The following is a 72,089-nucleotide window of genomic DNA, read 5'->3' as shown; positions in this document are numbered from 1 at the left end:
TTTTACACCAATACAGTTACTGTCTGAAGTTATCAAAAATTTATTCCTTTTGTTCATTAAACTTTCTATGTAAACTTAATTTCACAGTATAAACCTATTGAACTGAACTGATTGTATGGTATTACACATATTGTTGATAAAGTAGTGAGATACTACAGTATCTTAAAATCTAGAGGTGATGGACAAATTCTGATTACGTGTCTGAAACCAAAACTATTTAATTACCAAATAATCACTTGAGTTTTCTATTGTAGCAAATGATTTGTTATGCAGTGTTACCTAGAACATTGTTTAGGGCAAATTTGTGTTATAAAGATAAAAGTTTGTTTGTTTTTTTTTTTTACTTTACAATGGTGTGTTTACACTTTATATTTTATAATGCATGCTTTTGTACCAATTGCAATGTTTATTTATTTATGAAAAGTGTATAACTACCTTTCAAGTTGTTTTAGAAATAAAATTATTGCTAAAAAATACAAGTTTAAAATAATGCAACATTTTTAAAGGGTCTTATTTTTTTAGGTAGGTCTTGTTCAGGCTTGTGAATGAAAAGGATAATATAATTTACTATTTTTTTTAAATATTATTAATTTGACCTATCCATACTTTTAGTGTGAATTAATGTTCTTTACCCCTTAAGGGTGAGAGAAGCAGACAAGAAGAAGTTGGTAGAAACTGCCCTAAAACAGCTCAGACAGTTAACATCAAACAGTGATTAGTATAATTGTACTTAATTCTTCCCTTTGTTACATATTTTGGTTTCCTATAATTACTGGCTTGATGGAAAGTATCCATTCAGTTTTTTGTGTGTTTAATGAATTAGTAAAATGTGACTGTTCAATGTCAAGAACATTGATATCAATTATTCTGAGAAGTGACTGAACCAGGCTTTCAGTTAACATTAATAAAATATAAAGATTCTCATCATTACCACAGTTTTGTTAAAAATGGATAGTTCTAGCAGCAGAGCTTACCATATTAATATTTGCCTTACAAGGAAATTAGGCCAAGAAGTGCACTTTCTACTTATTTCTAACAAAATATATTGACCAGTTTTTAATTGTTTGGCTATATAGTTTTAAAATTTTGTGAGAGACAAAAACGTTTATAACACTAAATTATTAAAATTATTTGACCCATGTGTTGCTTTATTTCAGTTTTAAATCACTTTTGTTTAGCCCATTTATTGTGTTATAGAATAGGGAAAGTGTGATTCTGAGGGAAGTTTGATATTATAATTAAATTGTAATCATAACACAAATAATAAAAAAAAAGACATTAAACACGGGTCAGTGTTGTCTGGCAGATTTTAGTGTATTAGTCTATTAATAATTATACCTTGAGTGAAATTATAAGTAAAATATTACAATATAAGACAAACACTGAAATATTTTCTAATATAAAAAAAATAAAATTCATAAGGTTTCTAGCTGATTTAGAAATTTAGGAAAAAAACTTCATTATAGTATGAATGTAGACATTTCAAGAAATCACTAGGTAAATTAACATGTTGCTATTGTGGTACATGTAATAGTTCTGTTCTAATTTTCCATTTGATTTAATAGCTAGCTCATAACTGTTTGGTCTCAAGGTAATATATAGATAGTAGAAAATGAACTTGAATCATCTTATAAACTGTTGTTGTGACACAACTGAATTCCTTGTGTTTTCTGAATATAACTCAACAACTAATTGTAAAGTTACATACAGATATTAGAATATAAACAAACCTTGTAGTATAATAAATAGCAGCTATGATAGATCTAAACTGTCTTCTTTATGATTCAACACACTGATATAGTTGTGTTAAGAGAGTCATAAACAATATCTGTAAAGATGTTTTCAAAACAAACACCAAGGGCCTTTATGAGATTTTAGAATGGTACTTAATACAGTTTCTCAAGTGTGGTCCCAGACACTAGAAAATCACAGTATTATGACAAGGGAATAAAAAATGGTTATGTGCTAATATGGTAATACTCTAATGTAGTGGGAGATGCTAAAAACAAACAAACAGTACTACAACCATGAAAAAAGTGGCTAAATGATTGTCACTCGTGTAAAACCTTGATGTTGCTATAAGGTGACTGTTTTGTGGTGCTAAATAATTTGACAAAGTTGTTTACCAAACTAATGCAGAAGAGCATATGATGTTACTACTATAGAATAATTCAGTTTATTTGTTACATATACAAGACAAATATGTCTGTAGTAATATTACAAAGTAGTATAATTTGTTTGTCATTGTATAAACAGACTTTTCATCCTCTACTTACATCAGACACTTAGAGCTGGCAGCTGGTTTTTACTCAATATTAAACATATTTACGTGCTGCGTATTTGAAAGCCAGTGTTCAGTTTATTTTGAAATAAATCTCGCACATCTCATGCTTGTAAGAAATGTTTGGTAGGATAGTCTACAAATGGGAAAAGGACTTTTAAAGAATCTTAAAAATGGGAATAATGTTTGACATGTTTCTCTAATAATTTGACACTGAAAGAAGTTAGTTGTGCTTAACTTTATGAAACATTTAAAGTTGTACATTTTACTTGTCATAAGTATGCTACTGGTTGAATTGTAATTGACTAATTAGATAAAATAATTATTAGCGTTGTACTGTGCATTTTAGCTCATAATGAATGATACATCATCAGGTTATTATGGGGTATAATTTTCAACAGTTTTTGTACTTTACATTAAATAAAACCCACTATCTGGTAGATGGTGTAGTTAAATACTTTTCCTTTGCAAAGAGGTTTAAGTGGAATAGTCCATTGCAGTTAATAATAAGGTAATATAATTTACTTTGTTTTGTGTGAATAATACATACTTCATGAAAAATATATTAAGATCCATTTTTTTCATAATTACAGTCATTAAGTGTTGCTTTTTTTTAATATCATTCATGCTTTTTAATTTATAAATTTGACTGCTCATGGGAGAGATGTAATTAAACATTAAGGGTTTTTTTTCTCTCTAGCACTATACTGTTTCTGCTTCTGTTTGTTTAATTTGTTTGTTACCATGAAATTCCAATTTTGAAGGTCCCAAACTTGTAGATGTTTACAACACTAGAACTACTAGTAAACATTTGTTAATGAAGAAGAATTTTTGTAACATTACTCCTGTTACTGATTGTAAACAGAAGACTTAGTACTCATGATTTACATATTAATTTATGTTAATTAAAGTATAGTACTATATCATGTTGTTGTTTTTTTAATTCATGGAATACCTATTGTGAATCATATAAGAAACTCTCAAGAGATTCAGACAAATAAAAAAATTGCAAAGAGCAATATAAAATTCTAACAAAAAGATAGCCATGTTTAGATGGTAGGTAAAAAACTATCGTGTTTTGTTTTTGTTATTTGTTGTGAAAAAAAAAAAGTCAAAGTGGCCTTTTAACTAATATAAAACAATTTGTTAATGATAGTACAAGTTCCCTACGGAGGCCTTCAACAGTTACAGAGATTAGTGATAAGGGTTAACATTTTCTGTGACCATTAGTTGTCTTAAGGGTTCAAAATATTTGTAAGCTAATAACCATCATGAAGGGTGGAAACTTCTGTAAGGTATAAGCCTCTGTGTTTCTTAAATGTTTTCACAAAAACTCTTAGTTGTTTACAATCCATTTTGTCAGGTTGGACTTCAATGGTCACATCATGATTCAAACTGCTTACTCGTGAATGTTCAACATTTAGTTGTTTCTTGTCCCAACCTTTTGTATTACTTTGTTTTGACTGTAGGCAATTTTTTTTTCAGAATAGTATGTTACTGTGGACATGAATAATTAGTGTAAATATGTGTATATTTGCTTTGATGTTTTGAACTATGAAGTGCTTCTTTATGCTTAGTTTTACACTTCTGGAAACAACTAAAACCATTTAACTCAATTGGGGATTTTAACACTAGTTAAAAGGTTATAAAATTTGATAATATTGTACTTCTTTTGCTTTTATTGTAAATGTGAAAAAATTGATCAGAGAAACCAACTTTAAAACTTAATATTTATAAGTAGACTTCAAATAAAACAAGTCAGAACTATTTTTGTGTGTGTGTGTGTTTGGAAAATATTTTATTAATCATTATAAACTTATAACTACTACAAAGAAACTGTATACCATACTTATTTTTCTGGTTGTGTTAGATGTTGATGTTTTTCAGTTTGAAGAAATCAAGTTTTGTGGAATGTTTTTTGTTCAGTAACTAGAGAAGGATATTTATCTGTGTTTTACATTGTATGTTTTTTTTTGTTTGTGGGTTACATTTGTTTTCCACAAAATAGTTTATTGTAACTTATCTGTTTATACCTTTGTTGCTGAGTTTTTGGGAGATAGTTTTGAAGTGCCTTTTGTTAGCAAACTAAACAATTTCCATAAAATCAGTTTATAAGTTTTATTGGTAGAATTTATCCTATTTAATAACACCATTTTTTTGCTTGAGTTGTATATATAGAGCAATATTTACATGTTTATGTACACAGTATATTTATTACTTGTTTTGGTTTCTGAAAATATTGGATGGATGAATGGATAGAATACATTAAAAGTTAATTGTATACTTAGTGTTGTTTTTGTTAGCTGGTGTTAATTTTTAATGTTTTAAACAGTAATTTGTATGTATTTAAGAATTACTATATTATATGAAACTATGTTGTTTTATCCAATAACAAACAAGCATACTTCAATAAGATGTTGGTTGTTGTTTTTGAAGTTAAGAAATAATAATACAGTTGTTAACAAAGATGACTAGTACATAGTTTCCAAAATGTTTTTTTGTAGATTGTTTTATTATAGGCTGTGTGTGACTTACAGATATTGCTGTATAGTCACAGTTCTTTTATGTAGTAACATTTACTATGCAACTCTAGATACATATACTTCTCCCTCAAGTACTTTTGTCAGACATCATTTCATTTGTAGGTCATAAAAACGTGATGAATATAATCTACAGCCTTTGTTACTGTTTGTTTTTAACAACTAAAATAAGAAGACAATTTTTATGATATAATATCAAGATGTTCCTCCCATTTGATACTACTGCTTATAATGACGTAAAATTATTTTTATGGAAGTAAACATTACAACTTTATTCAACATACATTATTATTGTGGCATTATATTTTATTTCATAACATTCAGTTTGAGATGTTTTAAGGATAGTTTGGTACAGCTGTAGCAATGTATCCTTGTCTGATAAATTTTTTAGTGTTCCTCTTTCTTTTGTTCATGCAATCATATGTCCTAATGTGATATTAAGTACAGTGGTTGTGAAGGAAAAAGAAAATTTACTGAATTTTAACATGATACAGGATATTTGAATATTTTGAGTTATTTGCTTTGAATCATTTCATAATGTTCATTATGAAGAATGAGGATTTAACAATCTGGATTAAACAGAAGTTTATTTATACATTGCTATTTATCTTCAGTTAACACATTTTACACTTTTCTGTTAGAGATTCCATCTTTTGATTTCCCATCCTATGTTATAATCCTTGTACAAATTTTACAACCCTAGTCATTCCCATTTGGTGATCACGTTTGTATGTATATCTTCCCTTTAAATAGCTGATTGGCAAATAGCAAGATTTTGCCCCAGCTGTTATTATCTTTTGAAGAAAGTTCACTGAATAAAAGTAAATTAACATTTTTCCAGGGATATTTTTAGCATGATACAGCCATGTTCTCAAAGCTCTCTTTGCTTTCAATTGTAAATTCAAGAAGGTTTACTGTTAGTAATAGGGATAACACAAGATGGGTCTGTAAAATATTTTATATATCAGTTTTTTACTTCAATAAAAAAATTTCCTTACAAGAAAACGAGGACAGTTTCACACTATTAACTCATCATCTCTTTTGTATGCCTTTTTTCAAGGAGCTTCCATTAATAAAAATTAACTTCTCATACTGAACCTGTAGCTTAAGGTAGGCATGTTGCTCTCTTTATAATCATGAGGTCCTGTGTAAGTAAGTAGTAGTAACACAAAGTAATTTAGAATGTATAAGAGTGATATTCAAATGCAAGTAATACCAACCTAACTAACAATGGAATTACAAGAGAATGATTGTCACATGCATTTAAAAAAAATTAATGTTATGTGGTAGTTAGTCTTTGGAAATTCTTAAAACTGTTTAACACCTTAAAACTTCCCCTTGTGGAGACTACCAAATAAAACTGATGGTCCAAAGATTTTGAGATGCTTGTTAAAATGTTCTGGGATATTTGTAATCAGTGTGATATATAATGGTCAGGATCGTGTAATTCTGTGATAAAATACTTAAGTCCTGTCTATTGACTTGAAGATCCCTTGCATATTTGGTCTGGCATGGCCAGGTGGTTCAGGCACTCAACTCAACACACAGAGTCGCGGGTTTGAATCCCCGTCACACCAAACATGCTCACCCTTTCAGTCATGAGGTTGTTATAATGTGAGACTCAATCCCACTATTTGTTGGTAAAATAGTAGCCCGAGAGTTAGTAGTGGGTGGTGATGACTAGTTGCCTTCTATCTAGTCTTGCACTGCTAAATTAGGACTGCTACTTCAGATAGCCCTCACGTAACTTTGCACAAAATTCAAAACAAACACACAATTTATGCATATTTACTCTTATGTAAAGGAACTTTGTAACTTTGGACAGTGACATACTGGAAAAAAACCTGTTTTGTTTATTGCTAGTAAATTTTGTTATTTTCATGCCATTGAAAAATAATTTTCTTTTCTTTCTTCTTCTTTGTTTATTTTTCAGAGGTTTCTAAAGAAAATCAAGGAACGATCTTTGTCGCCGAGTGTCTATGAGAAGAAAACAAAGTAGTACTAGTCAGGAAGATTCAGAATTAAGTGAAGGTGTAGTACTAGTCAGGAAGATTCAGAATTAAGTGAAGGTGTTAAAATTTGTTTATTTTAATTTAACTACTACATGAAATAAAAGTAGATAACTATCAGTTCTCTTGTGCCTCGCTGGTACAGCAGTAACTCCTAGATTTACAATGTTAAAATTAGTGATTCAATTCCCCTCGGTGGACTCCAGCAGATAGCACAATGTGGCTTTGCTATGAGAAAACGCACACGCCAGTTCAATTAGTAAAAGGTAAAAAGATTTTTACCCAATATAGTTATCATAGAAAACTCTAATTCAACATTTTCTAACTCAAAAATACTTCAGAATTGGTTATTTTATCATTTTGTAACATTTTTTAAATAAAAATTGGAAAGAAAATTTAAAAAATGTAAACACTTGTTTGCATACAGCTTTGAGGGGAATCTCTTGTAAATGGTGCAACTTTAAATTATTTTCAAATTTTCATTCCATCCCAAAACATTGGTTTATAGATAAATAAACTATCATACTTTTAAGTACATAATTAAACATTTTCTGTTTCTTTTCTTATTTTATTATTACAGTTTTTCAATTCCACCCTTTATAATGTCACAGCATGTAGTCTGAACTACAATGAAGAAAAGCATAAAGAACATAGCTACAAATAAGGTTTGAATGCCATTAGATGGAACATATTATAAACTGTTTCCATCAGTGTGAAGCAAGTAAAATATTTAAGCAGAGGTCCTCAGAGATGAACAGAGGAATCTTGTGAAAAGTTTAGTAAACATAAAACTAAACTAGAGATCTGATACTTTTATTTTTAGTTTCTTTAGGTGTGTTTCTAATTGTTAAAAGGTGTTTTTTGTATTAAATTATATCTGTTTGAAAGCTATGAAAAGTTTCTCTTACGACCAGACATTAGTTAAATTTAGAGGGTAGTGAAGGTAACACCAATATATTATTTTGATTCAAATCCTTATTTATTTTGTTAGGTTTATTGTATGTAAATAACACAAGTAAAATAACTTGATGAAATTTACATGAATAGATGACAACTGCCTGTTGGAGAAAAACAAGTGTAGATGATAACATTTGGAAAGTCTTCCACCTCTGGTCTTCAAGTGGAAGACTTCAAAATGTCATCCTCTACACTTGTGATTTTACAGCAGTTATCGTCCATTCAACCAAGTTTCATCACAAATACCTGTTTAAACAAACAATCAAAGAATAGTAAAACAACGTGTTATTTTGTGAAGATAGATTGGTCAAGTCTAAGAATATGGTTAGCAAACATATTTTTAACTACTCTGACCACTTTGGTGGTGATACCTTTGTTAAAGTTCATGATGGTAGGTTATGAATAAATCTTTGTAACAGAAAGAGCCAGAAAATTTGAAAAGTATTAATTACTGAAGAAGGTATACAACAAATCTCAATAAAAAAATGTATTTATTTTCATTATGATTGAATATTCATATCTTTTATCAGGCCTGCAAAACTGTGTCAATAAAGCACCAACTATCTGTACAAATGTAGCTGTTCTGTTTTCACAGTTTTCAGAAAATATTTATAGGGTCATCACTGTGACCAGTTGTAACTTGGGCACAGTTTATAATTTATCAAATTAGCTCTCTGAGCCATTAGGTTTAAATGTTTGTACTTTAGCACAGATGATGACACCATTTAAGAACTTTCATGAAATTGTATTTTGTAAACATGAAAATGTAATTATATAAAGCTGTAGGTTTGAATTTGCAGTATTTGTCTGTAGTTTGCACTAAATACTATAAAAGTGATTTGGAAGTCAAGATAATGAAATTTCATATCCAGAAGTACTTAAAATATTATAATTGTAAATTATTCATAGTGAAATGGTAAAACACCCTTTATGTTAAAATGTAAAACTGTGACAGTTATGCTGTACAACATAGTGATTAAATGCTAACAAAGCTTTGTGGAAGCTTAACGATAACCACGATGTCACATTACATTTCCCAGATAAATATTCTTCAAGATTTTAATACATTTCACCATTTCAACTTGTGACTGGTTAGATATCTCACAATAATGTTAATACGATATTTTTATTTTTAAAAAGTTCAGGATTGGTAATTTTCAATTTTGTTTGTATAAAATACAGCTTTACTATAAAAAAATATTGTCTGGTCATTAGTAACTTTAGTGACACAGATTTTATCATATCATTATTATTTATCTCAGATGCATTGCATGGTATTTTTAAATATTGTAGTATATATATTTTTAAAGTGTCTAACAGATTGTATTATTTCTGTATAAAATTGTTCAATATTATTACGTTCTTTATGACAGAGACTTTTTTACTCTGAAAATAATTTATGTTTTGCAATAGTTTATGTCAAACAACCTCATGTTGGATTAAAGTTATTAATGGTATTTATCAAGTTTTGGACTTCGTCATAACGATGACCAGAACAGTTTAAAATAGTTCCAATTTATCTTCTTCATTTTTATGACTTCTAATAGATCAGATATTATTATTTCTTTGTTTTTTCTTGTCACATTTTTGAGGTTTATTTCAATAATAACTTTATATTTTTCATTTATATCTTTGTTATGGATATTTAAATATAAAACTTTGTAATTTCTCAAATGTGTGTCAAAATTCTTTATCATGAAAATTAGGGTTTCCCAGACTGGTTGATATTGATCCCCTTGGTTTGGTGAGACTGTAAAGGGGTGAATAAGGACTTAAGTGTTGATAGGAGGACAGAAAGAACTCCTGTGCTAAGTTGGCCTATGCATCTAAGTGCTGTATGACTCTCCAAGTTTGTATGTTGTTAAAACTGCAATTAGTCATGTAAATGGTTGGACTTCTGAAGAGACAGAGAAATAGGTTTAATGTTAGAAACTTCAGAGACTCAAACTCTGAACCCTACAGTCCAATATTCATCAGGCAACTTTAGAGAAAACCTCATTCTTTTTCACATTTTATGTTTCCTAATGATTGCATCATAAAAGTTGATTATATTTTGAAGTTTCACTTCGAATTTATGTTCTAAGAATTTGAGAATCAGTGACCGCTTTATAAATTTCTAAAGGGGTCAACATCTCAAAAGGCTTTAGGAAATCCTGATATTATTTTGATATATTTAGGTGTATGGTATACGATGTACTTGTGCTGTTTATGACCTCCAAGTTCTTATCATTCATGTTCTATGTAAAGTATAAAATCAGTGGCCTTTTTTAATCATTTCAAACCAGTTCATGTGTTTGGTCGAATAAACGTACGACAAAAAATTTGTCATTATCAATTGCTAACTAATTTCTGTGTGTTATGAAAACAATGATTCAGGTCATTCTGAGTCAGACTTAGAAGAACACAAGCAGTGACACAGCTAATTGCACCAGTGGTAGTAATCCTGAGCATGGAGTCGAAGAAGAAGAGTTGAGTGACTACGGTGAGCACAGTGGACTTAGTGTTGAGAGTGTCACGAGCACTGCTGTTGACTGCAATGGAAGACTAGAAGAAAATTTGACTAGTAATAAGGCAGTTCTGCAAAACGGACTTGATTATATATTAGCAAAAGGTAATAATTGTTAGCATTGGCAAAAAATATACAGTTTCTGAATGAAGTTGCACAAATTCTTGAATGGCTATAAGTAAGCAAACTATAGCAGCAAGCGTGATAGTTAAATTTTCCCAAGACCAAGTTCCGTAGCTCTTAGCTATATTCAGTTGTATAAATGATAATTTATAGAACTGGAAAATTAACTGATTAATCAATATAATCAATTACCTATGAGTATTTATAAATTATGCCATATAAAATAATTCATTAATTGGAGTTACTGTAAAATCAGTTGATGTTGCAAAAGTAATCAACTGATAAAGTTGATGTTCCACAGTTTAGTGAAAATGTCGAGAGACCAGTAAATGATAAAGAAAATGATTCTACAATGACAAAACATCAAAACCACTAACCTCTCTGACAATGATGAACAGCTGGAAATACTGGAGAAGAGAATCCAAGTACATGGAAACAACAAGGAAAGTAGAGAGCTAAAACCCTGAGTTCCACACCCAACGAGCAGTGAAAGAAAGGACAAACAGGGATTGCCATCCCAAAACAGACATTACACAGATAAGATAAACAGTAGTGATAAACATTTTATCCTGATACACGAAATCTCAAGATACCTATTATCAGAATATAAATGTAGAGCGAGCCACGAGACAAGCTCAGCCCTATCTTTCCTCAAATAAAATGCTAAGACGATCAATAATCCATATACAACTTTTCTCCAGGGAATGCAACACCGACATACCGCATAAGAGGTAAGACCTGTTGATAAAGAAATTACAAATTAGGTATAATATAAGCAGGACTGTAACAAAAAAATCGTTCATAATATAATGAGAAGACAAAAACATCAAACCAAAGAACGTCAAGAGAGGAAAGGAACCAAACCACAAAGCATTTTAAACCATACTTTGCTAATGTCAAGTCAAACGGAATATTAAAGGAAGATGCAAGATGACCCAACCATCTGGCCTTGAGAAGATTCGTTTGAGCTTTACTAATCTGAGAGTAACGTCTCCATCACAGCAAGAGTAGTACCAATGGAAGAAGGCCAGATGTAAGAGATGTTGACATCATGTGTATGGCAACACAAGTTCAACAGGAACATCATGAGATAACTAGATACTTTGAAGCGTGTTAAAAAAAAAAACAGAAACATTCTCAGTGGTCAAGGTATGCAGCAGGAAGAAACAATTGGCAATCATAACACGAACCTTGATGAAACTAAACAGAATCTAATTTTAATACAAAGGGTAAAATCACATTTTTTAACAAAAAAGTATAAATCGTTGGTTATTCGTAGAATTGCTATAAATGTATCCAAAACAAAATATTGGGTACAGTAAAAGTACGTAAACAAGTAAAGTGATAGTGTAGATGGACAGTGTTTAAAACGATTTAAATCATTACGTTGATTAGCAAATTTATTTCGTTTTACATATACCTCATAGAAATTTTACGAATAACTACCATTCCATATGTTTTATTTCCTATTTTACAAGGGTATGATCTCTAAAAAACAAACAGATGTAGTCATTACGTTTTATTTTACTCACTAGATGGCAGGTCACACACATTATCAGAGAAGATTTTCGACCTCTGTTTTGATCAAAATCCACAAAAAAACAGTTACTAAATCATTAAGAGTTATCGAGTAATAACGACATCTGGTCTTGTTTCACAGCTGGAAGTGTTTGTTGTTAAGCGCAAAGTGTCGCAGTGCAGTATCTGTACTCTTGTCCAACACAAAAATCGAATAAATTAATATTTTAAACCTCAGATATAACGGTTAGCCTCCAGAGCTTTGTTTTCAAAAAATATAGGGTTATATGTTTTTTGTCTGTGACGGAGGTCTCTAATCCCAAATTTTAAGTGGATAGCCACACCGTCATCCCATCAGAGATTTGATTTGATTGGCTAATTAAGCAAAGTTCTAATAAACTTTCCACCGTATTTACTGAAGAGAACTTAACCTCGGATTTTGCATTGTAAGTCTGTAATTTTACCACTAACCCACCAAAGGACCTTGTAAAGAATGTTTATTTGCAATACTTTCACAAAAAAGAAAATCTTGAAAGAACATTTAATTTTTATCTGTTGTTATAAATATTAGTTGAATGCATGTATTATATTTCTCGCTGGATAGAAGAAAAATATGAGGTTTATAAAGCTAAAATTTGTCGTTCCAGTCCCTCCATGAACACAGAATAGATAGCCTACTGTATAGCTCTGCGATTACCAAGAAATAACTACAATAGTAGCAATAATACTACCACTATATTATAATCACGTATTAACACGAATGTCTGGGCTTCAGATTTCTCGTTCTAGTTGGTGCGACCTCTACGCCAAAGTATTTTTTTGTTATTGTTGATATGCGTCTCAGAATAAAGGCCTTGGAGCCTATTTGTAGTTAGAGTGAATCATCACAATGGACAGTATGCCAAGAGTTACTTTAGTGCCTGAAAAATATCCACAAACACCAGTAAATAGAAACTATTTTAAACACTTGTGTTGTTGAGAGCTCAAATTTGGAACGAATACCGTCAGCTGCAGGTAGGCGGCGCCAGTAAACACATCACGAAGCTCTTTTGTGGGGTAGGTGTATATATATCAGGCTTAGAAGGTGCGAGAGAGACTGCCGAATAAAGAACAACTATGGACAAACGTCATCACAAGGGTAGGAAATCTAGTGTTCTGTGTCCACCACAACAGGTGATACACGAGTGAGGTTTATTATCAGGTTTATTAATCTCATGTCCTGGCCTGACATAAATTTTTAAAACAAATGATTTTCTTAATGTTAAGTAACTCTCCCAGTGGCATAGGCGTACGTCTGGGTATAATACCATACATGGGATTTTATGTTTTTTAACCTTTTTGTTCTCATTTCCTTCTACTTATTTGTTTCAACAAAACGTGAATTGAAGGACGTAGAAGTTTTGTTTGTCTCTAAATTTTGCGCAAAGCTATTCGAGGGCTATCTGCGCTAGCCGTCCGTAATTGTGCAGTGTAAGGATAGAGGAAGGCAGCTAGCCCACACGGCTGTAAGGGTTAGTATATTTGGTGCGACGAGGGATTCAGAACCCGTGGTTTACAAGTCGAACGCCTTAACCCACCTGGCTGCGCCGGACCTTATAGAGATTTTCTTTTCAACTGAAGTAAGTTGATATGAGCCAGTAAGTTCCGTTTGAAAGCATTTAGTTAAGTATAATGGTGAAAGTTTCTTATTACTGTCATGAACTTGTACTTCGTGTTTTATAATTAATTTGTGACTCTACTGTTATCATGCAGTACATGTAAAATGACTCTTTGACATCACATTTGTTTGGAACGAAAGTTCACAAGCGTTTTTGTTGCTTTTTGAGGCATAGTTTGTCATCTTACGGAAGATATTTCTTAGCGTAACAATGATTTTGAAGAAAAATCCACTTACTAGACTTGTTCCTTGAGGAAACCAGTCTTCCCAGTAGCATGTCTGTGGACTTACAATGCTTGAAAACAAGTTTAGATACTAAATGTGTGCTAAACACAGATAGCCCTTTTCGAAGCTTCTCGGTTAATAAGAAAGAACAAATTGAACTGTTCCCCTGCAGTGGCGGATAACCTAAAATCCTAAAATACCAATTTCAACATCAATAAATTTTATCGTACTTTTAATAAATCAGTCTAACAAATAAAAGATATGTTTTCTTTCCACTCTTAGAATATTTAGAGGTCAGTGAAGGATCATTTCCATCCACCTTCTTCCCCAACTCACTGTGTGGGTATACAATTGATGACTAAGCCAGGGTCATACTGAATTAATAGAGAGAACACTATACGGACCCTAGGCCATAAAAAGTATAGTACCACACATACCCACATAACTGTCGGGTTTTAACCCCAATTAAAACTTTAACTAAAAGAACGTCTTAATATATGATTTGGCTACTAAATAACACAATGGTGTTAACTAAGTTTATAAGCCAATTTCTGTTTTACAAACACTTTTAATTGTCTAAAGTTTCACATTATTTTATAAAAATAATTTAATTTGTTTTATTATTTACTTCTTTTTTATTAAAGTCAAGTTGTACATAAATTATTTATCTAATGAAAACACTTTTAGGGTGACATCATACACCCTAAACTGCCCTGACATCTAGTGAAATGTGAATTACATTCAGTAAATAAGATTATTAATTATTAGAACATGAGCTGTTAAATTATTGTGTGGACAGTTATTTTATTTCTACAAATAACTTTAATAATACGATAAAAGTATAAAAGTAATATATTTTAAATATCATTTTATGTTTATTTGTCCTTCTGAATTATTTACTATATAATATATGAAAAATAACTATTAAGCACAATCTACATTACATAAACTAAATGTGTAAATTCTTACTGGTTGAAGTATAATATTTATAATTGGTTAAAGATGTAATATTGAAGACATTTTACAATGTTCTTCATTGTGAACCAACACTTGTTTTAAAAAAGTACAGTTTTCTCTTCATTGTTTCATGTTTAACAATATATGGTGTAATGAAGCTGAAACATTGACCACGATATAATATTTCACATTGGTTAAATGTCATTTGAATAAATGGGAAGAGAAAACATAGTGTTCTAATTAGTAGTTTTAAAATCTAAAAACACATTATGGTGCACGTAAAGTTGTGAATTGTTTGCATATTTCTTTTTATCAGTCAGTAAGTAAAATACCACTGGTGGTTGTTATTTAAACAATAAACAGAGATGCGAGGAATGTGAAAAAGTATTACCTCTTGCCCATTGTTGGCTTTGTTCTTTCGAGGACTAGTCTGCAATGTGTGAAAGACACAGATGAACTGTACAAAGAGATGGGGTCGATATGCAAATAATTAAACGTGTTAAAAGATAGAATAAATACAGTTTCATAATATCTTATTATAAATGAACTGAAAGTTCATTCTCAATCCCATATCTAAAGGTTTTCTTGATAATTTGTATAGTAAAACTACTTACACTTATGAAATACTATATTAATAGTGGTATAGATATGTCTCGCACACAATCACTTTTTTTAAAGATAAATTTAAGTATTGGATTTGATATAACTAGATTATGAGACATTACAGCTCTTAATATAATTGTAAAATAATACTAAATGCATAATAAAAAATTTTGAAAATACAGAGAATTTACAATAGAAATCATCTAAGACTAGAGGGTTTGTTTGTTTGTTTGTTTTTTGAATTTCGCACAAAGCTACTCGAGGGTTATCTGTGCTAGCCGTCCCTAATTTAGCAGTGTAAGACTAGAGGGAAGGCAGCTAGTCATCACCAGCCACCGCCAACTCCTGGGCTACCCTTTTATCAACGAATAGTGGGATTGACGGTCATTTTATAACGCTCCCACGGCTGAAAAGGCTAGCATATTTGGTACGACGGGGATGTGAACCCGCGACCCTCAGATTACAGGTCGAACGCCATAACCCGCCTAGCCATGCCGGGGCCCCTCCAATCAGGTTAAACGTTTCTCTCTAAACAATGATATTAACTAACATTTACTGTCTACCCCAAAGTAAAACCTTCACCAAACTGTATCTGATGCTGTTAAAATGAGCCGTGTTGAAATTATAGAAATAAATTTATCTGCCAAATGTCTACTTTACTTTTGTAAGTTTCTAGAAAATATATCTGGAGTGAATCAATAAAGAATAATGTTGACGCAATTGGCTGTTTACAATCTGGTTGTTTACAATTTGGCTGTTTACAATCTGGGTTGTTTACTAATCTGGCTGTTTACAATCTGGTTGTTTGGTAAAATTTGTTCTGAAATAACAACAACAAAGTAATTAGACTCCTGATTAAGTTATTGTTATTCTCTTTGTAAACGAGCATTATGGTTGTAGTTCATTCCAAAGCACAACGTAATTAAAGAAACTTTCTCGTAACAAAACAAACAGCAGATGGGTGAATTACGCTTCGGATAATGACAGAAACTTTCACAGACGCATCATGTTTTGGAAACTTGACATTCCACACACGTTAGTTAGTTAGGATACAATAAACTTTAGAGAGTTTAAAAAAATAGAACAAACAATGTACTGCAGAAAGATTATGATTGGGTGAACTAATCTCCATGTATTTATTGATGCTGATGACGTCTTTACAGGGTATGAGTGTATAAGTTTTCAGAATGAATGCTTATTATAGTCTCTTAGCATGCTAAACATCTCACAAAGATTGGATGTTGTCTTATAGTTTTTTTTCATCTCAATTTCTGTGGTCCTCTTCTAATATAAGTATGTGCTAAATCTTGATATCCTACATTGAGTGACGGGATTCGCAAACCTTCAACTTGCAATTGACACATTGTGAGTTGAGAGCCACAATCATCAATCCATGACAGCCCTTGATGCAAAACCAATCGTAATCAAATTACTAACTTAAGTATCGTAGAAACTTGACGATTATTTTAATCTGTTATTTATTTTCAGTCAGCTTTTTCTATGTGACCGACTTACTGGAAACAAATATGTGGAACTTGAGAACAAATCGTTACAGCACTCTACCTTAACAACTACTCATGCTTATTTACTTCTCTGTAAGGTCGTTTACTCTCGACAAGAAAACCATGATGCCATGAGGTTAAACAACTCTTGACAGACTTTTTAGTTGTTGTATAAGTGTAAGGCTTCTTTAATTTTGTGTTTGTTTATGTTTGTTTCTTTTTTTAGTATTTGGAGTGTTTTCAATGGTTATGTTGTTCCTATTTGACTTTGCAGTGTTCGAAAACGTGTGAAGGTATTCTTTTATCGACACACAGTTACACAACCCCTTTCAAACATGTGGTCAGCTTCCAGGTCAGTTACCTCTTTCTTTTGTGAACCTGACGATGACCGGAAGAAGGTCGAAAACGTTGTTCGCTTCTCTCTATGTAAAATATTTTCTCAACCCAAACGAGCCGTTTTGGCATATAAATTTCTCAACAAGTGGGTTTCTCGTCATCACTGATTAACTTTGACAGACTGCATGCATCGTGGGATTTGGTGCCGGTTTCGATGCCCAGTGGCCTAAGGAGGACAGTGAAAAAAAAAAAGGATTGAAGCAAACAGCAGAAACAGAAAGAGTGGATATGCAAGTAAGGATCGTCCGGAGTTGCTGTTGAAAACCTGGAATGTTTCTAGTTTGTGACTTAAACTTATTTATTATTATATGACTAGCTTTTCAAATAAAAGTGCTAACGGGTGTACAAACAATATCTTGGAAACACATCTAATAACAAATAAACAAAAAAAACATAACTAGAACTATTGGATTGTTTATTTTCGTGTTTGCTAGAACTGATATTTAAAGTGGAAATATGTGTGTGTGTGTGCGTGTGCTATTATGTGTAAGCCTACTCTATATCCTTTGAATTTCTAGATTCGAAAAAAATACTCTATAACCTTTGACTTCGTAGCACCTAAAAAACGCCTTGTGACTTTTGACCTTCTAAATATGGAGAAATACTCTATAACCTCTGCTCTTATAAGACATAGAGAAAAATGCTATGTGATACGTGATCTCTACATCTGGAGAAACTCTTTATAACCCTTAACCTCTAAGACCTGGAAATATATTTTATGACCTTGACTTTCATGTCTGAGAAAAATATGACCATAAAATCAGTTTTTATATTTTTCATAACAGCGTTTTATGCAGGACTGTATAAATATTATAATTCCAATTTTCCTTTAGTTTATTATTCAAGTTTACAGCGGTATTATTACTAGTTCAGTAATAAAATGCGTTTTCTCCCGATACCATCTGTACCGTCTTGTTTTCAGAATATGTTTGTTTTCGAATTTCGCTAAGCTACACGACAGCTATCTGCACTAACCGTCCCTAATTTAACAGTTTCAGACAAGAGGGAAGGCATCTAATCATCACCACTGGTCGCCAACTCTTGGGCTACTCTTTACCAACGAATAGTGGATTGACCGTATAATTATAACGCCCTCACGGCTGAAAGGGCGAGCATCTTGGTGCGACTGATCTGAACCCGCGACCTCGAATTATGAGTCGAGTGCATAAACCCCATGTCCTTGTCGGGGCCCTGAGAATCATTTCATGCGCACCTAAATTACTGTTTCATTGTTTGTTGTTAAGCAATGGGCTTCCTTTGTAGAGCCCAACACAGGTAGAAACCATGTTTTGGTCTTATATGTTTTAAACAGCTTATCTAATCAATAATCTATAAACTAACTTAGCAGCACCAATGCTACATATCTTTTAAATGCCATATAAATACATGTTTAGAGTGTTAAATAAAACAACATATATAACACACGTAGTGTTGTTCTTATATCGGAGTTCAGGTTATAACAGTGAAAATACATGGACCTAAGTAGGTTGCTATCTGTTTAGTTTCTTTTTATTTTAATATTGGTCAAATAGTAGACTTTAGCGGTACACTGTGTTAAAATCTACATTGCAATTGAATCATCCAGACGGTAAGTTGTTTTAATAATAGAAGAATTAATAGCTTGCCTTTAAATGGTAAGTAGTTAACAATACAGGAAGTGATTAGTACCTCTGAAAGAGAAGTGTCCTAGAGAAGGTTTCACAGTAGTCACACTAAGTACACATTACATAACTCTAGAACTGTTTCACATCAGTCACACTAACCACACAATCATAACTCTAGAACTGTTTCACATTAGTCACACTAACTACACAATACAAAACTCTAGAACTGTTTCTTAAGTACTAATTTAACTACACAGTACATAAGTCTGGAACTGTTTCACATTAATGACACCAACTACACAGTACATAAGTCTGGAACTGTTTCACATTAATGACACCAACTATACAGTACATAAGTTGGAACTGTTTCACATTAATGACACTAACTTCATAGCACATATAAAGTTGGAAGTGTTTCACATTATGACAAGCAATTATATGACTAAGTTAAGTTGGAAAATGTTTCACATTAATGACAACCAACTATACAGTACATGATTCGAACAGTTTCACATTTTGACACCAACTATCTTGCATGCTTTCGAAGAGTTTACATTAATTCCACTACACGTAATAACTTTCGAACTGTTTCACATTAATGCACTAACTACATGAACTAATTTTCTAAAAAGTATAAAGGAATTATGTTTAGAGAACTAGTTTAAAATATTTTAAAAACAAAATTTTGATTTTATTTGATTATATCACAGGTATGATGTGAGGAAGATGGATTTTGTTTTGAGTGTGCACAGAGCCAGACAAAGTAACCAACTGAGTGAGTGAGTGAAAAGCAGTTGAGAGAGAGGTGTATCACTCTGCCCATTTTAAGCTCTGTTGAGGGACTCCTCAAATGTTCCTGGGCAGAAAAGGTGAACATGGGAATGAAGCAAAATTGGTGCAAGTCATTATAATTTTATCAAGAACAAGCAGCACACATGAACAATATATATGGAGTTTTACACCAATACAGTTACTGTCTGAAGTTATCAAAAATTTATTCCTTTTGTTCATTAAACTTTCTATGTAAACTTAATTTCACAGTATAAACCAATTGAACTTAGCTGATTGTATGGTATTACACATATTGTTGATAAAGTAGTGAGATACTACAGTATCTTAAAATCTGGAGGTGATGGACAAATTCTGATTACGTGTCTGAAACCAAAACTATTTAATTACCAAATAATCACTTGAGTTTTCTATTGTAGCAAATGATTTGTTATGCAGTGTTACCTAGAACATTGTTTAGGGCAAATTTGTGTTATAAAGATAAAAAGTTTGTTTGTTTTTTTTACTTTACAATGGTGTGTTTACACTTTATATTTTATAATGCATGCTTTTGTACCAATTGCAATGTTTATTTATTTATGAAAAGTGTATAACTACCTTTCAAGTTGTTTTAGAAATAAAATTATTGCTAAAAAATACAAGTTTAAAATAATGCAACATTTTTTAAAGGGTCTTATTTTTTTAGGTAGGTCTTGTTCAGGCTTGTAAATGAAAAGGATAATATAATTTACTAATTTTTTAAAATATTATTAATTTGACCTATCCATACTTTTAGTGTGAATTAATGTTCTTTACTCCCTTAAGGGTGGGAGAAGCAGACAAGAAGAAGTTGGTAGAAACTGCCCTGAAACAGCTCAGACAGTTAACATCAAACAGTGATTAGTATAATTGTACTTAATTCTTCCCTTTGTTACATATTTTGGTTTCCTATAATTACTGGCTTGATGGAAAGTATCCATTCAGTTTTTTATGTGTTTAATGAATTAGTAAAATGTGACTGTTCAATGTCAAGAACATTGATATCAATTATTCTGAGAAGTGAGTGAACCAGGCTTTCAGTTAACATTAATAAAATATAAAGATTCTCATCATTACCACAGTTTTGTTAAAAAATGGATAGTTCTAGCAGCAGAGCTTACCATATTAATATTTGCCTTACAAGGAAATTAGGCCAAGAAGTGCACTTTCTACTTATTTCTAACAAAATATATTGACCAGTTTTTAATTGTTTGGCTATATAGTTTTAAAATTTTGTGAGAGACAAAAACGTTTATAACACTAAATTATTAAAATTATTTGACCCATGTGTTGCTTTATTTCTCAGTTTTAAATCACTTTTTGTTTAGCCCATTTATTGTGTTATAGAATAGGGAAAGTGTGATTCTGAGGGAAGTTTGATATTATAATTAAATTGTAATCATAACACAAATAATAAAAAAAGACATTAAACACGGGTCAGTGTTGTCTGGCAGATTTTAGTGTATTAGTCTATTAATAATTATACCTTAAGTGAAATTATAAGTAAAATATTACAATATAAGACAAACACTGAAATATTTTCTAATATAAAAAAAATAAAATTCATAAGGTTTCTAGCTGATTTAGAAATTTAGGGAAAAAAAACTTCATTATAGTATGAATGTAGACATTTCAAGAAATCACTAGGTAAATTAACATGTTGCTATTGTGGTACATGTAATAGTTCTGTTCTAATTTTCCATTTGATTTAATAGCTAGCTCATAACTGTTTGGTCTCAAGGTAATATATAGAAAGTAGAAAATGAACTTGAATCATCTTATAAACTGTTGTTGTGACACAACTGAATTCCTCGTGTTTTCTGAATATAACTCAACAACTAATTGTAAAGTTACATACAGATATTAGAATATAAACAAACCTTGTAGTATAATAAATAGCAGCTATGATAGATCTAAACTGTCTTCTTTATGATTCAACACACTGATATAGTTGTGTTAAGAGAGTCATAAACAATATCTGTAAAGATGTGTTTTCAAAACAAACACCAAGGGCCTTTATGAGATTTTTAGAATGGTACTTAATACAGTTTCTCAAGTGTGGTCCCAGACACTAGAAAATCACAGTATTATGACAAGGGAATAAAAAATGGTTATGTGCTAATATGGTAATACTCTAATGTAGTGGGAGATGCTAAAAAACAAACAAACAGTACTACAACCATGAAAAAGTGGCTAAATGATTGTCACTGTGCTGTACCTTGATGTTGCTATAAGGTGACTGTTTTGTGGTGCTAAATAATTTGACAAAGTTGTTTACCAAACTAATGCAGAAGAGCATATGATGTTACTACTATAGAATAATTCAGTTTATTTGTTACATATACAAGACAAATATGTCTGTAGTAATATTACAAAGTAGTATAATTTGTTTGTCATTGTATAAACAGACTTTTCATCCTCTACTTACATCAGACACTTAGAGCTGGCAGCTGGTTTTTACTCAATATTAAACATATTTACGTGCTGCGTATTTGAAAGCCAGTGTTCAGTTTATTTTGAAATAAATCTCGCACATCTCATGCTTGTAAGAAATGTTTGGTAGGATAGTCTACAAATGGGAAAAGGACTTTTAAAGAATCTTAAAATGGGAATAATGTTTGACATGTTTCTCTAATAATTTGACACTGAAAGAAGTGCAAGTAGATTTAGCAACATTAACAAAAAATAATTCAAATCAGATAAATCAGTAGTACCAAAATTACAAAATTTCTTATTTTTTTTTTAACATCAATAATAGAGTTAACAATATTCCAATTCTGTTTAATAGTTTTAGCATTCTTAAACAGGTTATGATAATAAGTCCATTTAGTCTTACGGGTCAAGCTAACAACATAATTCCTTAAACACTTAAATCTAATCTTTAGATAAATATCATCAGGAAATTGATGTACTTTTTTTTAACTTATCTCTTTTAATCATTAACAAAACCAATTCACTGGTAATCCATGGCTTAATTTTCTAAACTTTCGTGACACAGAAACAGTAGTAGTACAACTTTGAATACAATCAGTTAACACTTCAGCAAAATTATCATAAGCAACATTAACATCAGAACAATTCATAATACAGGACCAATCTGAAAAATTCAAACAAGAACTCAATTCATTAAACTTAATCTTTTGAACATTTGAGACATGTTCTAGATCCGATAAAATGTCTATACATAAAACAATTGGAAAATGATCGGTCAAAACTCTCAACAATATAAGAATAACAATTTTTTAACAGTATTTCCACTAATTAAAAATGATCAATACAAGAATTAGTAACATTGGTTATCCGTGTAGGAGAAGAAATAATAATACGAAGATTGTTCTCAGACAAAAACTTAAAATATGCATTCTTATAACAAACATCATCAAATGCCAAAACATCTATATTAAAATCACCAACAAGTATATTAATATCATATTTGTATAAATTCAATTCTAATGAAAGCTCATCAATAAATTTCAATACAGGCAATCTAGGAGATCGATAAACAACAAAGAGATTAAATTTCTTATTTTGAATCATACAAAATAAAATTAAAGCATCAGACTTAATGTACTGTACTTCTTTTATCATAGTCAGTATCTCAAATTTAACAAAACTGCCACTCCACTAGCCTTATAGTCCATTGCAGTTAATAATAAGGTAATATAATTTACTTTGTTTGTGTGAATAATACATACTTCATGAAAAATATGTTAAGATCCATTTTTTTTCATAATTACAGTCATTAAGTGTTGCTTTTTTTAATATCATTCATGCTTTTTCATTTATAAATTTGACTGCTCATGGGAGAGATGTAATTAAACATTAAGGGTTTTTTTTTTCTCTCTAGCACTATACTGTTTCTGCTTCTGTTTGTTTAATTTGTTTGTTACATGAAATTCCAATTTTGAAGGTCCCAAACTTGTAGATGTTTACAACACTAGAACTACTAGTAAACATTTGTTAATGAAGAAGAATTTTTGTAACATTACTCCTGTTACTGATTGTAAACAGAAGACTTAGTACTCATGATTTACATATTAATTTATGTTAGTACAAGTATAGTACTATATCATGTTGTTGTTTTTTAATTCATGGAATACCTATTGTGAATCATATAAGAAACTCAAGAGATTCAGACAAATAAAAAAGGTACAGAGCAATATAAAATTCTAACAAAAGATAGCCATGTTTAGATAGTGAGTAAAAAACTATCATGTTTTGTTTTGTTATTTGTTGTGAAAAAAAGTCAGAGTGGCCTTTAACTAATATAAAACAATTTGTTAATGATAGTGCAAGTTCCCTTGCACAGGCCTTCAACAGTTACAGAGATTAGTGATAAGGGTTAACATTTTCTGTGACCATTAGTTGTCTTAAGGGTTCAAAATATTTGTAAGCTAATAACCATCATGAAGGGTGGAAACTTCTGTAAGGTATCAGCCTCTGTGTTTCTTAAATGTTTTCACAAAAACTCTTAGTTGTTTACAATCCATTTTGTCAGGTTGGACTTCAATGGTCACATCATGATTCAAACTGCTTACTCTTGAATGTTCAACATTTAGTTGTTTCTTGTCCCAGCCTTTTGTATTACTTTGTTTTGACTGTAGGCAATTTTTTTTTCAGAATAGTATGTTACTGTGGACATGAATAATTAGTGTAAATATGTGTATATTGCTTTGATGTTTTGAACTATGAAGTGCTTCTTTATGCTTAGTTTTACACTTCTGGAAACAGCTAAAACCATTTAACTCAATTGGGGATTTTAACACTAGTTAAAAGGTTATAAAATTTGATAATATTGTCATGCTTTTGCTTTTGTGTAAATGATAAAAATTGATCAGAGAAACCAACTTTAAAACATAATATTTATAAGTAGACTTCAAATAAAACAAGTCAGAACTATTTTTGTGTGTGTGTGTGTTTGGAAAATATTTTATTAATCATTATAAACTTATAACTGCTACAAAGAAACTGTATAACATACTTATTTTTCTGGTTGTGTTAGATGTTGATGTTTTCAGTTTGAAGAAATCAAGTTTTGTGGAATGTTTTTTGTTCAGTAACTGAGAAGGATATTTATCTGTGTTTTACATTGTATGTTTTTTTTTTGTTTGTGGGTTACATTTGTTTTCCACAAAATAGTTTATTGTAACTTATCTGTTTATACCTTTGTTGCTGAGTTTTGGGAGATAGTTTTCAAGTGCCTTTTGTGTGCAAACTAAACAATTTCCATAAAATCAGTTTATAAGTTATTGGTAAATTTATCCTATTTAATAACACCATTTTTTTGCTTGAGTTGTATATAGAGCAATATTTACATGTTTATGTACACAGTATATTTATTACTTGTTTTGGTTTCTGAAAATATTGGATGGATGAATGGATAGAATACATTAAAGTTAATTGTATACTTAGTGTTGTTTTGTTAGCTGGTGTTAATTTTTAATGTTTTAAACAGTAATTTGTATGTATTTAAGAGTACTATATTATATGAAACTATGTTGTTTTATCCAATAACAAACAAGCATACTTCAATAAGATGTTGGTTGTTGTTTTTGAAGTTAAGAAATAATAATACAGTTGTTAACAAAATGACTAGTACATAGTTTCCAAAAAATGTTTTGTAGATTGTTTTATTATAGGCTGTGTGTGACTTACAGATATTGCTGTATAGTCACAGTTCTTTGTAGTAACATTTACTATGCAACTCTAGATACATATACTTCTCCCTCAAGTACTTTTGTCAGACATCATTTCATTTGTAGGTCATAAAAACGTGATGAATATAATCTACAGCCTTTGTTACTGTTTGTTTTTAACAACTAAAATAAGAAGACAATTTTTATGATATACTATCAAGATGTTCCTCTCATTTGATACTTCTGCTTATAATGACGTAAAATTATTTTTATGGAAGTAAACATTACAACTTTATTCAACATACATTATTATTGTGGCATTATATTTTATTTCATAACATTCAGTTTGAGATGTTTTAAGGATAGTTTGGTACAGCTGTAGCAATGTATCCTTGTCTGATAAATTTTTTAGTGTTCCTCTTTCTTTTGTTCATGCAATCATATGTCCTAATGTGATATTAAGTACAGTGGTTGTGAAGGAAAAAAGAAAATTTACTGAATTTTAACATGATACAGGATATTTGAATATTTTGAGTTATTTGCTTGAATCATTTCATAATGTTCATTATGAAGAATGAGGATTTAACAATCTGGATTAAACAGAAGTTTATTTATACATTGCTATTTATCTTCAGTTAAGACATTTTTACACTTTTCTGTTAGAGATTCCATCTTTTGATTTCCCATCCTATGTTATAATCCTTGTACAAATTTTACAACCCTAGTCATTCCCATTTGGTGATCACGTTTGTATGTATATCTTCCCCTTTAAATAGCTGATTGGCAAATAGCAAGATTTTGCCCCAGCTGTTATTATCTTTGAAGAAAGTTCACTGAATAAAGTAAATTAACATTTTTCCAGGGATATTTTTAGCATGATACAGCCATGTTCTCAAAGCTCTCTTTGCCTTCAATTGTAAATTCAAGAAGGTTTACTGTTAGTAATAGGGATAACACAAGATGAGTCTGTAAAAATATTTTATATATCAGTTTTTTTACTTCCAATAAAAATTTCCTTACAAGAAAACGAGGACAGTTTCACACTATTAACTCATCATCTCTTTTGTATGCCTTTTTCAAGGAGCTTCCATTAATAAAAAATTAACTTCTCATACTGAACCTGTAGCTTAAGGTAGGCATGTTGCTCTCTTTATAATCATGAGGTCCTGTGTAAGTAAGTAATAACACAAAAAGTAATTTAGAATGTATAAGAGTGATATTCAAATGCAAGTAATACCACCCTAACCAACAATGGAATTACAAGAGAATGATTGTCACATGCATTTAAAAAAATTAATGTTATGTGGTAGTTAGTCTTTGGAAATTCTTAAAACTGTTTAACACCTTAAAACTTCCCCTTGTGGAGACTACCAAATAAAACTGATGGTCCAAAGATTTTGAGATGCTTGTTAAAATGTTCTGGGATATTTGTAATCAGTGTGATATATAATGGTCAGGATCGTGTAATTCTGTGATAAAATACTTAAGTCCTGTCTATTGACTTGAAGATCCCTTGCATATTTGGTCTGGCATGGCCAGGTGGTTAAGGCACTCAACTCATAACACGAGAGTCGCGGGTTTGAATCCCCGTCACACCAAACATGCTCACCCTTTCAGTCATGAGGTTGTTATAATGTGAGACTCAATCCCACTATTTGTTGGTAAAATAGTAGCCCGAGAGTTAGTAGTGGGTGGTGATGACTAGTTGCCTTCTATCTAGTCTTGCACTGCTAAATTAGGACTGCTACTTCAGATAGCCCTCAAGTAACTTTGCACAAAATTCAAAACAAACACACAATTTATGCATATTTACTCTTATTTAAAGGAACTTTGTAACTTTGGACAGTGACATACTGGAAAAAAAACCTGTTTTGTTTATTGCTAGTAAATTTTGTTATTTTCGTGCCATTGAAAAATAATTTTCTTTCTTTCTTCTTCTTTGTTTATTTTTCAGAGGTTTCTAAAGAAAATCAAGGAACGATCTTTGTCGCCGAGTGTCTATGAGAAGAAAACAAAGTAGTACTAGTCAGGAAGATTCAGAATTAAGTGAAGGTGTAGTACTAGTCAGGAAGATTCAGAATTAAGTGAAGGTGTAGTACTAGTCAGGAAGATTCAGAATTAAGTGAAGGTGTTAAAATTTGTTTATTTTAATTTAACTACTACATGAAATAAAAGTAGATAACTATCAGTTCTCTTGTGCCTCGCTGGTACAGCGGTAACTCTACAGATTTACAATGTTAAAATTAGTGATTCAATTCCCCTCGGTGGACTCAGCAGATAGCACAATGTGGCTTTGCTATGAGAAAAACGCACACGCCAGTTCAATTAGTAAAAGGTAAAAAGATTTTTACCCAATATAGTTATCATAGAAAACTCTAATTCAACATTTTCTAACTCAAAAATACTTTAGAATTGGTTATTTTATCATTTTGTAACATTTTTTAAATAAAAATTGGAAAGAAAATTTAAAAAATGTAAACACTTGTTTGCATACAGCTTTGAGGGAATCTCTTGTAAATGGTGCAACTTTAAATTATTTTCAAATTTTCATTCCATCCCAAAACATTGGTTTATAGATAAATAAACTATCATACTTTAAGTACATAATTAAACATTTTATGTTTCTTTCCTTATTTTATTATTACAGTTTTCAATTCCACCCTTTTATAATGTCACAGCATGTAGTCTGAACTACAATGAAGAAAAGCATAAAGAATATAGCTACAAATAAGGTTTGAATGCCATTAGATGGAGCATATTATAAACTGTTTCCATCAGTGTGAAGCAAGTAAAATATTTAAGCAGAGGTCCTCAGAGATGAACAGAGGAATCTTGTGAAAAGTTTAGTAAACATAAAACTAAACTAGAGATCTGATACTTTTATTTTTAGTTTCTTTAGGTGTGTTTCTAATTGTTAAAGGTGTTTTTTGTATTAAATTATATCTGTTTGAAAGCTATGAAAAGTTTCTCTTACGACCAGACATTAGTTAAATTTAGAGGGTAGTGAAGGTAACACCAATATATTATTTTGATTCAAATCCTTATTTATTTTGTTAGGTTTATTGTATGTAAATAACACAAGTAAAATAACTTGATGAAACTTACATGAATAGATGACAACTGCCTGTTGGAGAAAAACAAGTGTAGATGATAACATTTGGAAAGTCTTCCACCTCTGGTCTTCAAGTGGAAGACTTCAAAATGTCATCCTCTACACTTGTGATTTTACAGCAGTTATCGTCCATTCAACTAAGTTTCATCACAAATACTCTGTTTAAACAAACAATCAAAGAATAGTAAAACAACGTGTTATTTTGTGAAGATAGATTGGTCAAGTCTAAGAATATGGTTAGCAAACATATTTTTAACTACTCTGACCACTTTGGTGGTGATACCTTTGTTAAAGTTCATGATGGTAGGTTATGAATAAATCTTTGTAACAGAAAGAGCCAGAAAATTTGAAAAGTATTAATTACTGAAGAAGGTATACAACAAATCTCAATAAAAAATGTATTTATTTTCATTATGATTGAATATTCATATCTTTTATCAGGCCTGCAAAACTGTGTCAATAAAGCACCAACTATCTGTACAAATGTAGCTGTTCTGTTTTCACAGTTTTCAGAAAATATTTACAGGGTCATCACTGTGACCAGTTGTACTTGGGCACAGTTTATAATTTGTCAAATTAGCTCTTCTGAGCCATTAGGTTTAAATGTTTGTACTTTAGCACAGATGTGACACCATTTAAGAACTTTCATGAAATTGTATTTTGTAAACATGAAAATGTAATTATATAAAGCTGTAGGTTTGAATTTGGGTATTTGTCTGTAGTTTGCACTAAATACTATAAAAGTGATTTGGAAGTCAAGATAATGAAATTTCATATCCAGAAGTACTTAAAATATTATAATTGTAAATTATTCATAGTGAAATGGTAAAACACCCTTTATGTTAAAAAATGTAAAACTGTGACAGTTATGCTGTACAACATAGTGATTAAATGCTAACAAAGCTTTGTGGAAGCTTAACGATAACCACGATGTCACATTACATTTCCCAGATAAATATTCTTCAAGATTTTAATACATTTCACCATTTCAACTTGTGACTGGTTAGATATCTCACAATAATGTTAATATGATATTTTTATTTAAAAAAAAAGTTCAGGATTGGTAATTTTCAATTTTGTTTGTATAAAATACAGCTTTACTATAAAAAATATTGTCTGGTCATTAGTAACTTTAGTGACACAGATTTTATCGTATCATTATTATTTATCTCAGATGCATTGCATGGTATTTTTAAATATTGTAAGTATATATTTTAAAGTGTCTAACAGATTGTATTATTTCTGTATAAAATTGTTCAATATTATTACGTTCTTTATGACAGAGACTTTTTTACTCTGAAAATAATTTATGTTTTGCAATAGTTTATGTCAAACAACCTCATGTTGGATTAAAGTTATTAATGGTATTTATCAAGTTTTGGACTTCGTCATAACGATGACCAGAACAGTTTAAAATAGTTCCAATTTATCTTCTTCATTTTTATGACTTCTAATAGATCAGATATTATTATTTCTTTGTTTTTTCTTGTCACATTTTTGAGGTTTATTTCAATAATAACTTTATATTTTTCATTTATATCTTTGTTATGGATATTTAAATATAAAACTTTGTAATTTCTCAAATGTCTGTCAAAATTCTTTATCATGAAAATTAGGGTTTCCCAGACTGGTTGATATTGATCCCCTTGGTTTGGTGAGACTGTAAAGGGGTGAATAAGGACTTAAGTGTTGATAGGAGGACAGAAAGAACTCCTGTGCTAAAGTTGGCCTATGCATCTAAGTGCTGTATGACTCTCCAAGTTTGTATGTTGTTAAAACTGCAATTAGTCATGTAAATGGTTGGACTTCTGAAGAGACAGAGAAATAGGTTTAATGTTAGAAACTTCAGAGACTCAAACTCTGAACCCTACAGTCCAATATTCATCAGGCAACTTTAGAGAAAACCTCATTCTTTTCACATTTTATGTTTCCTAATGATTGCATCATAAAGTTGATTATATTTTGAAGTTTCACTTCTAATTTATGTTCTAAGAATTTGAGAATCAGTGACCGCTTTATAAATTTCTAAAGGGTCAACATCTCAAAAGGCTTTAGGAAATCCTGATATTATTTTGATATATTTAGGTGTATGGTATACGATGTACTTGTGCTGTTTATGACCTCCAAGTTCTTATCATTCATGTTCTATGTAAAGTATAAAATCAGTGGCCTTTTTTAATCATTTCAAACCAGTTCATGTGTTTGGTCGAATAAACGTACGACAAAAAATTTGTCATTATCAATTGCTAACTAATTTCTGTGTGTTATGAAAACAATGATTCAGGTCATTCTGAGTCAGACTTAGAAGAACAGCAGTGACACAGCTAATTGCACCAGTGGTAGTATAACTGAGCATGGAGTCGAAGAAGAAGAGTTGAGTGACTACGGTGAGCACAGTGGACTTAGTGTTGAGAGTGTCACGAGCACTGCTGTTGACTGCAATGGAAGACTAGAAGAAAATTTGACTAGTAATAAGGCAGTTCTGCAAAACGGACTTGATTATATTAGCAAAAGGTAATAATTGTTAGCATTGGCAAAAATATACAGTTTCTGAATGAAGTTGCACAAATTCTTGAATGGCTATAAGTAAGCAAACTATAGCAGCAAGCGTGATAGTTAAATTTTCCTAAGACCAAGTTCCGTAGTTCTTAGCTATATTCAGTTGTATAAATGATAATTTATAGAACTGGAAAATTAACTGATTAATCAATATAATCAATTACCTATGAGTATTTATAAATTATGCCATATAAAATAATTCATTAATTGGAGTTACTGTAAAATCAGTTGATGTTGCAAAAGTAATCAACTGATAAAGTTGATGTTCCCCAGTTTAGTGAAAATGTCGAGAGACCAGTAAATGATAAAGAAAATGATTCTACAATGACAAAACATCAAAACCACTAACCTCTCTGACAATGATGAACAGCTGGAAATACTGGAGAAGAGAATCCAAGTACATGGGAAACAACAAGGAAAGTAGAGAGCTAAAAACCCTGAGTTCCACACCCAACGAGTAGTGAAAGAAAGGACAAACAGGGATTGCCATCCCAAAACAGACATTACACAGATAAGATAAACAGTAGTGATAAACATTTTATCCTGATACACGAAATCTCAAGATACCTATTATCAGAATATAAATGTAGAGCGAGCCACGAGACAAGCTCAGCCCTATCTTTCCTCAAATAAAATGCTAAGACGATCAATAATCCATATACAACTTTTCTCCAGGGAAATGCAACACCGACATACCGCATAAGAGGTAAGACCTGTTGATAAAGAAATTACAAATTAGGTATAATATAAGCAGGACTGTAACAAAAAATCGTTCATAATATAATGAGAAGACAAAACATCAAACCAAAGAACGTCAAGAGAGGAAAGGAACCAAACCACAAAGCATTTTAAACCATACTTTGCTAATGTCAAGTCAAACGGAATATTAAAGGAAGATTCAAGATGACCCAACCATCTGGCCTTGAGAAGATTCGTTTGAGCTTTACTAATCTGAGAGTAACGTCTCCATCACAGCAAGAGCAGTACCAATGGAAGAAGGCCAGATGTAAAGATGTTGACATCATGTGTATGGCAACACAAGTTCAACAGGAACATCATGAGATAACTAGATACTTTGAAGCGTGTTAAAAAATAAAAAACGAAACATTCTCAGTGGTCAAGGTATGCAGCAGAAGAAACAATTGGCAATCATAACACGAACCTTGATGAAACTAAACAGAATCTAATTTTAATACAAAGGGTAAAATCACATTTTTAACAAAAAGTATAAATCGTTGGTTATTCGTAGAATTGCTATAAATGTATCCAAAAACAAAATATTAGGTACAGTAAAAAGTACGTAAACAAGTAAAGTGATAGTGTAGATGGACAGTGTTTAAAACGATTTAAATCATTACGTTGATTAGCAAATTTATTTCGTTTTACATATACCTCATAGAAATTTTACGAATAACTACCATTCCATATGTTTTATTTCCTATTTTACAAGGGTATGATCTCTAAAAACAAACAGATGTAGTCATTACGTTTTATTTTACTCACTAGATAGCAGGTCACACATTATGAGAGAAGATTTTCGACCTCTGTTTTGATCAAAATCACAAAAAACAGTTACTAAATCATTAAGAAGTTATCGAGTAATAACGACATCTGGTCTTGTTTCACAGCTGGAAGTGTTTGTTGTTAAGCGCAAAGTGTCGCAGTGCAGTATCTGTACTCTGTCCAACACAAAAATCGAATAAATTAATATTTTAAACCTCAGATATAACGGTTAGCCTCCAGAGCTTTGCTTGAAAAAATATAGGGTTATATGTTTTGTCCATTGACGGAGGTCTCTAATCCCAAATTTTAAGTGGATAGCCACACCGTCATCCCATCAGAGATGGCATTTGATTAGCTAATTAAGCAAAGTTCTAATAAACTTTCCACCGTATTTACTGAAGAGAACTTAACCTCGGATTTTGCGTTGTAAGTCTGTAATTTTACCACTAACCCACCAAGGGACCTTGTAAAGAATGTTTATTTGCAATACTTTCACAAAAGAAAATCTTGAAAGAACATTTAATTTTTATCTGTTGTTATAAATATTAGTTGAATGCATGTATTATATTTCTCGCTGGATAGAAGACAAATATGAGGTTTATAAGGCTAAAATTTGTCGTTCCAGTCCCCTCCATGAACACAGAATAGATAGCCTACTGTATAGCTCTGCGATTACCAAGAAATAACTACAATAGTAGCAATAATAATACCACTATAATATATTCACGTGTCTGGGCTTCAGATTTCTCGTTCTAGTTGGTGCGACCTCTACGCCAAAGTATTTTTTATTGTATTGTTGATATGCGTCTCAGAATAAAGGCCTTGGAGCCTATTTGTAGTTAGGAGTGAATTATCACAATGGACAGTATGCCAAGAGTTACTTTAGTGCCTGAAAAATATCCATAAACACCAGCAAATAGAAACTATTTTAAACACTTGTGTTGTTGAGCACTACTGCAGGTAGGCGGCGCCAGTAAACACATCACGAAGCTTTTCTGTGGTGCATGTATATCAGGCTTAGAAGGTGCGAGAGAGACTGCCGAATAAAGAACAACTATGGACAAACGTCATCACAAGGGTAGGAAATCTAGTGTTCTGTGTCCACCACAACAGGTGATACACGAGTGAGGTTTATTAATCTCATGTCCTGGCCTGACATAAATTTTTAAAACAAATGATTTTCTTAATGTTAAGTAACTCCCCCAGTGGCATAGGCGTACGTCTGGGTATAATACCATACATGGGATTTTATGTTTTAACCTTTTGTTCTCATTTCCTTCTACTTATTTGTTTCAACAAAACGTGAATTGAAGGACGTAGAAGTTTTGTTTGTTTCTAAATTTTGCGCAAAGCTATTCGAGGGCTATCTGCGCTAGCCGTCCGTAATTGTGCAGTGTAAGAATAGAGGGAAGGCAGCAAGCCCACACGGCTGTAAGGGTTAGTATATTTGGTGCGACGGGGATTCGAACCCGTGGTTTACAAGTCGAACGCCTTAACCCACCTGGCTATGCCGGACCTTATAGAGATTTTCTTTTCAACTGAAGTAAGTTGATATGAGCCAGTAAGTTCCGTTTGAAAACATTTAGTTAAGTATAATGGTGAAAGTTTCTTATTCCTGTCTTGAACTTGTACTTCGTGTTTTATAATTAATTTGTGACTCTACTGTTATCATGCAGTACATGTAAAATGACTCTTTGACATCACATTTGTTTGGAACGAAAGTTCACAAGCGTTTTTGTGGCATAGTTTGTCATCTTACGGAAGATATTTCTTAGCGTAAAAATGATTGAGGAAACCAGTCTTCCCAGTAGCACGGTGGTATGTATGTGGACTTACAATGCTTGAAAACAAGTTTAGATACTAAATGTGTGCTAAACACAGATAGCCCCTTTCCGGAGCTTCTCAGTTAATAAGAAAGAACAAATTGAACTGTTCCCTTGCAGTGGCGTATAACGAAAATCCTAAAATTCCAATTTCAACATCAATAAATGTTACCGTACTTTAAATAACGGAGTCTAACAAATAAAAGATATGTTTTCTTTCTACTTTTAGAATATTTAGAGGTCTTCCCCAACTCACTGTGTGGGTATGCAACTGATGACCACATGCCAGGGTCATACAATTAATAGGGAGGACACTATACGGACCCTAAGCCATAAAAGTATAGTACCACGCATACCCACATAGCTGTTGGGTTTTACCCCACTTGAAACATTAAGCAAAAGAACGTCTTAATATATGATTTACTACTAAATAACACAATGGTGTAAACTAAGTTTATAGGCCAATTTCTATTTTACAAACACTTTTAATTGACTAAAGTGTCACGTTATTTGATAAAAATAATTTTTTTGTTTTATTATTTACTTTTTATTAGTTTAGGTGTATGATGTCACCCTTATAGTGTTTTCAATAGATAAATAATTTATGTACAACTTGAAAACACTATAAGGGTGACATCATACACCTAAACTGCCCTGACATCTAGTGAAATGTGAATTACATTCAGTAAATAAGATTATTAATTATTAGAACATGAGCTGTTAAATTATTGTGTGGACATTTGTTATTTATTTTATTTCTACAAATAACTTTAATAATATGATAAAAGTATAAAAGTAATATATTTTAAATATCATTTTATGTTTATTTGTCTTTCTGAATTATTTACTATAATATATGAAAAATACTATTAAGCACAATCTACATTACATAAACTAAATGTGTATATTCTTACTGGTTGAAGTATAATATTTATAATTGGTTAAAGATGTAATATTGAAGACATTTTACAATGTTATTCATTGTGACCAACACTTGTTTTAAAAAGTACAGTTTTCTTTCATTGTTTATTGTTTAACTATATGGTGTAATAAGCAACATTGACCACGATATAATATTTCACATTGTTCGTATGTCATTTGAATAAATGGGAAGAGAAACATAGTGTTCTAATTAGTAGTTTTAAAATCTAAAATACATTATTATACTTGTGTTGTGAATTGTTTGCATATTTCTTTTATCAGTCAGTAAGTAAAATACCACTGGTATTGTTATTTGAACAATAAACAGAGATGCGAGGAATGTGAAAAAAGTATTACCTCTTGTCTATTGTTGGCTTTGTTCTTTCGAGGACTAGCCTGCAATGTGAGAAAGACACAGATGAACTGTACAAAGAGATGGGTCGATATGCAAATAATTAAACGTGTTAAAAGATAGAAATAAATACAGTTTCATAATATCTTATTATAAATGAAGCTGAAAGTTCATTCTCAATCCCATATCTAAAGGTTTTCTTGATAATTTGTATAGTAAAACTACTTACACTTATGAAATACTATTTAATAGTGGTATAGATATGTCTCGTACACAATGATTTTTTTAAAGATAAATTTAAGTATGGGATTTGATATAACTAGATTATGAGACATTAAAGTTCTTAATATAATTGTAAAATGATACTAAATGCATAATGAAAAATATTTGAAAATACAGAGAATTTACAATATAAATCATCTAAGACTAGAGGGTTTGTTTGTTTGTTTTTGAATTTCGCACAAAGCTACTCGAGGGCTATCTGTGCTAGCCGTCCCTAATTTAGCAGTGTAAAAATAGAGGGAAGGCAGCTACTCATCACTACCCACCGCCAACTCTTAGGCTATTCTTTTACCAACGAATAGTGGGATTGACCGTCACTATATACAACCCCACGGCTGGGAGGGCGAGCATGTTTTAGCGCGACGCGGGCACGAACCCGCGACCCTCGGATTATGAGTCACACGCCTTACGCGCTCGGCCATGCCAGGCCTTAAGACTAGAGGGAAAACAGGTAGTCATCACTACCCACCGCCAACCCTTGAGCTACTCCTTTACCAATGAATAGTGGGATTGACTGTAACATTATAATGCCCCCACGGCTGAAAAAGCAAGCATGTATTGGTGCGAGTGGGATTCGAACTCGCGACCCTCAGAACGCCTTAACCCATCTGGCCATGTCGGGCCCTTTTATTGATAAGCAGAAAACAACGTTTCTACCTTCTTAAGTTATCTTTGTTAACCTGACGATGACCTCGGAACGTTGTTTTCTCCTTATCAATAAAAGTATTAATACCCATACCAGCCGTTCTGAGATACATTTTTATTTCAAGTGGGGTTTCCGTCATGAAGATTTTTTTTTTCTGTTGCGAAAGAAAGAAATACATTTGTATAATTTCGGTGTATGAAAACTATAAAAACAATAAATAAAATAATAAAGACATTTTTGTTTTTTCTTAATAATTTGCTAAACTGCAATTCAACAAACATAACATATTCTTCAGAATATTGGTTAAATTGTGGTGAATTATATATTGGTGAAGCAAATCGTTTAAAATTAAAGATAAATTTATACAAACTCGTCATACGTAAGGTCCCCAAAACAAGGAGCATTTCATACTTACAAACATTTTAATGAAAGTATTTTGAGAAAATTTTAAATTCAGAAAGAATCCTGTTTTTCACGTTTCCAATCTTTTGTCCCGGTATAGCCAGGTGGTTAAGACGTTTGACTCGTAGTCTGATGATCGCGGGTTCGAATCCTAGTCGCACCAACATCCTCGCTTTTTCACCCGTGGGAGCGTTATAATGTGACGGTCAATCCCACTATTCGTTGGAAAAGAGTAGCCCAAGAGTTGGCGGTGGGTAGTGACGACTAGTTGCCTTTCCTCCTGTCTTACGCTGCTAAATCAGGAACGGCGGGCGCACATAGCTTTCGCGTAGGTTTTTCGCGAAATTTAAAAACAAACAATAAAAGTGTTAATAGCCATGCCAGCTGCTCCCTGTTGTTATTTCTTATGGGCTTATTTAATAATTTATTTAAATTGTTGTGTTTGCTTCTTGATAAATAATTTTATTATGCTTAGATTATTATTTACTGTGTGTTTGTATTACATGTGTTTTGGATATATGCAGAGTGTCCCAAAAACATGTATACACACTTTAAATGATTATAACTCAAACTTTCTTATTTTACAGATACAACGGATTTGAAGTAATGGAAGAAGTAAAACTAAGCTTTGATAAAAGGAAAGTTATCTTAAAGTGTTACTGGAAGTGTGAGAACGTAGCTGAAGTGTAAAGACGGTTTTAGAAAGGAATTTCAAACATATCCACTCACCATTACTCGTATTAGAGACACGTTTCAAGCAAATGGAACTGTTCAAGACGTCCATAAAGGGCATTCTGGAAGCTTGCAGTCGTCCACCAGTTCCACACGAGAAGCAGAGCTGTGGGAAAGTCTCCACCGATCTCCAAGAAAATCTATTCGGCAAACAGGAATCCCAAAATCGAGCGTCCATCGCATATTGAAGCACGCTCATTGGAAAAGTTTTATTCCAGCATTAGTCCACACCCTCAATGAAGATGATTCTGACTGGATTTGGTGAGTGGTACCTGACAAAAACTGTAGAGGATGCACAGCTTCCAAAAAGATTGTCTGTAGCGATGAGGCCGCATTCAAGTTAAGTGGCTCAGTTAATCGCCACAATTGCACCTACTGGGCTCATCAGAACCCGCCTGTTACGGTTGAACACCACGTAAACTTACCACTGGTTAACAGTGTGGTGTGGATTATCAGCGTTGGGCATAACTAGACCATTTTTTTTTTTCGAAAACACAAACACTGGTCTCGTTTATTTGAACTTGTTGCAAGAATCTAGCGTGTCACGCATTCGAGAGCAATTTGGAGATGAGGAGTTTTTTTTTTCCAGCAAGATGGAGCACCTCCCCACTACCATCGTAATGTGAGGGCCTATCTTGACAAAACTTTGCCGAACAGATGGATTGGGCCAAGAGGTAGCAGTGAATTACCCCCCCGTTCACCAGACCTAACATCTCTGGACTTTTTTTTTATGGGGATACGTCAAAGATAAGGTTTGTAACACAAAACCTGCAAACATCAATGAACTGAGAGAAGCAGTTGAAAGAGAATGCGCCCAAGTACCAAATAAAATGATTCGTTAAATCTCACCGCGCTATCAGCGGTGCCCGGATCAGAACGGTCATCAGTTCGAACACCTGCGATAACTCAAAAGATTCTACAGTTGTCTTCTTAAACTTGGATTATAAAACCTAGATATATCTTAATAAACATTGTATTTATAATCACTCAAGTGTGTATACATATTTTGGGACACCCTGTACACACACGTATCTATTACTGCGGACGATTCACTCTCTCTCGTCGTTTGGGTATTAATATATACCCAGAAGGGTCAAGTGCACTTGGCCTCTTCCTTTTCTTTGTTTATCTGAACTGTTTAATGTGTCAATAAATATTACATGAGAGCCAGAGTAACCCGCACTTGCTCAGGCCCCTATCAGTGCAATGTTCATGCATCATTCACCAATGTATTTGGTAAGAACATATCATTTCTCTTTTTTTATATGCAAAAACATAGAAATATGTAAAATATTTTCTCAACCCAAACGAGCCGTTTTTGCATATAAATTTCTCAACAAGTGGGTTTCTCGACATCACTGATATCATTTCTCTTTACAGTTCCATCAATCGCACTTCCATAATAGGGATCAGCTAAAATATTTACGTAAATTACCTTTCAATGTTTATTTTCAAGTTCCTCACTAATGTGATGTTTAGTTCATAGGTGGCCTGTTTTTATTTTATTTCTTTAATTATTAGTTATTAATCTAATGTATACCGGCTCGACATGGCCAAGCGTGTTGAGGCGTTCGACCCGTAATCCGAAGGTTGCGGGTTCGAATCCCAGTCGTACCAACATCCTCGCTCTTTCAGCCGTGGGGCGTTATAATGTATCAGTCAATCCCACTATTCGTTGGTAAAAGAGTAGCCCAAGAGTTGGCGGTGGGTGGTGATAACGGGCTGCCTTCCCTCTAGTCTTACACTACTAAATTAGGGACGGCTAGCGCAGATAACTCTTGAGTAGCTTTGCGCGAATATTCAATCTATCGATCTCACATAATAGTTCATTTTTTCTCCAATTTTTATCAAAATGTTTTATTGTTCTTCGTAGCAGTCTATCTACTATTATTGACATGTTTGAATATTTATGCATAAACTTTGGTGACGCAGATCTAGGTATTTTATACCATCGTGAGTAATGTATTTTGTGTTGTCACTACGGGTAATTTCCGTTATGATTTGGTTTGTTTTGAATATCGCGCAAAGCTGCACGGGGGGCCATCTACCCTAGCCCTCCCTAATTTTGCAGTGTAAGACTAGAGGGAAGGCAGCTAGTCATCACCACCTACCGCCAACTCTTGGGCTACTCTTTTATCACTAAATAGTGGGAGTGGCTACCACATATAACGCTCACAAGGTTAAAAAGGTGAACAAGTTAGGTGGGGCGGAGATTCGAACCCACGATTGCGAGTCTAGCGTCCTTTACAGTAAATGCCCGGCACAGCCAGGTGGGTTAAGGCGTTCGACTCATAATATGAGGGTCGCGGGTTCGAATCCCCGTCGCTCCAAACATTCTCACCCTTTCAGCCGTGGTAGCGTATTATATGACGATGAATCCCACTATTCGTTGGTAAAGAGTAAACCCAAGAGCTTACACTACTAAATTAGTAACAGCTAACGCAGGTAGCCCTCATGTAGTTTTGCGCGAAATTTCAAAACAAACAAACCTTCACAGTAAGGCTGTCAATTTTTCATCCCGAGTTCATGATCTGTATTTTTATTTTTTATACACGCATCGCGATTTTGAATTTTTTAACCAACTTTCGTTAATTGTTATTTAGCGCTAATTTAACCACCTAAATACGTTTGATGTAATTTACAACGTTACTACTATTTATATATGCAAATATAATTTGAACCATCATAAAATATATTTATCTGTACATTCAAAGTTGCTGCTAAACCAGTTTTTCCTATAGTCTTAGAATTAAGTATAATAACATATAAAAATTATATTCTATGAACATTAATTGCTTATGAAGAACGTTCCTTTAAACAAGCATGAAAAAAAAAACAGATACGTGAACTCCGACACAGTCAGTGTACAACAAAAGATGGTTTATTGATAAATAAGCACGAAACTACACAATGAATCATCTGTGCTCCGCCCACCACGTACATCTAGATTTATAAGTGTGAAGACATGCCGTTGTACCGCTGGAGAGATATAAAAGATGGACTTCACATGTTTATTGTCCTTGTTGACAGTCCTTAAGTCTGTCGAGCCCCGCGGACTCCCTTTTGCGAAGGTTACGGTGACATGCTTACTTCATTGCTTTGACAGTATTAAAAACATCGTGTTGTTCATATATTTTACTAATCGTTTCAAATATCTCATTTTCATAGTTCCTCTATTTCTTCGTGAGAATTAATTAAACATGTAATATATATAATATTTGTTTGTTTGTTTTCCACAAGTTGTAAAGGCCAACACGTTGTCCAAACTTGATACATTCATCCTGCACCATTTTACCATTACTTGTACTTTAGTTTTATATTCATTAACAATTTTCACGACTTACCAGATGCTATTGAAATTCAAAATTAACCTTTGCTGTTTCATTTTACTACACAGAAATACAAAATTACTTATGGGCCTATTATTTAAGAAATGGAAGGTTTACTCAGGACACAATTAAATGGAAAGAAAAAAGACAGATATAGATAGAACCTTGTTTGGCTTGATGAAATCAGTAAATGGACTGGCGATTAGAAGCTTGAACTAGGAAAATAATTTTATGCGGGAATAGAGAACAGTAGAAAAACATGATCCTCCGTCCACCTTCTAAACTGGTGAAGACACAATGATTATTCCATTTTAGAATATTTTATGGACGATGTCATTTATAGAAATGATAAATGAGTTAAGTTTTTTTTTCAATTTTTATTCTCTCCCACATTCTGAAATTACAATAGAAAACATAGAAAATTAAACTACTTTTATCAGTTATGAAACCTAATCATAAACAATTTTGAATTTTATCTAAAGTTTAACATAATCTAGCACAAGATGGCGGAGTATGCTGATAATAAAACTTTTTTTTCTCTTTCTTTATTGTTATAATTGTTTATTTTTAAAGCACAAAATTAGACCGTTTGAACCACGCAATTAATAATATTTTTACCAAGATAACCACGACGAAAGACCTAAAGCTTTTTTTTTTTCAAACTTATTGTTTGTTTGAATAGATTTAAGCAAAGAGGTACCAAATGGGCTCTCTGTGCTCCGCCCACCACGGGTATCGAAACCCTATTTTTTATATTTTTTTTATTTGTTTTAAATTTCGCGCAAAGCTACACGAGGGCTACCTGCGCTAGCCGTCCTTAATTTAGCAGTGTATGACCAGAGGGAAGGCAGTTAGTCATCACCGCCAACGCTTGGGCTACTGTTTACAAACAAATAGTGGGATTGACCGTTACATTATAACGCCCCTACCGCTGAAAAGGCGAACATGTTTAATGTGACGAGGATTTGAACACGCAATCCTCAGACTTGCGATGTGAGTCAGCAGACATTCCGCTGTGCCACTCGTGGGGGATGATGAAATTAATTATTATAAACTTTCAAATGTACATTATTTATTGATATTTCTAGATAAAAACTCTAATGTATTTTGTGTAATATTTTTGATAAAAACATCAGATCACGTAGACTTTAATTTTTTCAACATGAATTACTGTTTGTTGCTATAATTTCTAATTTACATGTTTATAACAATTTAATTTTATTATATGCATACGTACTGATATATCTTCAACCCTTCTGTATAAGAAAACACAGGATCGAACCTCGGTCATGACAAAAACTAGTCCTTAGTAGGAGTATCCTGACAACGGCATCCTGACGAAATGATTTAGTATTTAGTAAGTTTTATTATTTAGGTACACTAATAAAAAATTAGATGTATAATAATAATTAAATTTTAGGTAATCATACAAGGTAGTATTTTTCTCGCCTTCTACTGGAATAAATCAGAAAGAAAAATAATGATAAAATATTTTATAACCTTTTAAAAATTATAGTTAAATCACTAGTTTCCCGCCATCTGCCGGAATAAATGAAAAAGAAGAGTAATTATAAAGTATTTTATAACATTTTAAAAATTGTAGTTAAATCACGAAAACTTACACGTCACATGAACATGTTTTTATTTTATACCTCTTTAAAATTATCTTCAGTTTCTAGATTTAAAAAATCGAAATTTTATTTTTGGGAACCAAGTTTCTTTCTCTACACTGTAAATTAGACATTTATTCACTTTCGAATGGAAACAAAATTAGTAAATCATAAATATCGCAAAACGAAAACAATTCCAGAATTATATTATACTGAAACTCTTCCCAATTTGATTGCAAGGAATGAAATAAGATAGAATACGGTATCAAAAGCTAAGACGAAATGAATTTTCCTTAATAAGAGAACTTCAAAAGTTTCCGATAGAGGGCAGCAGTCCCACTGGTCATATTCTAAAATGTACGTTTGTTTGTTCGGAATTTCGCGCAAAAGTACGCCAGTATTGTCTACGCTAACTGTCCCGAATTTAGCAATGAAACACAGCTAGGGAAGGTATCAAGTTATCACTACCCATCGCCAGCTTTTACTTACTTTTTTACCAACGAGTAATGAAATTGAGTATAACATTATAGTGTCCCCATTATAATGGCTGAAAAGGGCAAGCATGTTTGGCTGGGACGAGATTTCGAGCTCGTGAACTTCACATAAGGAGCCACGTGCTCTAACTTCCTCGCCATCATTTTAATACATTTTACAATTATTAGACTCCATAACATGTTCCATACGGAAGTGAAAATGCACAACCGGTGTGTATGGTATTAAAAGTTTCATTTTCAATTTTTGGGTAAGAATACTTTTTTTTAAAATATCAGTTCCCATAAAACGTGATATTAATAACCAATGACTGAAATAGATAGCTCAGTAATTTTATTGTGTTCTTGGAGTTAGCTCAGAAGTTCTTTTGTAATCCTTCATGAAACTAAATGAAAAGTTTTGCTATATTCTCCAATTAGGTTTGCTTGTTTTGAATTTTCACGCAAAGCTACACGAGGGCTATCTGCGCTAGTTATTCTTAATTTAGCAGTGTAAGACTAGAGGGAAGGCAGCTAGTCATCAACACCCACCGCCAACTCTTGGGCTACTCTTTTACCAACGAATAGTGGGATTGACGGTCACTTTATAACGCTCCCACGGCTGAAAAGGCTAGCATATTTGGTACGACGGGGATGCGAACCCGTGACCCTCAGATTACGAGTCGAACGCCATAACCTGCCTAGCCATGCCGGGGCCCTCCAATCAGGTTAGACGTTTCTCTCTAAACAATATTAACTAACACTTACTGTCTACCCCAAAGTAAAACTCTACCAAACTGTATCTGATGCTGTTAGAATGAGCCGTGTTGAAATTATAGAAATAAATTTATCTGCCAAATGTCTACTTTACTTTTGTAAGTTTCTAGAAAATATATCTGGAGGAATCAATAAAGAATAATGTTGACGCAATTGGCTGTTTACAATCTGGTTGTTTACAATTTGGCTGTTTACAATCTGGTTGTTTGGTAAAATTTGTTTTGAAAAAACAACAACAAAGTAATTAGTCTCCTGATTAAGTTATTGTTATTTTCTTTGTAAACGAGCATTATGGTTGTAGTTCATTCCAAAGCATAACGTAATTAAAGAAACTTTCTCGTAACAAAACAAACAGCAGATGGTTGAATTACGCTTCGGATAATGACAGAAACTTTCACAGACGCATCATATTTTTGGAAACTTGACATTCCCACACGTTAGTTAATTAAGATACAATAAACTTTAGAGAGTTTAAAAAGTAGAACAAATAATGTGCTGCAGAAAGATTATGATTGGGTGAACTAATCTCCACGTATTTATTGATGTTGATGACGTCTTTACAGGGTATGAGTGTATAAGTTTCAGAATGAAGCTATTATAGTCTCTGAGCATGCTAACATTCACAAAGATTGGATGTTGTCTTTATAGTTTTTCCATCTCAATTTCTGTGGTCCTCTCTTCTATCATATGTGCTAAATCTTGATATCCTACATTGAGTGACGGGATTCGAACCTTCAACTTGCACATTGTGAGTTGAGAGCCACAATCATCAGTCCATGACAGCCCTTGATGCAAAACCAATCGTAATCAAATCACTAACTTGTATCGTGAGAAACTTGATGATTATTTAACCTGTTATTTATTTTCGTCAGCTTTTTCTATGTTCTAATTGACCGACTTACTGAAACAGTTATGTGGAACTTGAGAACAAATCGTTGTTGTTAACTCTACCCTTAGCAACAACTCATGCTTGGTTTGTTTCTCTGTAAGGTCGTTTATTCTCGACAAGAAAACCATGACGTCATGAGTTAAACAACTTTGACAGACTGCTGCACGTGGGATTTGGTGCCGGTTTTGATGCCCAGTGGCCTAAGGAGGACAGTGAAAAAAAAAAAAGGATTGAAGCAAACAGCAGACACAGAAACAGTAGATATGCAAGTAAGGATCGTCCGGAGTTGCTGTTGAAAACCTGGAATGTTTCTAGTTTGTGACTTAAACTTATTTATTATTATATGACGAGCTTTTCAAATAAAAAAGTGCTAAAATTGTTCAAAGTTAACCCAGTCTCAGTGATACCCATAATATCAAAATCATCAGCTTTTCCCAGATAGGTATTGATAGATAAAATAATAAACTAATTGGTTGGAACAGGTCCATCTCACATGGGATCTTTTCATGATGTTGGAGTAAAATAGATGCCTCTGTTCTCATTAATTACAGTTGCAGAAGGTTCTGTCTCTGCTTCTAGAGGTGAGAGTGGGAGACTTTGTCCAAAAAATATAAAATACATTAAAATTACTCTACTTTTCTTTCTAGAATGATTTCAAATTGTAATATGAAACTATACTCATAACAGTATACATCCATTTACAATTAAACTTTACTTTTCTCCCCGTTTGACTACCCTTTGAACTGTAACTACTATTCGTGCCATTATAAGTTGCATCACTCAATATGCACGTAGCTCTCATTATGTTATTGAATTACACTACCCATGAACTACTTACTACCTAGTTGCTTGCATTCTTGTCTTGTAAAACATTTTTATTACATTATTATTATTTATTTCACCTAATCTAATCTTAACTAACCTTACAAAATCCCTATTTTTACATTTTAATTACCTTTAGAGTATTGAATAAAGAATAAACAGGAAAAACAAGAAATAAAGTACTTACCCAATTAATTTTTTTTCTTGGTGTCAAATGTTGAGAACACTTAAGCATATTTTTATAGTAATGATTGCAATGTACGAAATATTTTGTTAATTAACGAATACAAAGAACATAGACTAATAACATGCAAAAGGAAGATAAGTTTCTCAAACAATTACAATATTTCTGGCTTTCTAACTATGCAACAAAAGCTGTTACAAATTCACCCAAGTTACCTGTCATGATTCCGATGGTAACAAATGTTGTATTGTAAGAGAAACTGACACTTGTCTGTAACTTAATACAAAATGTCATAGAATAGATCAAACCTTGATATTCTATTAGTTACAGGTAAAATGTAAAAACAACTATTAACAAAAGAGGATGTGACAGGTGGGTGCAGTAAGAGGGGTCTGATATTCTATGACAGCTTTGTAACCATACAAAATTGAAAATTATGAAAAATTATGTTTTGTCTGAGCAATCAAGATTTTATAGTGAGTAACTTTAATTTTGTACTTTATGAATGTGTGATGGATAAAACAGATGAGAAAAGATGTCTAGAAAAGTGTCACACTCGGAGAAACACAGTATTTTTTAAATATTGCCCTGCAAAATTAAGATTATAAAACTTAAAGTATTAAAATATAGATTATTAGTTGAAACTTTACACTCTGTTAATTCATTTAATGATGTCAAAAAAGTTCATTAATAAATTGTGAACATAAGACACTAAAACTTTGTTTCATGCACAGTAAAGGATACCCAGGGCAAAAGGGTTAAATCTCAAATTCATATTAACAAATTAAAAAATAGAAGTTTATCTAAAACAAACAAGTAGAAACAATAGAAATCAAACACAAGTTAAAAGTGATATTAATTTGTGATCAGTCATGGTCCAAAGTTTGTTACATGAAGAATGATTTAAAAAACACATGTCTATACAATAGAATGCCAACTGAGAAAGTTAGCATAGTGCTAGAGTGGCAGAAGTAGTTAGCAATGCCAGTAATAAATGACACAATATGATTGATGGAGGGTGGTCACATGATCAGCACATGTTCTGAAATGGTAAGAAAATAAAGGAGTAGAAAAGACTGGTGCACTGATAGCAAACATTTTTATAGCAATGCTTAAAGGGCAAACCAGGACTGAAATAGCTTTGGGTGAGAGGAAGTAATGTTGTTTTGGAAAAAGACATCAGTAGAAAAAGATGTTGCAATGGTATAGAGTAATTTGCCACTACAACCAGAATAGAACAAAAAAAATAATACTTTGACAATCACAGAAATCCAAAAGGTGATTTTTAAATTACTGAAATACAAAGTTGATAACTTACCACACAGTAAATGAATATGTGTGAGGCTAGGACTTGAAATTAATGTTAATGAACAATACAATATATAAATTCAGAATAATAAATATTTCAATGAATAAATGAATCAGGAGTAAAAAAGCAACAGACGTAATCACAAAATCACTAACAACAATTAGTAATAATCAGTAATAATATTCTTCATCAATATCTTGTGAACTAACTTGTGAAAGCTCAATGTAAGATTTTCATTCACTTGTTAGATCACAAGATTACAAACCATGAAACTGTAATTTTCTTAATGTACAACGTTTATGATATCTGTACATCACCACCAGGGAAAACTGATGCCAGTTTCATATTACATGCATGTGTACTCAAATTAAACATGATCATTTAGAAGGTAAGCTATTATTTTAATGCAATTAAAAATTCAGAGATAAACTAGACAATAGAAGGAATAATAAATGAATGCTAACAAAACCGTAACCAAATATAAAAACATATTTTATTATTTCACAGTGTTGATGTAGCCTCTTTCTTGTAACTTTATTATACAAGTTACATGGTTTTAATTTTGTCACTTGACAAAGTATGTTTATCTTACATTAGATGTGAGACAATTATGGTAAGGTACTCATGACGACTCAATCTTATACTTATTTTATTAATCCATATTCACAATGTTAAAACTTTAATAAAACATAAATTTTTCATACCAAGCAATTATAGCCATATTATATTCTCTGAGTACACGCATCTTGACTGTGTAAAAGGATCTGAGAATGGTATCTGTAATAATTAATTTAAACTCAGCTAAGCCAATACAAATTTAACAGGTGATAACACACTGTTCATTAACAAGTCCCAGAATTGTTTTCTAGAAACAGCTGTTTAATATGCATAAATTTTGTTCAATAATAACTGCTATTCAAGTTTGATAACAGCTGATTAGCATGTGTCATTTTTTGTTCAACAGGAACTGTTGCTCAGAAGTAGTACCAATTAATTGTATGTGTAAAGTTTGTTAAACAAGAATTGCTGTTTACATTTTGTACTAGCTGTTTAGTATGACTCATATTTATTAAAAAAAACTGATGCTTAACTTGGTAGTGGCTATTTATCTTCTTAACATTGTGCAACATGAAAAAATATTTAAACTTGGTAAAAACTGTTTAACACATCAATAGACGTTAACCACCTGTTAACAGGATTAAACGTAATGTATTTCTATATCAGTTCCTGTTGAATTGTCAGAAACATGTTAGACTCAACATAGTTCAAGAGAAGCTAACATAAGAATACTAACTTGTCAATAAGAAGTAGTTACACACACCATTATTTCTTTTACAATGATATATATATATATAGATTATTTTTCAACTCTCCTTTCAATTAACACAAAAGGTGTTAATATTACTTGAAAACCATTGTTAGCTACATAACTTAAATGTTTTTTGTTCTTTACATTTAAAAAATCTGAACATTAATGAATGATGATTTGTTTACTAGTGTGATGTTTTTCCAATTATTTGATGTTTTGAACACAGGGTGAGACCTCTTCTTTCCATTTCATAATCAGATAAATATTTGTTTGAAGATGTTTTATTTTATTTCCAATGTATGTTTCTTTCAAGTGCTAATTAAAACATCCCTTTACAATTTATAAAATAACTACTGTAGAGAACATTACGTTATAGATTTCAAGAAACTTACCATTGGAGGACTACAATATTATTAATATAAAGTTATTAATAATAAAAATTCAATTATAATAAATAAGTTATTACAAGTAAAACACACATCAACACAACCCACATTTCATCATCCTAAACATCTTTCTACAGTTTTACATACATCTTTTATCCTCACATTGTTCTTCTACTATTTCCTCATCCTCTGTTAAACCTTGTAAGGGATCTGTATCAGGTTTGGTTTCATACCTTTTTGAAATCAAACAGGTAGCATCAAATCTGCTCACATTACAGAAAGAAACAAACAGTTCATATTAGTTTCTTGAATTTTGCACAAAGCCACTCAAGGTCTATCTGCACTAGCCGTCCTTAATTTAGCAGTGTAAGACTAGAAGGAAGGCAGCTAGTCATCATCACTCACCACCAACTCTTGGGCTACTCTTTTTACCAACGAGTAGTGGGATTGACCGTGCCTTTATAATGCCCCCACGGATAAAAGGGCGAGAATGTTTGGTACGACCGGGATTCGAATCCGCGACCCTCACATTACGAGTCAAACGCCTTAACCCACCTGGCCATGCTGGGCCTACAGAAAAGGAAACAAGGTGTATAAGTTTATAATACTATAAAATAATAGAACCTTTTTTATAAACATTGAGCTGAAACATTTATGTCTTGATATGTGATACTGACTGTGGACTAAGAAACTTATGGACATTTTTTATTGTTGTTTTTTAGAAGTAATTTTAAATCATTTGTGAAATTTGTTGGATACCCTGGTTAATAGATTGTTCCATTCTTACATCTGTTATCAACTAATGGAATGGTTCCTCTGATTTTTACTGTTATTTTGAGGTTCATCAGATTTTTGTTTTATAGGCAACATGATTGGTAAAGAAATATATTTGTAATATCTGTTTACCCTGTTCTGATATTTTTAAACGAGGTTTGATTTAGCTTCCATTTTATATGCCACAGAAAAGTGCTTGATTTTTACCATAATATTCAATGGTTTGATTATTTTAAAGACACGACTGTTAGACAGACAATTAAATTAAAAAATTGCATAAGTGTAAACTTCATTTATGTATTGTGTGGTTTTCATTTTGTTGAATAACAAAAATGCATATACAATAATATTAGGAGCAGGTAATTATCACAGTGAATTGTTTGTTTGTTTGTTTTGGAATTTTGCACAAAGCTACTCGAGGGCTATCTATGCTAGCCGTCCCTAATTTAGCAGTGTAAGGCTAGAGGGAAGGCAGCTAGTCATCACCATCCACCGCCAACTCTTGGGCTACTCTTTTACCAACGAATAGTGGGATTGATTGTCACATTATAACGCCCTCACGGCTGGGAGGGCGAGCATGTTTGGCGCGACCGGGATGTGAACCCGCGACCCTCAGATTACGAGTCGCACGCCTTAACACGCTTGGACATGCCGGGCCATCACAGTGAATCAGCCAATAAAATACATTGTTTGTATAACCTTATTGCTACCGACCAATCACAAATATCACAGGCAGTCGAGAACCGAGATTGGTTTAGTAATTAATTTTATGTTACTACAGGGTATTTTAACGTTTTCACATACTGAATCATCTTTATTGGAACAGATACCACGGTACCTCAAAACTGAAAACATGACATAGTAGACGTGTAATGGAATTAAAATATTTATAAAAATATGAGACTTTATACAGAAAGTTTAATAGCTTATAAATTTTGTTTTAAAAATAGCAGATACTTATAATAGTTGTGCAAAACGTTAGTTTTTGTGAAACCAAAATAATGTTTTCTTGTGACTAATATACAAATATATAATAAACACACACACAACGTTTGACAACGTTTATCTCTAGACATCGGTGTTTGTATAGTAGTGGACATTGTAACAGTAGAACAAACTTTTATATGAAAAATGAAAATAGCAAGTTAAAATAATAAATTTTAAATTATGGAAAACTTATTTCAGTTTAACAAAACTGCGAAATCAGTTCATATAATTTCTTATATCCTGAGACTGGTTATTTCCAGTTAATATATTAAAATTTCAGTACTTTTCATGTTATGGTAATTATAAGAACGCATAACTGAAAGCAAAGGAGAATATGTTATACGTTAGGCACATTACATATGTCATCTCAGTTGTTAAAGAGGCCTCTCGTCAAACAGTAGTAATATAGTTAATACGTCAAAAGGTTTCTGATGTATTAACCAGTCAGTGAGACCCCAGCGGTATATCTACGGACTCACACCACTAAACGCAAACTATAATATCATACTTTAGACGAAACTTTGTATAAATCCAACCAAATATAAAAGAGAAACAAAACGGAGAGATAAATAGAACCAAATCACAAACTGCAGACGATATCCTGAGGAATTCCGATGTTTGTTTCATCGAGTTCTCTATATGTATTAACAACTTTCTCAGTTAGCGAATAAACAGTTAAACTGTTTCGATATATTTCACTGTAATTATTTGTTTTGAATTTCGCGCAAAGTTACATGAGGGCTATCTGCACTAGCCGCCCCTAATTTAGCAGTGTAATTTGATAATGTAGGTCCGTAAACTTTTAGTTAAACCACCGAGGAACAAAGAGTGTAGTGTTCACTTATAGGAATAAAATAATCAGCCTTATCTTTCTCCACCTATGTGCTATACCTTTTGTGAAGACAGTGTAATATTATTTTATATGTATCTACAAAACTAGTTTAGAATTAACGAACTTTCTTCTACAAGTACTAAATAAACTTTTATTTTACAATTGAAGAAATCATCATTTTTAGGAAAGTACAAGACCTCTAGTAATAGAAAAGATAGATTGGCCTAAAACAACGAATTAAATACCTACTAATGCATTTTATTTTAAACTGAAGTCCATGTTTAAGAGAGTTGTCGTTATTTCAAACTTTTAAATATAATTTTTACAATTTTGCGAAAAGTAAAACTTATTAATATATTTTAATTTCAAATATTACGTGTAAATAAATCCCTTTTGCAAAACCCTAAAAAGCCATTTTTTTTTCTTAAATAACATTCAAATTCAATGAATAGCAAATAAATTATTTTAACTAAACTTCTGTCCTCACCTTTAAATGAAATATTGTAAAATGAAACATCTCTTCCAGTTTCCTCCACAAATCATTGTGACCTTTTTCATGTTTTTTGTTTATTTGTTCTTGACAGAAGGAAGTTTCTTTGTCCTCTGTGACATATGATTAGGTTTTACATAATATTTGTTAGATGGTTTGATAGAAATGTTTCGTATACAATTTGAAAGAATGCTAAATATGTTTTGTTAAGATATTAAAACATTGTCAACGTTAACCAATTAGAATTTGGTTCTAAGCAACCATAAATTGGAATATCGTCTGTTAAAGAAGAATATTTTAGCTGTAACAGCATTTCCACATGAATGATAACAAGTTCCTAACAGAACACGATTCAGTTTTTATTACTTAACCAAACATAAGATTTTTCTTTGAAACCACAATAAATTAGAATATGTCGCTCAGTGTTTCACATGTGTTTCTATAACTCAAATCTATATGAACCAATAATGTACAACAATATTGTACATTGAAAATATGTAAATTTCCCTCATGCAATCAGGGGATCGATTCCTCTCGGTGGGCTCAGCAGATAGCTCGATGTGGCTTTGCTGTAAGAAAACACACACATACGCTCTCATGCAAAGAGCCTGAAGTTTTTCTATAGTTCCCAGTAATGTGTGAAGCCAGTAAGGGAAAGTGAAATAAAATAATTCATTAAACAAAAATTATGTCAATTAATTGTTGTTTGAGTTTAACACTTTAAATGTTAAAACATTATTGAAGCTGTTCTTTCGTTTCTTCATATCTGAATATGGAAAAATACAGTTGCAGGCATAGTTAAATTGACGTGGTTTGGTTTGTTTTGAATTTCGCGCAAAGCTACATGAGGGTTATCTGAGCTAGCTGTCCCTAATTTAGCACTGTAAAACTAGAGGGAAGGCAGCTGGTCATCACCACCCACCGCCAACTCTTGGGCTACTCTTTTACCAACAAATAGTGGGATTGACCATCACATTGTAACGCTCCCACAGCTGAAAGGACAACCATGTTTGGTTCGACGGAGACTCGAACCCGCAACCCTCAGATTAGAAGTCGACCGCCCCAGCCACCTGGCCATGCTGGACATATTCACGTTTCAAAAGAACATTCTTGCAGGGCATTTCTCTGATGTTTTGACTTCTTGCCATGTAGGAAACTGTATTTCCGTTAGGTTTTTTTCAGTGATTAGTGAAAGGATAATTGTCTGACGGTTGTTCACTTTCTAATGTCAGTCAAACAACGTCCTCCACTATACCAGTTACAAGGTCAATATTCAAACTCTTTAATAGCGATTAACTTGAGTCAGTCTAGAAAAAAACCTCTTTGTTTTTTCTGTCTTCCTTAAGTACTTACAGTGGTTATTTCCTCACTCAGAGTTGCTGGTTTTCTTTATAATTCACTTTGTCCATCTCATCCTTGATTTTTATCTATAACGTCAACATTATTATTGGAAATTAATATCATTAATTCTGACTGAAATGACCAAGAACGATGTAGTTCCGGTTTTCTTGGTTACATTTACAAAAAGTGTATATATACATATATTTATCTTTAAAATTAATATTTATCTTACAAAAGCTACTTTTTAAGTAGAGTTTAATTTATATTTATTTAGTGCTTTGCACAAGTCCCTTGTTGTCTCTAAAGTTTATATTGTGAATTTTCATCTTTATATTCCATGGTAAAGAGTTGTTCAAGAGTTCACGGAGGATGATATTAACAAGCTGCCTCATTTGTAGTGTATTAACTTCAAAATTACGGACGGCTGAACAACCACAAATAAATAAAAATATGCGTAGTGATAGTCATTCTGGACAAATTTTACGTTATCAAGGAGACTGAGCAACGTGATATTTACTGTCTGAAACACAATACTAACAAACTGAATCTGAAGAGTAGCTCAATACAGCCAATCTTACTGATGATTTTCTCTCAAACATTCACAAGAACTTCAAACAGAACTCTCCAGTAAAAACGACTGTCTTTTGTGGCAAATAAACTATATTTTTTGCTGTACTTGTTAAGACAAAATAAATATGAAAATGGGAATTTAAAAATATGCAAATATTGATTGTAAACAAAACAAGGAAACCGGATTGGAGATGCTGTAAACATTATTTACTGAAACTAGAAACCCTTATTTTGGTTCCATGCTTTTACCTTTAATTATATTTGGTGTTTTCAAAATGACCTTTCTTTCCTAATCCTTTTATGGCGTCTATTTGCAGATTTGTAAATTCTCAGTTTTTATTTATCTTATTTTGTATACTGGATTATGGGCAAAGGCTTACTGGGTAAGGTAGCAAACTTTATACATTGTAATGATAATAAACATAACTAATACCTAGTTGATACGGTTCGTGATTATTTACTGCACTATTGACTATTTGATCGCATTTGTTTGAAATATAAAATGTTAAACTGCAGATGGAGATTTGTTTGAAAATATAGTGAACATTAATAGCTGCCGTGTAACGACATTATGTATATATAGTAAAGGAAAACTATATACAAGACACAACCTCCACTACGTGAGTATAACATTTTATAAGTACGACAGCAGTCTTTCAAATAAAACATGTAAGACTAAAATGTAACTATAAATATTTCTTCTTGTCTTTTAAAGTAATTATTCTACGATGTGTGAAATAAAAGTTGATATCATGTGTATTGATTTATTTACTACTTCTCTTCATGTATAATATAGGGGCTGGCTTCTTAAAAACACCGACTGTTTGTTTAGAATTAAGCACAAAATTACATGGGCTCTATGGGTATCGAAACTCGGTTTCTAGCGTTATAAATTAGTAGATGCACCGCTGTGCCACTAGAGGTGACCAAGTGTATAATGTAGAAAGCATTTAATATCTACATGTTACATATAAATATATTTATCTGTTATGGGCTGATAATTCTTCTTTCACCTTATATATAACATTTTTAAATGGGTCGTTTTGTACTGCTTTTCTTTTTTACAAATTTTTATATAGGTATAGTCTTAGTTATAAACAACAAAGGGTTTAAAGTGTTTGAACTGGATTGAATATTTACTATTTAAGGTGTTTTCGTCGTCACATTCTATACGGTTTTGTTGTGATCCATTTTATGAAACACTGCTGTGGTTCATGATAAAATTTGTTTATTATGATTTTGCTGGCTCTCTTTATTTATACTGGTTTCTATTTCTCACTTAGTCCAATAATATAAAATTAAAAATCTCCCATTATTCACCATATTTTCATTGCCACTCAAATCAGAAATCAGTGCAATATAAAAATACAATATTAGAAACATTGCTTTACGTGTATCATTTCTGCAGCTGACCAACTGTAGTGCAATTAGAAGTGATGTATTTCTGTCTTTTCTTTTCGTCCGTAGCTTCCTGGTTTATCAACATATACTTGATTATTCAATAATTATCTGTGAAGAAGACACTATATGTATTATTTTTACACTGTTCTGTCTGAAGAAGTACAGAATTTTATTCAAGTTTCATTTTTCAAATGAATTTATGATTTTATATGTTTTAGTTTGTGTGTTACTGAAATAAAGTCTCGTCCTGTAATTGGAATAAAGCTTCTTGGTGTGGTGATTTCATTTTTATGTCATATTATCTGTCGTACATTATGCAAGTGCTCTACAAACTTCACCCCTACATCGCTTACTAGTAAGATTGGTATTGAACCCTGGATATTCCGTACAAAGGCCAAGTGGTTTGTCTACTGAGCTAACGTACTGGATATTCGATAACTAAGTACAAAGTCATTGGACATCTTCCTACTCAATGTTATGTATCTATAAATTGTGTTTTAGTTGTCTTCTACTCGCTATGGTACGTCAATCTATATCCATACAGGATTTTAATATATTTAGTATTTCCGCTTCTAATTTATCTTTCTTAATTGCTCAGTAGATAAATCGTTTAAAATACTAAAAACAAATATCTAGTCCAATCTATCGGTTAGTTCGTCAACTGTACTTGAGAAATATCAGTTTTGGAAGATTATTCCCCCCATCAACTACCTTGAAAATACATCAGCGGTGTATCTTTAATACCTTTGAAATCCCAACTGTGCTTATATTCAACATCAATGGTTTCAAGCTCTTGATTAACAATAATTTCTCTTTATTAACCATTTTATGACAACTAATTCTGCTGTTCTATCGACGTGGTTTGGTTTGAATTTCACGCAAAACTAAAGGTGGGCTATGTGCACTACCCGTGCCTAATTTAGCAGTGTAAGACTAGAGGAGGGCAGTTAGTCTCGAGTTAGTATCTGTGTGCTCCACTCACCCACTACATCCTCACTTAAAAATAAATAAGTCGTGTAACAACATGTACTATCAGTCGAAGTTCCAACAGCTAAGCTAATTCAAACACTGGCCTGCCTCCTCACCGTTACGTGATTGGTGAAGTCTTGGAGGATAATTTTGGAGTAAATAACAACAGGTTGGGTAAAATAAAGAAAGAAGTCGAGGTAGAGAAGTTAGCTTAAGGTTCTTTAAGTGGGGTAAGTAGAAAATAAAATTAAATAAGTAACTGTGGCTACTGCTGGCATAGACACCACTACTACCAGAAGGGCTGATGATAATGTAGAAGCTGTATCAGATACACCCACTCAAGTAGGTTCATGAGGCACTAGACACTACTCTTACCAGAGGGGCTGATGATAATGTGGAAGCTGCGCCAGATCCACTCACTCAAGTAGGTTTGTGAGACACTAGACACTACCACTACCAGAAGGGCTGATGATAATGTGGAAGCTGTGTCAGATCCACCCACTCAAGCAGGTTCGTAAGACACTAGACACTACTACTACCAGAAGGAATGATGATAATGTGGAAGCTGTGTCAGATCCACTCACTCAAGTAGGTTCGTAAGGCACTACACACTTAACGTGCACGATATCTTTTTTTCACTGTAAGCTCGACGAAGATGTCGAAAGTTTTGTAGATGCATTAAATGAAGTTCTTAGAATATCTGGTTGGACTGACGCACAGAAATCAGACATTTTGAGACTAAGAACAGCAGGAAAAGCAAAACGTTTCATTGAGGCATTGCGTGAAACTGTAGATTTTCAGTTTGTAACACGTATGCTGACAGAGGAATATGGTAAACGAGAAGAGAAAGGCCAAGCACAATCATGGCACAATTACGAAATATGAATCAAGAAAAAGGCGAGTCTGTTCGAGTGTTTGGACATAAGCTACAAGACCAAGGTAATAGATTACGTAGAACTTAGATTAGATGATTATCCAAGATACACTAAAGTCTGAGTATGAGCGAAGGTCGCTTAGTGATAGAGCTCGGAGTGATGTTAATGATTCCAATACCCCACGAGCAACCTTATTAGATTTAATCGAGGAAACAAGAGAGCAACAGATATACAGGCACAAGCAGTCTGTAATAAGTATGATAAGTAAGAGTACAAATGAAACAGTAAACTGGCGAGACGGACAAAATAAGTGCGAGGACTTGTAGTGTTTTAAATGGGGTGAGGCTGGCTACATAGCAAAAAATTGTTTCATAAAACAAAATAAAAATGAGCCTGTAAGTTGTTTTGCGTGTTGTATTTTACGTTTAGTGAGGATTTTACAGGAAGGATTAATTCAGAAGTATAAGATCTTAGTTAGACGATATCTTGTTGAGATAGAAGATTTGTTATTAGGATAAAAGGATATTAAAGATAGCGTTTAGATTTCAGATCTGACTCAACAGAAACGTGGTTTACTAGAGGCAGGTGGAAATGTCCTGAAAGTTTTGTTAGGAACTGCAACCACAGATGATTTACGTGAATTAAACAAGAAAGTATGACATCAAAGACAAGTATCCAGAGAAATGATTCATTTAATAGGTGAACAGATGACTATAATGAATTCATTAAACCAGACACTTGAATTACATGAACAGGAAATTAAAAGCGTATCTATATAGAGCAGGGGTTCCCAACCTTTTGGCACTCGCGACCCCTTACCTAAAAGTTTGAAACCCATGTGACCCCCTACTTAGGGCTTACTATCAGCAGCTTAATTTTTCTTTCATTTTCTGTGAAGGAGAGGGAAAGAAACATCTAAAAAATATTTTAAAATTATGTAATTATTTATTAGCAAATTAAATCTCATTGGTCCAACCTGAATTCACAAAAAGAACATATATTTCTTAAAATAATATTAACATAGGTTTGAACAGCTATCCAACCCAGCTAGTGAGATGCCTGATGTTGCATTTCAGCAGCAAGCTTTGAAATTCGTGGCCGAGCGTTTGTTAGAGCCAGTCTCATGTCATCTCCAACATCCAATCTGTTCCTATTCTTTGTTTTTATATTGACAAGAGTGGAAAATCCTGCCTCACACAAGTAGGTAGAAGCAAATGGAACAAGGACACGTAAAGCTATCATGCTGACTTTGGAGTATGACTGATACATAGCGCACCAGAACTGAGTCACGGATTTCACCTTGAAGAGATCACGAGCTGAAGAGTTGTTCCTTAGATCCAGAAATTCATCTTGGATATCATCTGGGATGCTGTATACATCAAGTTCAGTACAAAATGGGTTCCTTACCAGAGCCTCCTGTTCCTGTGATAGCTCAGGGAAGTAACGCTCGACTTCCTTTTTCTAGAGACTGAAGATGTTCGGTTATCTCATCCTTGAGGAACTGATCCAGTTGGATCTGAGACTCATCCGTCACTCCACAAAGTTTTTCAAACATAGCGATATTTCCAAGATTGGTTTTCCGACACCAGTTCTACAGTTTGGAAACAAAAGCCCGAAGACTATCTTGAAAAAGGAGAACATGTGTTTCCCTTCCTTCAAGCTTCAAATTGAGCTTGTTCAGCTGGTCAAAAATGTTAGCTAGTTACGCAACCTTTTTTGTTCCATGCTTCATCTTCGAAGTGAGCTACAAGATCTTTCCTTTCTTGAGTCTCCAGGAATAGCTTTATTTCATCTTTCATTTCAAAGACACGATTAATAACGTTTTCTTTCGACAACCAACGTACTGCTGTGTAGAAGAGAAGGACTTCGTGGTCAGCATTCATGTCTTTGCATAGTTCTTTGAATAGGCGAGTGTTGAGTGATTGAGTCTTCACATAATTTACAATTTTAATTACAGATTCAAGCACTTCCTGCAGAGAGGCAGGGAGAGTCTTACTGGCGAGAGCATATCGGTGAATCATGCAGTGGATGCCCTTTGCTTGAGGTGCTAGCTTCTTCACTCTCGACTGGAATCCTGATTTCGATCCCAGCATAGCCGGTGCCCCATCCGTACAAACCCCACACACGTTTTCCTATTGAAGATCTTCGTCTTGAAAAAACAAAATTGAAACTTTTCCATGACATCATCAGCTTTTCTTGTTGTTTCAAGTGCACTGCAGAATAAGAATTCGTCTTTGATGTCACCTGAATTAATGCATCTCACGAAGACAAGCAACTGAGAACATGAACTTACATCTGTTGACTCGTTGAGCTGAAAGGGGAACCCTTGATTTCAGTCAAAACCTGTTCCTTCACATCCATAGACATTTTAGAAATGCGCCTCTGTATAGTATTATTTGACAGGGATACTTGCTGCATCTTCTTTGCACTGGCTTCTCCAAGAATAAGATTTACTGCTTTCATCATGCAGGGTTTAAGAAGTGTTTCTCCAATCGTGTGAGGCTTTTTTTTATTTAGCAATTTCGAATGCAATCTCATATGAAGCTTCCACTACGGCTGCACTCTGCTGCTGAAACGACCCACTTCTATCGATTCTTTGGCTTTTAAGACACCGTTCATGCCGTTTGAAGAAATCCAAACCCTTCTTTGCGTGTTCTGGATGTTTCATCTCGAGATGACGCTTGAGTTTTGATGGTTTCATTGACTCTGTACTCAGGACAGCATGGCACAAAACACACTGTGGTTTCTCGATGCTGTCGTTGGCGAGCACAGTGGTGAAGCCAATGTTGAGGTAGCATCTGAGTATCTGCGCCGTTTAGCCATGAACACAACTCACCTCTACTGCTTACTTATCTCCTTGTTAAAATAAAATAAAAGTGTTGAATAATGAACGCTTTGGAAACTGCAGATCTTACACTGACTACTTGTGGGGGGTGCAGGTAGAGTAATGATGGGGTAAGTATTGGGAGGGAAGGGAGCGTGGCCAGTCGCGCGATTCGTCATCCACCAATCAGCAACGGACATGTGACTCACGTGTCGACAGCGAGCACACACACACTTAATCACAGCTAAAGACACAAGCATACGTACATGCGAGTACACTCACATACTCGCTACTCACTAGTACACACATACATACAGTTGCAGACACATACACATTCACACAGGCACATTCACTCACAGGCACGCATACATACACCCATAATATCACCTAATGACATTGAACTAACATAGCACACGTTTTGCTTTGCACCGAAACGAAAAAAATGTAAGAGCATGAAAATGTAATTGATGAAATAAAATTAATGTTATCCCAAGCTACTTCTAACAAGGTTACGTGACTCCCCTGCCAAAGCTTCGCGAACCCCCAGGGGGGTCGCGATTTAGTCATTTGTGTTCAAGCAACAGCATTGTCAACATTTCCCACTCACATCTCCTGTGTCACACATTGGGTAAAAACATGACAAAGGTGAAAAGGTTGACAAAGTCTGAACGTGGCAGCATTGTCGAGCTGCAAAATTAAGGTATCTCTCAACATGCCATCGCTGGTGAGACTGGGCGCAGTAAAACTGCTGTTGCAAATTTCTTAAAAGATCCTGAGGGATACGGAAGGAGAATTTTAAGTGGTCAGCCCAAGACCATTTCGCCGGCGTTGAGCAGGAGGATTCGACGGGTTGTCCGGCAAGACAATAGTCGATCGTCGAACCAGATTAAGATCCTTACGGACAGAGAATGCAGCTCAAGAACAATAAGACAGCATCTACGAGAGAAGGGCTTTAAATATCGTAAACGTCTTTAAAGGTCAAGCCTCCTTCCACACCACGAAACAGCTCGGTTACACTTTGCTGAAAAGCACCAAACACGGGACGTAGAAAAGTGGAAGAATGGTTTGTTTTTCTATGAGAAAAAAGTTAACCTAGATGGTCCAGATGGCTTCCAACGTTACTGGCACAATAAGGATATCCCACCAGAGAAATTTTCTACACGACACAGTGGAGGAGGTTCCATCATAATCTTTCTCCTTCCATGGAACAATAGAGCTTCAGGTTATACAGGGGCGTCAAACAGCAGCTGGCTACATTGGCATGTTGGAGAGAGCATCCTTATTGACTGAAGGCCCCCGCTTGTGTGGAAATAACTGGGTCTTTCAGCAGAACAACGCTGCAATCCACAATGCCCATGATTCTTTGGGACCATCCAGCGTGCTCGCCCGAACTGAACCCAAATTGAAAATGTTTGGGGGTAGATGACAAGGAAAATCTATAGAAATAGACGTCAATTTCAAACAGTGCATGATATTCGTCAAGCCATCTTCACCACTTGGAATAATATACCAGCCAGCCTTCTGCGAAATCTTATATCGACCATGCCAAAGCGAATGTTTGCAGTTATTCGCAATGACGGCCGTGCAACTCACTACTGAGACCACTTATTGGGCATTTCCTACCCTGTTTAGGACTTCTTTTTGGTATGGTCTTAAACTTTTGACCAGCTAGTATTTAGGTTAATTTCATAATGTTCACATTTTCCCTATTAAATGCTAAATAAAAAGTTTTTTATTTTTATTTTCCCTTTTCTTATTTTCATTTTTTGAAGTTCTACTCAAATAAGTGGTTGAGTCTAACAACCCAAAATGCATATTTCTCCTGATGTTCCTTGGCCTTAAGATTTTGGCCAGCAGTGTATATATATTTAGTGAATTAATGTTTTATATAATAAAGTTTCAAACACACGTGTTATTATTTAGTTTGATTACGTAATACTTCATCTTGCGTGAGAGGACGTTTTAAGTTATAAGTTTCTGTATGTTACACGCACACCAGGGAATAATATATGGGAGTCATGGAGTAAAACAGTTCGAAGCTTCTACCGTTAGCTCCTGTTACTACTCAGGTGTTAGTGAAATTAATGACAATGATATCCTTTCATTTCATCAACTACAAGTTTTACAAATTTCACGTACTAGCCTTACGTTCATTGAGGGATTGGCAGAATTTCTAAATCCCAAAAAACAGTCGCAACTTGCTAATTGTTTCCCCCCATACCTATCGGTTCTCTCGAAAATCTCTTGTTCTTCGTTTAAATGTGTAATTGGGTAAAATGTAACGAACGTACTAAATAACACCCGCACGTTAACGTTACTCACGTTTTTATACTGCTGAAATTGTTTATTTCACTTCCAAGGAGATTCCATACGTTGAACCACGCACAAGACGTTAAAACTCCCACCAAGCAAACGATAACAGAAACGTATAAATTTGAAACAAAAACGAAAGACAGTGTTTAGTCTCTGAATATTTCACAATGTTGACGTACATTAACACACATCAACACATTATATGCTCACCTGACTATCAAATAACACACATCAACATATTATATGCTCACCTGGCTATCAAATAACACACATCAACATATTATATGCTCACCTGGCTGTCAATTCCAAGAATTAACAGCATGAGTAAGGACACAATTGACCATAAAGGGGGGAGGTGACAACTGTAGAACAACTTCTGGATAAACAAGGAAAGCTAACCCTGGACCTGAAGAGCGTGTTTGTACTCTGAAAATAACACAGCAGGTCACTGTCTGATAATACTCAGTTTATATTAAGATGTTGATACACTGTAACTTACCAAAAACGTTTCATTTTAAATGTTTTAGAAACAAGATTCAAGAAAATATTAATAAGGTTTGTTCTGAAATATTCTGTTATACGTTGATTTAGTACAGAAACAGAGCTTTTAGTGTTTATCTAAACAACTGAAGCACTAGAAGACTGAATTATCTTACCGGACTTCACAACGTCAGCAACTTCAGTCCCGTCGCCTTTCATGTAGACCATGTGACCGAGGACGGAAAATATCATAGTACCAGCAAATATGCTGGTAGCAGGGTTAACAATATATAGAATATATCCGTCTCTAGAAATAAAGATACAGAAACAATAATGAATGTGTTCAAAGTGTACAATAATAGCTATTGAAAGAATAACGAATACAGAGTACAGAGAATTATTATATTGAACATTTTTGTGCGAATCATTGTTAAATAATCAAATAAAAAAATGTATTAAGAGTTTGTTTGTTTTTTTGTTACCGGAAGAAGTTGTGGCTAAACTTGTTGTAGCTTCCAAGAGTTACGACGGAACCGAAACCAATACCAAAGGTGAAAAACACTTGCGTTCCTGCTGTCACCCAGACCTAATAACATTAATACGATAAATTAATACTGATTACAAAGAGTTCACTTCTTTAAATTTAACACTAATTTAGTTTCGTTACGTTTTGATTAAAGAATTATTAACTAGTATTAGAGCTTGATAGCAAATAAACGAAAAAAAAGTCGCTTGACAGTTACTGATTAACAATGACACTGTTTTCACTAAAGACGTAAACTACAGTTACATTAGATGGGAAGTTTTATTTGTTGCCTAGCCTGGTTGTTAGTGTTTGTCTTCAGCGTCAGGGGCATTAAAATGTACGGTTAATCCCACTATTCGTTGGTAAAAGAATATGCCATTGGTTCTGTCCAACAACCTTTAACATCTAACATAAATATTTACTAGTGTTTATATCGTATATAAATGTAATAATAATAACACTAGTATATTAATATCATAACAATAACATTTAAATCTGAGTATAATGACAATAACATGTATATATAAATGTAATAACAATAACATTTATATATATTCGTTGGTAAAAGAATATGTGATGGGCTCTGTACAACGACTACCTTCGTTGTGAAAGTATAGATTACATAATGTTAGAACTGTTGACATATTTGAGACGTAAGTATGAGTTATATATATCCGGAAAAGGTGAAAAATACTAAGGCACTAGAAGTAAACAACAATAGCTACCTTTAAAGATAGGAACTAAATTCCAGACCCCGATACCACCAACGCTGAGGTACTGACCAATGGCCACTTCCAGGAAGAATAGAGGAACAGCACACAAGACTAAACAGATGAGGTAGGGAAACAAAAATGCCCCTAAATAACAAACAACAACATATAATCTATCACAACCATCGATTTAACATTTAGTAAAGTAAAGGTTTCATGTATATTATGTTGGATTAAACCACAAGACACATACCTCCACCATTTTCATAACACAAGTGTGGAAATCGCCATACGTTTCCAAGACCGACAGCGTAGTTAAATTCTGTGTGCATAATTACGATAGTGTTTCTAACTTGGCAGTAGTTACTTTATATATATATATATATATATATTATTGTTATTATTTTTAATCAGTGTTTTTTTAAATGACTGTGATGCATTAATTAGGTTATTTACTCAGATCCTTGTGAGATGGATTTCCTGCTGTTGTTTTAGCGTAAATTTACTCAATGAGTTACCTTCTCTCTGTCCACAGCGAGGAATCGAACCGCGGATTTTAGGATTGAAGACCGTAAAATTATCACTATTCAGTTGGGGAAATATATATTGGTTTGTTTACAGCACAAAACTACACGATTAGTTATCTGCACATTTTTTTTTCTACTGCGGGAACTAAACCTGGAATTTAACGTTGTAACTCAGTAAATTTCAATGTCCCTAACTTTCAAGTTTCAGTCAAGAAAAACAAACAAATACAAGAAAACATAACAGGGAAATTATAGTATACCAGTAATACTAATAAGAGATTCTTAAAACTCAATACTAGGAGAAAAACTGTGTGGGAGAAATTCAGGGAAGTGTAGGTTTGAGTTTTATGGTTTTTAACTAGGTCCTCAAGTCACACGTAAGTTCTTTCTTTAGAACTGATATTCTTCCTCGATAATCTCAGTTTAAGCCTCGATGATTATCTGAGTCTATTAGAATAACAAGAAGAACTATTAATATTGTGACAAGGCTCGACTTTACATGGAAGTTTCGTTGTCAAAAGACACGTGTTGGTGACTTTAATTTGCGAGGGATTTAATAACGCATTACGATGTAAATATTTCAGTATTACGTAAGTCCTGGTGATTGCTCAAGACGAGGAGAAAGCTCTTCTTGTGAAAATCTTTTTAAATAATGAATAATGAGATCTTTATATAACGTTCAGGAGTCTCGTAAGCTGAAAGGATCCTCATTAACTTTCCGTTTCACATCACACGTAGAATACAAGAAGAATGTTAAATAATCTTCGAACCAGCTCTCCCAGACTCATCTAATCCTTTTCATTCGGAAGAGAGGTCAGAATAAGGCTATCATGACAGGCTGTTTTCATGACAAAAAAAAGGGTCAGAAACAAAATGAATGACAAAAGTACGTTCAAATACTAATAATAAAACATGAAACATAACATTAAATAACTTAAAATAGAGTTCGATGTTATAAATATAATTTTATTACTTAACAATAGTATAAACAACACTCTAAATACCAAGAAAAGTTCACTAGCCGTCCCTAATATAGCATTAGTTTAGTTACTAGATGGAAGGCAGCTAGTCATCACCGCCTAACGTCACTTCTTAGGTTACTCTTTTATCAACGAATGGCGGGATTGAACGTTACATTGTACCACCTCCACAGCTGAAAGGATGAGCATGTTTGATGTGAAGGGGATTCTAACCCACGACCCTCAGTTGCGAGTTGATTGTCGTAATCACCTGACCATACCGGGATAACCTAAAAAAGGCAGAGACTCTCTCCTAGAACAAACGTCTATAGCGTATAGTCATTAGTTTCGTATAAACAAGTAACACGTTTTGTTTAGGCTTGGTATGTCAATTCAGTAATAAACTGTGTGTACTTTCAATTAGAAACAGCCACGTTTGAGGCTGAATTGAGAAATAAACAAGTTATTAATTAACGACAAAAATAGCCAATTTTTATCTCCATGCTGTTGGTTATACCTAACTGTTTGTAAAACACATTTAAATCTAAAGTCCTAAACACTGCTAGCATTACTGTGCATGAACATTTTCATGGAAATTTCGAGAATGTTTCTTTGAACATTTGAATCTGGAACTATCCGGTACAGAGAAGTATCTGGAACCACGTGAAACGAAGGAGAACCGAGAACGGACCGTTCAGTATAGAAGAGCTTCTGGAACGTTTTTTTACAGGTTTGGACAGCGTGGAACAGAGCAGTATCTAGAACAATGAAGTAAAGAAGGAAAGCTCTGGCCGCACAGGTAAGAGGGGGAATGGAACTGTTCAGTCTGACTGAAGATGAACTTACAAATGAAGTAAAATGTCTTCCCAACAAATTGCTGCTACAGCATAATGACCTCTGAATCAAGTGATTAGTACTGTTATTCTCTGTAGGGTAATAACACCCTGATATCCAGTGGTGTAACTCAATACAGGACAGTATTCCTTAATACCTAATGGTGCCACTCAGTATAGAGCAATTCATACTTGGTGGTGGTGCTACTCAGTTTAGGATAACACATCCTAATACCTAATGGTGCCACTCAATATATAGTAATCAATACGTAGTGGTGCCACTTAGTACAGACCAATACCCCAATCTGTATTTTTGTTAACCAATAAAAATACTTGCTGAGGTAGCACAAAAGGGCATCATAATGGGATTCTTTTGTGTGTTATAATGGGGTTGTTTTGTGTGTTATAGTGGGGTTGTTTTGGTATGACTTGATATAAACAGATCTAAAGCTGACTTGAGCAGACGTAAAAATACTTGTACAGGTACAACTGATTTAAACAGATGTAAAGATACTCGTACAGGTGTAAAGGTACTTGTTTAGTTCCTAATAAGAATTATACAAGAAAGAAGTAGTGAGACCTAAGAAAACGCCAGTGGGACCTAACCTCGTGTAACGATACTTGTACAGGGCTTATATGGGATATCGAAAAAGTCTCCTTATATATAGAATGTTGCAGTAATGATTTTAGAAGTACTAATGAAACTCGTAGAGGTGCCTTTTGTGTTTTAAAGTATGCCGATACTCATGAACGAAACAAAGTACTTGATATGAAGTGAATACAATAGCTACGCATGTTGTATTACATGATTTAAAGTTTCTCTATATCTTCCATTTGTTTTTATAAAGTGCAACTCTAGAATAAAAGAGCTGTTATAAATAAAAAAAACATTAAATTGACCTAAAATTTACAAAATATATATGTGTATTACTTTATAATTATGTAAACAAAGATTATAATAAATTTATTCTGTTATCTGTCTGCACCTCCGTCTGTTTAATTGTCTATTTGTCAGTGCATACGCCTGTTTAATTGTTTATCTATCAGTACATCTGTCTAGTTAATTGTCTGTTTCTACATCCATCTGTTTAATTTTCTATCTGCGCATCTCTGTTTCATTGTGTAGCTGTACATAATCTGTTTAATTGTCTATTTGTTTCTACATCCGTTTCTTTAATTGTCTATCTATCTGTATGTCCGTGTAGTTAATCGCCTGTCTGTAATTCCGTCTGTTTAATTGTCTATCTAGCTGGATAGACCCTCGGTGTGGATTCCTGTACGTGGTGAGGGGACCTCCCAGGGAAGGTTCTGTTCTATCTGGTTACCTTCTCTGGGATCTAAACATCCACCCACGTGTTTGCCGTGCGTGGCGACCCGTGAAGGGGAGGAGAGGATCCTGGTGGTTGAGGGGTCCAACCCTAACACACTACTTTGGCCTCAAATTCCTGTAGACGGGCGGCCTTTGGGTGGCCCCCCTTGGGTCAATCGGCTGGTCCACTTGGGCTAGAGTCAACCAAGTACCAGTGTTGGAAGTTCTCAACGGGTGTTGTGGACATTGTGCCTGATGCTGGTGTTTGGGTATAGTGCTCACGAAACCCTGGCGTTGCTGCATTGTCCTTGCGTGACTTTGTAGTGCGTCCCCTTGTAGGGCTCCATGGTGGGTGGGGTCAGTGGGTACCGAAATTTTTCCTTTTCCTATGGATCCTCAAAAAATGTAAATAAAATTGTAAAAAACAGTCAATGGGTAAGCGACCACGTCTTGAATACTCAGAACAGCAATCTTCAACATCAGTAACACATGTACCTCATTTTCTTATATTACATTCTCTTTCGGAAAAACCTTTAGGGCAAATGTCCCCTTTTTTTATTCAAAAGGGACTAGAGGGACTTGCTGGCTCTCCAAAATCAGTAAAGAAACTTCGATCTGGTGACATATTAGTTGAAACATCCACATCCCAACACAGTGAACTCCTGTTGAAATCAAAGGCAATTGGGGATATACCTATTGAGGTTACACCCCATGCTGCCTTGAATTCTTCACGAGGAGTTATTGTTGAAAGGGATTTGAAGAACGTTCCCGAGTCAGAGATTCTCGCTGGTCTCTCCACTCAAGGAGTTTCTGCAGTGAGGCGCATCTCCACTCGCAAAGATGGAATTACACTGCCAACAAATACCCTCGTTTTAACATTTACTTCACCACGTGCACCTGCCACCATCAAGGCAGGTTATCTCATTGCAGGGTTCGGCCATACATACCAAACCCTCTTCGATGTTTCCAATGTCAGAGATTCGGCCACTCAAAGACATCTTGTCGTGGTTCCCTGACATGTGCTCGTTGTGGAGGCAAGGACCACGATGCCTATGACTGTGACATGAACCCACATTGCGTAAACTGCAATGGTTCTCACCCTCATACTTTCATTCTTGCCCAAAATGGTTGGAGGAAAAGAGGTGCAGCGTTTGAAAACGACACATAACATTAGTTATCCTGAGGCTCGGAAATTGCTGTCCACAACTCCATCTCGGACATATGCTGCTGCACTTCATTCCACAACTACAGTGGGAGTGCAGACAGATCTCTCTGTGCCTCCAAAAGAATCGTTTTCAAAACAAATGAAAAGCCTTTTGACCTCCGTGGTTAAAAGGTTGATGAATCAACTACCACACCTATCTCTGTCCCTCCCATACCTTCCAACACACCTCAAGATCCACGTCCTTCAGTTTCAAATACAGGCATTTCTTCTGATACATCTTTTTCTCCCACCACAAGAGACAACACAATTATTCGTTCGCGTCCTCAGTCACTAGATTCCCCTTCCAATAACAAAAACCTGCCCACCCGACACAGAGCAGGATCCATGGAGGTTGATAGACCTCCTCCAACTAAAGACAGTAAAGAAAAAAGACGTGATCGTAAACCGAAGGGTTCTCCAGCCACTTCACCTACCCGTTCTTAAAAATGGCCACCTTGATACAATGGAACTGTCGAGGTTTACGTTCTAATCTGGATGATATCAAAACGCTGATTGCTTCCTACCATCCTGTTTGTCTTTCTTTACAAGAAACATTTCTCAAAACTGCTGATACTGTCTCCATTCGGCAGTTTTCTCTGTACAGAAATGACAGGTTGTGTGATGGTCGAGTACATGGAGGGGTGGCACTGTTGGTTGATCAACACGTGCCCACCCTGTCTTTGTCACTCAACACACCCTTGGAGGCTGTAGCCATCCGTATCTCCTTGGGTCATACCATCACTGTTTGTTCTCTGTACCTGTCCCCTGGAAAGACATATGATCAATCAGATCTGGATGCTCTCGTTGAACAATTGCCATCTCCGTTTCTAATCCTAGGGATTTTAATGGACATCATCCCCTCTGGGGAAGTGCTATTATTGATGGGAGGGGCCGATCTGTAGAGCGGATGCTCTCTGATCACAATCTTTCTCTTTTCAATACTGGTTCTTCCACTTACTTTCATGCACCTAGTCAGTCCTTTACCGCTATTGATCTCTCAGTTTGCTCCCCTTCATTATTTTCCCATTTTTCATGGAGGGTTGACAGTAATCCACTAGGCAGTGATCATTTTCCAATCCTTATAAGAGAGACTGGCCGTGGTCGATGCCACCCTACCCGCGTGCCCCGGTGGAAGCTTGATCAGGCAGACTGGTCCACTTTCACTGCTCTCGCAGAACTTGATCCTGCCATCGTAAATCAGCCATCAATAGACGACTGTGTAGCAGCGGTAACTGACTGTATTACACATGCAGCTGCTCAGTGTATTCCTAAAACCTCGACACGTTTTCCACGATATCCTCGTCCGTGGTGGAATCCTGCTTGCCACTTAGCACGGAAGGCTCAAAAGCGGGCCTGGGATACTTTTCGTAGATATCCCACACTTTCAAACCGGGTTGCTTTCCAACGGGCCCGTGCACATGCTAGGTGGGTAAGACGTCACAGCCAGAAGGAATCTTGGATTAAGTTCACAACCAGTATATCTTCTACCACCAGTTCCAAGATCATATGGGACAGGATTCGAAAGGTTAATGGACACTACAATTCTATCCCCCTCTCGATCTTACTCTCTGATGGTCAGGAGGTGACTGATGTTCGGAACATCGCTAACACTCTAGGTGAAAGCTTTTGCCGGGTATCTAGCACTTCTGCTTGTTCCTCCACCTTCCTGGCCATCAAGACTCGGGCGGAGCAATCACCTCTTTCCTTTCGAACTAACTGTTTCTTTGACTATAATCGTCCTTTTACCCTGGTGGAACTAAAAATGGCCCTTCATCGGTCTGCCAGTACGTCTGTTGGACCTGATGATATTCATTATGACATGCTGCACCATTTATCTCCTGCTTCTCTTAATGTCCTTCTGATTGTTTTCAACCGGATCTGGCAGAAGAATGTTTTTCCTGATGCTTGGCGCCAGGCTATTATTTTACCTTTCTCTAAGCCAGGGAAAGATCCCAAGATTCCTTCAAACTACCGTCCAATTGCTTTGACGAGCTGTCTCTGTAAGACATTAGAAAGGATGGTTAATGCTCGTCTTGTTTGGTTCCTTGAATCAAACAACCTCCTCTCGCCCACCCAGTGTGGGTTCCGTCGACAGCACTCCACCACAGACCACCTAATTCGTCTTGAAACATCTATCAGAGAAGCCTTTCTCAACCGCCAACATCTTGTATCAATATTCTTTGACATAGAGAAGGCTTACGACACAACATGGAGGTATGGCGTTTTTGAGACCTCCATACATATGGGTTACGTGGCCATCTACCCATGTTTATTAAAAAATTTTTAATGGACAGGAGATTCCAGGTTCGTGTGGGTTCGACACTTTCCCGTTCTTTTGTACAGGAACTTGGAGTCCCTCAAGGATGTGTATTGAGTGTTACACTCTTCAGTATAAAGATAAATGCCATCACTGAACAACTCCCTCTCACTGTTGCGAATGGGCTGTATGTCGATGACTTTCACATCTCATGTCAGTCGTCAAACATGAGATATATTGAGCGGCAACTACAAACCGCCCTCAATTGTGTACGGAAGTGGACTATGACGAACGGCTTTAATTTCTCTCTCTCCAAAACTGTGTGCATGCACTTTTGCCGTCGACGGGGTATTCACCCTGATCCTGAACTTCATATTGGTGGAGTTTTGCTGCCAGTTGTCCCGGAGACCAAGTTCTTGGGGCTTATCTTTGATCGTAAACTGACCTTTATACCACACTTAAAGCAGCTTCGGGTCAAATGCACAAGAGCACTGAACGTCCTCCGTGTTCTCTCTTCTACCAGTTGGGGGGGCAGATCGCTGTTCAATGTTAAAGGTATATCGTGCTCTTATTAGATCGAAACTCGATTATGGATCAATGGTCTATGGCTCTGCCAGACCCTCAGCCTTAAAGATGCTGGACCCCGTTCATCACCAAGGATTTGGACTCTGCACTGGGGCTTTCCGTACCTCTCCAGTTCAAAGTATATACATTGAATCTCATGAACCTTCTCTACACCTTCGCCGTTTGCAACTATCTTTACAATATACTTCGAAACTTCATTCCTTACCAAAGCATCCCACCTGGAAATGTGTTTTCCTTCCTCGGTGGGCAGTACTTTTTTCAGAACAGACGATCTGTCATTGCTCCGTTTGGCCTTCGCATCCGGAAGCAATTGGATGAATTGGGTCTGTCCTTGGATAACATTGCATGTTCCACAGGTCGGCCCATCCCACCATGGCTTATTACAGCCCCCAAATGTGACCTTTCTTTCAGTCACCTAAAAAAGGCAGATACTCCAGATTGGAAGTACCGTCTTTTATTCAATGAATATCTTTCAAACAATCATTCAGTTCCTATTTATACAGATGGTTCCAAATCAGGTAATTCAGTGGGCTCTGCTATGGTTTGCTATGGATCAATAGTTGCACGCAGAATCCCTTCTACAGC

At 33.9% G+C, this 72,089-nt stretch overlaps 3 long non-coding RNA genes across 4 annotated transcripts in view; all 3 read left to right on the top strand.

The window, feature by feature from the left end:
- The window catches only part of LOC143243420 (uncharacterized), a 7,504-nt gene extending 554 nt beyond the window's left edge, over nucleotides 1-6,950 (top strand). The window contains exon 2 of the long non-coding RNA XR_013024525.1: nucleotides 6,755-6,950. This is a non-coding gene — a long non-coding RNA (uncharacterized LOC143243420). The remainder of the gene's footprint in view (nucleotides 1-6,754) is intronic.
- A 12,544-nt stretch (nucleotides 6,951-19,494) lies between these two features.
- On the top strand, nucleotides 19,495-31,631 carry LOC143243419 (uncharacterized). 2 transcript variants are annotated; one of them, XR_013024524.1, is made up of 4 exons: nucleotides 19,497-19,747; nucleotides 27,276-27,656; nucleotides 30,718-30,947; nucleotides 31,266-31,631. It is a non-coding gene; the product is annotated as an uncharacterized LOC143243419 (long non-coding RNA). The 2 variants fall into 2 exon arrangements; XR_013024523.1 differs by lacking the exons at nucleotides 30,718-30,947; nucleotides 31,266-31,631 and having other exon boundaries at nucleotides 19,495-19,747; nucleotides 27,276-27,794.
- A 1,503-nt stretch (nucleotides 31,632-33,134) lies between these two features.
- Nucleotides 33,135-45,028, top strand: LOC143243418 (uncharacterized). The gene is made up of 3 exons (XR_013024521.1): nucleotides 33,135-33,573; nucleotides 37,509-42,339; nucleotides 44,830-45,028. It is a non-coding gene; the product is annotated as an uncharacterized LOC143243418 (long non-coding RNA).
- Nucleotides 45,029-72,089: the final 27,061 nt, after the last annotated feature.

This window comes from Tachypleus tridentatus, unplaced genomic scaffold, assembly GCF_004210375.1.
Source record: "Tachypleus tridentatus isolate NWPU-2018 unplaced genomic scaffold, ASM421037v1 Hic_cluster_2, whole genome shotgun sequence".
Lineage (NCBI taxonomy): Eukaryota > Metazoa > Arthropoda > Merostomata > Xiphosura > Limulidae > Tachypleus > Tachypleus tridentatus.
This window is presented reverse-complemented; position numbering and strand designations above follow the sequence as displayed.